Here is a 72,089-nt window from a genome sequence, read left to right as displayed (position 1 = left end):
CCTTGAATTAATTTTTAAATATTATATACTTATTATAGTACATAGCCTTCATAAATGTTAATTTTGACAATTGATTACGTTACATAAATAATTATTATTTGTTATCCTAATTGATTGACAAGGAATAATAATTATTGATTCTTAAGAGCAACAAATAAGCATTCGTCGTTTTTGCATCGTTTGCATGAACGTATATCAAATTGCTCTCAATACTCCTGACATTGAAATATGTGTGCTAATGTATTCAATTTCAATGAAAATTGTAGCCCGTCAACAGAAAAGTAAGATAGAAGGATTTTCCTCAAAATTGAGCCTGGATTGCGTTTGCATTCTTCGACGAATTATGGTCTATTTCTATCACAAAGGATACTATTAGCCTTTTGAAAGTACAGCAAATTGCACTTAAATTACTCAAAATTGATCGGTATAATAAAATAATGAGAAATTGTGAGATTTTATGCTTGAAAGGAGCCATTTCGGGGCCAAATTAAGTATCATAAATGAAATGAAGGCTCAAAACTAAATCTAAAATGCTTGGGTATCGTAACTCATCCCATAAATTTGAATAAAAAGGCTATAACTGACTCAAATATGTCTATGAAATATTGAGCTGTATGTGCATATCAATTGGGATTTTTTCCTTTTCGTGATTTTGTTAACACACCACATATAGCAGATATCTTTGTTGCATATAATCTCTTTTTTAACCTACTGAAAGCTGCTCTAATTAAGCTAAATAAAACGGCTTATTTGAAATAATTATATGCATCCAAGTTAAAACAATAGTAAAAAAAGAAGCAAGAAGTAATTTAGTATATCTTGCACAACGAATTTTTTTAGATAATTCCTGTTGATAAATTAGTGAAAGGACGATTTCAAGACAATTTTGAATTTGTTCAGTGGTTTAAAAAGTTTTTTGATGCAAATTATGACGGAACACCCTACGATGCATTGGCTATTCGTAACTTTGAAGAGTTGGGAGTTAATGCTCACAGTGGTGGTTGTGGTACAGCAGTAAATCCTTCCAGAGTCAGCGGTGGCGGGACTGTATCATCATCGTCTTCGTCGCCAGGCTATTCTAAGCCAAGATGTGGAATGCCTCGCTTATCAAATACTCGAGCACGTAATAATAACGGTAAAAAAATATAGAGGATAATAGCTGGATGATGTTGTGATATGACGGCATAAAATAAGTCTGAATTAATCATGGATGATAATTATATTATAAGCCCGAATAAGTGGAAAGTGATATATTTGTACTAAAAGTACTACTAAATATCTTAATCTTGCTCGGAAGGAGTAAGAAGATGGAAGGGTTGGTTCACTAGTTGAGGCCCAATGTATATTTTTTTTATTTTTAGTTTCTACTCTATAGATTTTTTTATTTTCATATTGCACTTAGTTTGTGATTATTTTCATTTTATTTTCCTTGTGTATATATATATACATATTAGTAGTTTCAGCTGGAAAATTCTCGACCGGACCGAGACCGTTATAATTTTCTTTAGACGGGTCTTGATCGTTGCGCTGATGAATTTGGTCTTTGGTCTGGACCGAGTAAATTTCGGCCAATCCTAAGAGACCGATTTGAATTTGGTCGACGGTTTGAGAAATGTCACGGCGTTACCTCCCTAACACATAAATATACAATGTATCTGTTGTCAGCTATTGATGATTCAGCTTCTTTTCTCCTAATCAGTGATCTGATAGTTGCATAGTTTGGAAGAATTTGCGCAGAATTGTAGAACTACCAACTGATTTTGTACCTTTTCTTTTCGTATGAAAGGTTGCGGGATACAATAAGAGCAATGATGTGATATATATCCGTCTAGAAAAAGTTGTCACTTAAAGTCTTGTACCGAATTTCACCGCTAATATATATATATATATATACACAATTCTTTCTATAGGATTCGTTTCGTATTCCTAAGTAAACGTAATTACCATAATCTTTTTTTTAATTTATTTTCCTTTTTGCATGGTTATTTTCATTTTTTCTTTTGTTTGTTTTTTAACTTATACACTTATTAGATTGTACCTGTGGACAAATTGGTGAAAGGGCGCTTTCAAGATAATTTTGAATTTGTACAATGGTTTAAAAAGTTCTTTGATGCTAATTATGGTGGTCAAGAATACGATGCTCTTGCAATGAGAGGTGGAGCTGAAATGGGTGGTGTATCCGGTGGAAGTATGGGAAGTCGAATTGCTAAAGCACCGCCGTCCAATGGATCCGTCAACAGAACTTCCCGACCTTCAGTTACCAGCCGAATTACCAAAACTTCACCCGGTAAAAATTATGTTTGACTACTGATTATTACTATTTTTTTCTGGATTTTTTCTCATTTGCTGCACACACCTATTTCATAGTTTTTTTTCCGTTGGTATTCTTATTATTTGTAAATGGAGCTTTAAGTGGACTAACTCACTCTCATTTTTCAATACCCATCTCTTTTTAATGTCAAGTTTATTTTGTGCCGTTTTAAATGTTTTAAGAGTTGCATTTTCAAGTGTGGAAGTGTATTTGGCTCAAGTTTTTGCTAGCTTATTAAATCTATTGCTAATTCATCTCAAGTGTTCCGATTTTGACATATATTTTGAATGTGCTATTCCTTCGTTGCACTTGTGATTTTGATGGTATTTAATGTATGGATGTACTTATTATAATTTATTGTTTGTTTTAGTATCTCGTAGCAGTGTTCCAAGCCGGGCAGCTCCATCCCGGGGAATAAGCAGTGCTAACAATTCAGCAGCAGTATCAGCAAATACTCAAGCGCAGATTGAAGAACTAACAGCCCAATTGATGGAAAGTAAGCTTACTATTGAAGGCTTGGAGAAAGAAAGGGATTTTTATTTCGGTAAGCTCAGAGATATCGAAGTATTGGCGCAAGAACACGAGGAAGATGGTGGCGAATTCTCTCAAAAAGCTCTGTCCGTTCTGTACGCAACAGAAGTAAGTTAAATATATTGATTTGTCATATTTTTTACCTCAAAAATGTATTTAGTTGATCCTGACCTTTTTTTTTACTCCTAAATACATAGTAAAAAAATCACAACAGTTACTCATTCTAACAACCACCTAACTTGAATTTCTACCTCTTCTTCCAGGATGGATTTGCTGTACCGGACGATGAAGAGATTCCTCCACCTCCCGCGGAAGAGTTTTAGAAAAACAAATTTTTAATTACTACCACCAACCACTCTTACTTTATCGGTTATCTTATCATAGCTATTGTTTTTTGAAAACATATTTTGAAATATTAAAAATATATTTTTATTTTTTAATACGGTTAATTAAAACTAAGAAGTTAAAAAAAAAAAAAAAATGGAGCTCAAAAACTGAAGTGGCTCTAAAAATTATTATTATTAAATATTCTTTTTTTTTTTCGCTTTCGAAATAAATGATAACAAAAAGTTGTAACATCATTTTGATAGAATAATTAATTAATTAATTATCAAAAATTAAAGCTTCTCACCATTATTATTACTACTATTATAATTATTATTATTATTGAATAACGCTGCACTTAGGACACCAAGGTAATAAAAATATATTGAATTAAGATATAATTCAATCCTTTACCCCTAGTTCGTTGTATTATTAATATTATTTTTCTTCAAAAAAAAAAACACCACTAATGTTGTTCCAGTCATACTCATTACCTAATAATGGTCTTGTAATTAATCAATCACCCCGTCTCCATATTAATTGAGTGAGTAAATAAATTTACTATCCCCACCCCCCTCTCTCTCTCTATCTATCTTTTTTTAAGATTTGATTCTAGCTTTTATAGTTAATATAATCAATAAAGTTAATTATATCCGTCCAGTAGTAAAGTCTTCTTCATTTATTTACTAATTATAATGATTATTATTTGATAAATAAATTACATTTGTGTGGAAGCTTTGAGGTTGCTTTGGATAATATTTTCCAGATTTTTAACTCTAGTATATTATATCATATAATTAAATAGTACAAGGACGGTTTAAGCCAGTAGTTCTTAACCTGGATTTGATCGAACACCAGGGGTTCAATGAGCCAGTCTCAGAGGTGGTCAAAATACACATGAAAATTATATAATTTATTATCACACGCTCCGTTAGACAAATTAAGAAGGATTCAATGAACATACATATGAAATTGGTGGAGTCCAGTTACTCCGACAAGTTTAAGAACCACTTCCTATCTATAATATATCACGAGTAATCCGTCCCTTATGCGAACCGTTGTCCACCTAATTGTGATGGATCCAAGGGAATATTGTTGTGGTCTTCCTAATTTATTCAGTCTAGTCTTAGATCCGGGTCCGGTCCTTCTGACCGTCTACTTGAACAATTAAAAGAAGAAGAAATCTATTGAGGACCTAACTTTATATGTGTTAGGACTAAACTAAAGCTGTCTTCAGTAGGACTGACACAACACTACTTACAGCAAGCATTGTCTGGCCGTATAGTCAGTTCGCCTTATTTATATAAAATGCTACTGACTAGTTATGATATCTTTCTAACTCAGATACTTTTTCATCCATAAAATAAAATGATTTTCCATCCGTTACATCTATTTGAATCATCTTATTCCTTTCTTATCAAAAGCTGAGAATTCAACGAAAATCATTTTGGGCAATTTAAATAGTATTGAAATTATGGGTCAAAATCCCATAAGAAAAACAGGAATTTGATCCAATTGATAAAAAAATCAACTATAAATACTGAATCACAAAGTATGGGTCCTATATATAAATAAAATGCGGGAAAATAATCTATACGGTATGATTTTCGGCATTAAAGCTTGCGATGAGATTACGAGACACGCTATATCAAAGTGTCTTTAAGATCGTCTTTTATTTCATAAAGTTCAAGATCATCATCTAAAAGTCTATGAGAGGGGTAATAAATATATATTTTACAAATAAACTACAAGATTAGATGAGATTTTCTATAAAGAATTTAGAGTTTCTCTTTTCTTTATTTCTATTGGAACTTATTCACTGCTTCATTCATCGATTCTGCAACGTAGTCAATATTAGACGGATTTAGACCAGCAACGCTAATTCTTCCGTTGCTCAAAAGGTAAATGTGTTTTTCCTTGACAAGATAAGAAACCATATCGGGATTCATGCCCGTGAAGGAAAACATTCCAATTTGATCTGTAATGTGGTTCCATTTTCCTGGAGTATTCAATTTTTCAAGACGTTCTCTTAGTCCCTGTCTCATGCTCATAATACGTCCACTCATTATTTTAATGGATTCTTTCCACTCATTGTAGAGATTACTATCATTCAAGACACCTTCCACAATTCGACAACCTAAAAAACATTGTAATTAGTACCTACATTAAATAACATAATATCTATAAACAAACCATGAGCAGGAGGATTTGAGTATGCTCCTCTGATAATTACAGTTAATTGAGAGTTAATGTTAACAATGTTATCTGAAGACTTGAGAACAAAAGATAAATTTCCACATCTTTCATTGTATAATCCAAAGTTTTTACTAAATGATTGAGCACAGAAGAGTTCGAATCCACGATCATCTGCAAAGTACCTCACTGCCCAAGCATCTTTGTCAAGATCTCCTGATGCAAATCCTTGATATGCACAATCAAAGAAAGGGAAGAGTTTCCTTTCTTGCATAATGTCAGCTATGGCTTTCCACTGTTCTTGTGTAGGATCGATCCCTATTCATAATATATGCAAATCGTGATATTAGTCACATCTTATCAGTTCATTTGAATGACACGTACCTGTTGGATTATGAGCAACAGCATGGAGTATAATAACAGCATTCTCCGGAGCGTTTTTTAAATCTTCCATCATTCCTTCAAAGTCAAATCCCTTGGACTCATTATTCCAATAACGATATTTTCTAGCCTCAAGAAATCCGGATTTAAGGAAAATTGAGTTATGGTTGCCCCATGTTGGAGTTGAAACATAGAAAACAGTTTGTTTGAGCATTTTATTACAGAACTCTGCACCATTACGTAGGGCTCCAGTGCCACTGAGAGATTGAACTCCAAATGCACGCCCCTCCTGTATAGCCTTAGAATTGGTTCCTAAAAGCATTTTGGTTGCAGCAGTTGAAAAGGGCTCAAGTCCCAATATGGGCAAATATTCATGATTAATCGAATTTTTGTCTATGTCCTCATGTAACTTTTTCTCCATTTTTTTGACGACAGGAAGAACCCAAGGCTTTCCTTCATCATCTCGATAGGCACCAACACCCAGGCTTACTTTTTTTGTCGCATGGATCCTCACGAAAATCCCTAGATAGCTTAAATACCTCAATTGGAGGAGCGGCTGGGACTTCAGAGAAAAGAGACATGATGATTTGAGATTATAATATATATTCTAAAAAGAAAAGAAATAAAATTATTGAGTTGATTTTTTTTTACAGATTCTATCATAAGATAATATTTGAATTTGATTAATCAATTATTAATCAAGAAAATTAAATAAATTATCTTTATCACGGAAAACTAATGTGTAGGACTTCAAAACAAATTAGTTTTAGATGACATATCACGATTTTAAGAAAATTTTGAACAAATTGCAACTTGTACACAAGCATCTTGTACAAATTGTTGCCAAAAAAAATGAGATGAAGCATTTTAAATACTCTCATTTAAGGTAGGACTTGTAATGAGATGATAATACAAATATGGGATATTCCTTGGATGGTAGATATATTAATGATGTAATTTTTGACTATTTTGATGTCGATTACTAATTGATAAGACGTACTCTGTGACACATTATAAACTACAAATCTCACCAGTAATTATATTACTTTTAAATACATCATAAATACGTGATTTTAATAGATTAGCATGTATAATAGTTGTTAATTAAAATAACTAGTGTTACAATACTTGAATCAAACGTAATGAGGCGTACAAATTATAAATTGCGCAATCTGCTAAGGCTCAAATTTTTAATCACTCGCACACAACCTATAAAACATTTTGAACTACGAATCAAATTTCTAAAGACAATACCTTAACAACAGTAGTAATTGTACGGAGTAATTAATTATAGATGCGCACCTTAAAGGGATTTGATGGGATGTTATACGTTAATTTTCTTCAAATGATCAGCTGATCCTTTAACTAATAAGTGCAAAAAAAGAAAGCCTTCGCAAGCTTTTTAAGAGAAATGAAGTTCTATAAAGGTTCATTCAATCACTATTTTTATAATGATAACGTATATTATAAATATTTCTAAGAGTATCTTAGAAGCACGGCTTAAGTATTAGAAGTGATAATTTCTTCCTGTAGAAAACTATAATCATGATCGGCTATTAAAGAGCGTTACAGGCACTTTACGCGTTACTTATATTATATTAATCATACAAGGTCTTTGTACGGTATGAGGAAACACACTTACAAACATACGATTTACATATAAGCTAACCTACTATAGACAGAACGTACACGTTCCATTCAAAACTAACTTGAGAGAGAACGTTGCTACATTCATAAAGTTATGATTTTAAGAAGTGTTACATAAATACATTGAGTTACTATGTAGATTATCGCACACAATTGATACAATGATTTATGTAATATCGTATTCTCAAGAAGGATGAATAATATAATTTTTTTAAAACTAAATATGATACAGTTCAATATTACTTAAACATTTTGCATATTGCGAGTAAGAAGCAGCTTGGAACTCTTTAGAGAAAGTTTATAATAACCATTCATTGAATGCAAAGAGAAATAAATAAATTGTAATCGTTCGTGAGGAAGAGGAAGCTCTTCCAAGAATCAAAAGTTTTCAAATGGATATTATATTCTTTACAGAGATTTCTCTTTAGATATTATACATATTATATTTGCCAAATAGTAGATTACATCATCCTCTAGAAATACACTAATACAAGGCCCACATAGGATGCTCACTTCTTTATTCATACAGAAAAGGACGGTTATAGATTCTAGGCTGTAGACGAATTCCTTGATAAATATATGAGATACATTATATCAAAATATTATCGGGAATAGGTTGAATCCAGATAACACAAATGAAGTTTTAAAATAATGATTTGACACATTAATATAATGACGGGACAAACGGAAAATATTTTAGAGATAAGAGATATATTATTATATGTAAATATTAGGTATTGAATTGTTTCTTTAATCAAAGCATTTGAACTTACCAAGGGATCAATAAAAATTACTTCTTCTTAGATTTCCGAGAAGGAAATGATGCAATTCGAGTAAATGAGTTCTCACAGATTGAGTGCTTCTAACTTTCTTTTCTTGGGCAAAACATCAAAAACACACAGTCAGTCACTAAATGATATATGTAAGTAAAATAATTAACTAAGAATACAAGATGCTAAAAGTGCCCAAATGTTTTTCCAAGATGCCCTTTATCAAAGTCGTTCATTCAATTATTTTCAGCAAGAGGTTTGTAGATGTATGTGACACCATGGATCACCGAATGGAATATTTTGTAAACAACAGGGAGATTGTTGATATTGATATGATATTTTGGATAGATTTTCCAGTTATTGAATGAACGATATTGATTCTAGGACGTAGCAGAGAAATGAAGTACTCCTTACTTGAAGAATTAATGGAGATAAACGCTGTTAATTAATGGCATAGGCAACATATAGGACGACACAACTCCTCCAAGGAAATGAAAATACTAGACTAATCCCTTATGAAATATTATCAACTTATTGCCACATCTAGACGCTTAGCTTGCATACGATAACACGATATTCCATACTACATTGCTACATGCTAGTGAATATATGGGTACTGTAGTATATTTATTGTTAGGAAGAGCGATCCCTAGAAAATATATACTCCTTACTAGCCAGTATATGGGTATTATACATACTCTTTGAAAGAACTGCGACCTGCTATTCATTTTTCTATAAATAAAAATATTGTCCGGTGATGGATACAGTGGCAAATATGTGGTGTCAACATAAAATCAAGAAAATGATAAAAGTTCAATATATATTTTTTTAACTTTATACAACTAGATATTCCATAGACATATTTGAGTAAATTATAGGATTATTATTCGAATTTGTGGGATGAGGGAAGATAGACCAGAGTTTTAAGTTTAGATTAAAATTTTATTCGATTTTAAATACTCCCATTGGGCCGGATAAGTCAACTTTCAAATAAAATCTGTCAATTTCTATTTAATTATTGTGAAAATGAATTTTGCTACTTTAGGTGGGATTTGCGGAACACCCAATGGGCTTATAAGAATAATTTGCTAATAGCTCTTGAAATTAATTTGTGGAAGAATACAAATGTAATCAGCTATTATTGCGACAAAAATCATCTTTTCTCTTGCCACGTATGCGATTCAAGATGTAAATGAACCTTATCTATTTATTGTTCATTTACTTATATGCTGTTACTACATATTATTGTTATGAATATGATGCATTCATCAACATGAGCTCTGCACTTGTTGCTAACTCGATGAGTAATTTATTATCGTATTATTTACTCCTAATGAAGTTCCCTGAGTCAATTTTTCTACAGTCATATTATATAGTGAGTAAGCAATAGCTGTTCACACCAGTCTTTGTAAGGAGTGAGACATTCGTTACATCGTTATCTTAATAATATTAAACAACCTTTCATCAAAAAAGAAAAAGGCATAAAATCAGTTAGTACGTACATATATTTAGTCCATTTTTAGCCAATATAATGACTAGCTTTTTATTTTTCTGTATTTTCTTGTTGCCAACTATTAATTATTATTTAGAGAATAGTTATTAATAGACTGAGGATTTGTGAGCGATCTCCCAATAGCTCAAAAAAACGTTATTTTTGACCTTTTTGGGAAAAACTACTCATTTTGACATTTTTTTCGTGAAAATGGCTCATTTTTCTTAACTGATATGAAATAAAAACAGAAAAATTGGGTTCTAGTTAGATTGCACAACAGTTTTTGATGATTCGTTGATGTTATTATTCAAGGAAAAATCCACCTAGAAAAACCTTCCTTCATTAGGCTCACATTTTAGAGGTAAAATTATATATATGATACTATTAGGGTTATGATTACATGATTACAAATTTTAAAAATCTATAATCTTGTTAGAAAGGATAATATTTACAATAAATTGCCTCCTCCTGTTAAATTTGTCTCTGAGAAAAGGTATAAAGGACTTTAAGCTTATTCTCAATTTTAATCAGAATGTTCTAAATGTAGGGATATTAGAATAGAGAAAGTGTGTGTCTTCAAAGGGGGATTTCTACCGCAAGTATTCCCATAATACCCTTTTTACAAGTCAAAAGTTTAATTTTTAAATATTTAATATGTACAAATATTGTCAACGTGTCAAACTTTTTTTTATATTAAATAGGGTGATTTTACACTAAGATTAGTACGTCGACACGGAGTGTAAATCAATTATTACTAATTTAAAAGCTACTTCCGATAGAGAAATAAATATATTTATTTTTTCTATGGAGCTTCCTTTCAATTGAATTTGAAAACAGAGTCATGCAATTTATACGAATAATAGTTAAATATTTCTATATTATGTGTCTAGAATTCCACGGTTATATCTATGGTCCTTGTTAGATTCGGAGAGAATTGAGGGTCAACATCCTACACGTCGTTTTTGTTTTCTCTTTTTATCATACCAACAGGGTACTAGAGGTGAAGAAAATAGGTCCTAGAAAGCTGCAACGGCTTTTTCTTGTCGGCAAACTGAACATACTTTTTTATTATTTTCCAAAGCTATTTGGGTAGGGTGGGATCTAATGGCTGTATTATTGCGTTTGGAGACTTGTCCCAAGAAATTGTCTTAAATTTCTAAAAGTTAGCATTACATCCCTTAGCTATTAATTTCATCTAGAAAGTATGAATATATAATTAAAAAATGATCTAGAAAATTAAAAAATAAATTGAAGTTACAAACTTCATCTAAGGCTGAATTGGTATGTTGAGGCATGCTCTCTTATATTATACAGCTGATATTAAATTTTTATTTTAGGAACTGTCATGGTTTGAAAGGTCATGGCCATAGTTGAGAATAATATGATTCTACTCCGAATCGGAGAAGGACTACATAACAAATCCTCAGGATTAATTTTTGTCTTTCACGCACTAGTGATAGCTTAATATTGATCTCTGTTCGAGCATAATAGAATAATGATAACAGCTTTGGAAAATAAAATAAAAATACTAATTGAGTTAGAAGCTACAAAAAATTGCTTCCTTTCCAATATCATATCATTTTAATTAATAGACTGACAGCTAATCTCCTTTCTTCCAAAACATTTATCTAATTATTAGGAGACCTAAAGGACCCAAGGGAAAGAGTGGACACCAAATAGAATAAGAAATTATTTTTCCTTCTCTTTGCTGATTGGCTTAAAATCGTCAGCTGCCATAAGGTCTATTGTAAAGGTCTTGAAGGCAATTTATGTGCTAAATTATGGCCTTAATTTAATTATTGATCATATTTAGCCAATACTTATTAATTGCAGTATATTTTTCATATTGGTAACAAGTAATTTTTAAGACCACTATTAGAATATCCATTATTGAGAGATAAGCTCTAGACAAGTCTCAAAAGTAAAGTCCAATATCTCCAAATACGCTAAGTCGAGAGTTTTTGGGTACATAAGTTGGTGAGTGTTGAGCCTGGAGTCTTATTAAAATAGGAACCTTATCAATCCGACGATGAATTCTAGTTGAGTTACGAGTTTTTCACATTGAGATCTCGTCAAATCTGAAATTTCTATTTTCTAGTCCAAATCGAGTACTCTTGGAGTTTGAAGTCCCAATTCAATAAGAATTTTAATTCTAATTAAAAACTACAATTCACCCTCGTGCCTCAATTTAGCACTCTTCTTAGACTCCCTCATTTATTCACCATTAGAATTATTCTTGAGCCAAGACACCTGAATAATATAAAACTTAAACTGAAGACTATTCTATTCAACTGCAAACAATTCTTCATGGAAAGGTCTTTCTAAAAAATCTAATTAAATAAAATAAACATATAAACATCAAAGACTTATTATCGCCCCTCCCCCCTTACTATTATAACTAAACACCGTGTCCGAGTCTCTTAATTCTGATTAGTCAGTTATAATTATAATTCATTAATTGATGACCGAATAAACTGATTAATATTTTCTTCACTTCACATCTATGCATGAAATGTATTATGTAACTAAAAAAACAGCACGCACTTTCAAGAGGTTGTGTGAGTCATTCACGGCCTAGAGTAGAAGATGTCTTTGTATTGCTAATGATGAAAATCTAGTGTAGAATGGGCATGTTAAAAAATAAACCGAAAATCAATATGGTAACTCTGACAATATCAAGAAATTTTTGGAGGAGGGAAAGAATAATGCTCATGACGTTTCATTGATCAGCTACGATCAGCTGTGACAAGGGAGGAAGGAGAAAAGGATATTTGTAGGAATTACTCCAATGTCGATCCTCAATTCTACTCTGAGTCCAAAAAGGAAAAATCTTTGCATAAAATCCTCAGGGTTATGATCCGTCTTAATTGGGCACACACGAACGTCCAATCAGGTTGTTTCCAATATAATTGAATATATTCAGAAAAGGATGTTCACTACTCGTACTCAGCAATTAAATAATAATGACAACTGCTAAGGAAAATAAAATTCTTTCTTCAGACCATCAATTCCAAAAAAACGGGCCAGCTAAAAAAAATACACCGGATTTTCATCACTGCTTCTTGCCTATCTTTGTTGAAAATTGTTTAATAAAGTCATATTAAAATAAATATTTATGAATTTAATTATAATTACAATATTTTCTTTGCACTAATGCAATTTTAAATGTAGAAACACCTCTTTATAATTCATTTTCTCTTTCCAAAATCATATAACAGGCTGCTAATATTAAGAAGGGTTTTAGTTCAAGTGAACCATATGTCTCGCTCAGGCTTTCTCCTCGCGCTCTTTGTTTCATTACAAACTACTCAACCCTAATAATTATTAGAGAGTCCTCGTCGATATTTGTGATACTGTAATTTACATTTCTCACTGTTGAAACTAAAGAGATGCAACGTGTCTTGTTAATTTTCATCAACTTAAAGCAATGTGAGTTCGACAGAAAGACGAAAAATGCGAAGATTTAATTTAAAATCCCAGAAAAACTACAATCTATCATCTGTATTTATTTTAAGATAAGTGATATATAGCTTTCAAATAAACGTACCCCTAAATCTACATAAAAAGCTTTGAACAATTATTGAATTGTAATTTCAAAGTTGGGAAGAGCTTAACAACTACCAAGGGATTTTGGGACTCTTTTTCGGTTTCTTTTTGGAGAAAAGGTTGTCAGATACAATAAAGGTAACAAAGTGCACTCTCCCCAGATTTATCTATTGTTAGGATTTTCACAGCTTAAGAAGAAATGATTTGAGTACTACAAATCAACGCTCAGAACTCTTATAAGTATGTTAAATAATTAATTAATCAATCGGCCATGTTGTCGTCTAGCCTCAGTTGTAAAAATCTGACAATTTTGTACTTGGCACCATTCGAAAGGCTGACAAAAAGCTACAATTTGATGTTGGCTTTGTTTTTGTGCAATAAAAAATGTCCGAGCAACAAACAAAACGGCAGAGAGTGTGCGATCTCCTCCACACAATAGTCGATAAGTTAATGCTGTTCTGAACAGGAAAAATGCTCGCTTCGTGGCTGAATCAAGAGCTCAGGGCGAGGGAACTTTCAGGAACAAACATCATGCTCAGGGCATGGTCCACGGCGTCCGACAGGAGTAAGATACCTCCCTGCTTCTTCTTCTGTGCCAACGAAAAAGTTAAGATGGACTTCTACTACAAGGTCCTCAGGTACAATGTCCTGCCATGGTTGAAGAGTACGTTCTCCAAGGACAACTATGTGTTTACCCAAGACGGTGCACCGGCACAAACGTCCAAGAACTTGCAGTATTTCTGCGGGAAAATGCATTCTGTCCGACAGATTCTGGCGTTCGTCCTTAACCGATGTTTAACCCCTGTAATTCGCTGTTTGTTTTGTCTTGGAGAGCAAGCCAAACAAAACTTCTCATCCGAATGTCGATGCCCTGAAGGGCGTGTGATCACGGAGGAGTGGAACAACTTGTCCTCGGACTTTATCAAGACCAGCTGTGCTTCTATTCATCCCCGTATTGAAGCCATCGCTCAGAATGGAGGGATATATAGAATAAAAAGTGTAGAAAATTGTTGAATTACCAACTTTTGATTCAAAAGTTTGCCATAAAAATATGGAGAAGTGAAAACGGCTTTCAAAATTTTCTAATTTTTGAGTTATATCGTAACCTTTCCCCCAAAAAGAAACAATAAAAGTGCCCAAAGTCAGTTGTTAGTTTTCCAATTCCTCTTTCAAACTATGGAATCATAATTCAATACTAGTTAGGGATGGCTCACAGCTTAACAATCTGATCTAAGTCATTCAAATCCAACCAATCACCATTCACAACACTGATAAGTGCTAAAGAAGCGGAAGAATTGACAGCTAATAACCAAATACAGAGTACTCGTGTTGTCCTGATTTATTCAGTCCAGTCCATAGGTGGGTTTGGTCTAGGCCAGAGCCAGACAAGATGAGACCCAAACCTTCCATCCAGAGTAATTCCTTTACAACTAATCGATGACACCCTATGAAAAAATAAGCTGAATTGATGTTATTGAAGATTTATAAGTGTCACACTTACAAATATCTTTTTTAGATCCTATTTTTATGATTGATTTCATACCAACATACGTTAAACACATAAATTGTCAACCAATCAACCAAACTTCAATATTAGAAATGGAAAAAATAGGCATAAAAATCCTAAACACATGGAAATAAGTTTATAAATATATACATAATGCTTCAAAATTAATCCGTTTTATGAAATTGATAGGGATTTGACTGTGCAGGGGTGTCTGCAAAGGGGGGTGGATGGCTAAAAGGCATGTAGTCCCCCCTCTGAATTGAATAGTTTGTTTTTTTGCTACAATATTATTTCATTCGGAAGAAAACATTTAATCATAGATTTTTATTTTAAGGATCAATTATGCAGCAGAGCAAAAAAAAATCATTTTTAAATTTTTTCAAAATAATAACCCAGATATAAAAAATATTGAGTTTGAAGAGAAACAACAGCGTTGCACTGCGACGATGATTTTTATCCACAACAACATGGAGATTTCAAATCAGGAGATATCAAATGTGACTGACGTGCTAATCCGGACCGTGCAATAGATTCGTACAAGATTCAGCACATTGTCATGTCTCAGACAGGACGCTGAAGTGGCTGAGTGAGCACTGCTCTGACTTCATTGGGAAGGAAATATGGCCGCCCAGCAGTCCGTATCTTAATCTGACAGGTTACTTTGCTTGTTTGGGGCTACGTTGAATCGAAAACAAATCGAACATATAATGCCATCAAGGACTCTCTAATTTATTTCGTCAAGGAGATAAGACAACAAGCCGAGGAACTACTTCGTTAACGCCTGCTAGTCCTATCGCATCCGGATCCAGTGTGTGACTGATACTGGAGGCGGATATATCAAATGAGCTCTATTTCAATATTCGTGTGTATAATTCCAGCCAACTTTATAATAAATCCGCAGAAAAATGTGGTCTCAGTGGCAATTTAAAGATTTGACCTTAACCTCCTGTATAGAAACATCCATGACCCCCCCCCATATATTAGAACTACATCTTAATATTTTTCACCAACCCAAAATATTTTTCATTTCCCTTTATGAAAATATAGGTGGAGTATTTTAACATCCCCCATAACTTCTCAGGCAAATAAATTCATAAGGCATGGCCATTCACGAATTTGAACCTTACTTCCTCAAAAGATTCTACAAAAAATGATTAACAAAAACTTTAAATATTTTGAGTAACTATTTATATTTTTTTTAAATTTTTCAATAACCACTGTCACTAAATAATAAAAATTGAAAACAAGATTTATATTACGTGAAGGTACATTTATAGGTTAAAAATATGACAATGGAAGATGCTCTTTTTTATTTTCCAATCATTGTTCTTTAATAAAGAACATTTAAATATAAAGTAATCACTTATCACTAGTGCGTGAATACGAAATCTGAGGCTGAAGATTCGTTGCAGAGTTATAAGTTTAAAGGCAAGTTAACATATTTATCGATATTTTGTAAATATACGTTTATAAGTTTGGAACGGACCAATAGACTATATATTCTTAAGGACTTTTCATATTATAATCTTCAAACCTCAACAATTCTTCATTTCCAAATCAAGAGGTTTTGTGATTTAAAATGAACTTTGATTGGAGTACAGAAAATACAACAAAAAATAAATTTTGGAAGCTAACTAAAGTGCTTCCAAAAAAAAATTTTGTGACATTTTCTCTCCTCGGAACAAGGTTCATTTTAAATCACAGAACCTCTTGATTTTGACATGAGAGAACAAATTTATTTTCTTCTTTCTTGATCAACCGTCCTATTTTTTTTTTTTTAATATCAACAGTACACGATATGTTCTAGAAGAAATACTTTATACATATAAGAGATTACAGGATTAAAAATCATCCGAACCCTAAAACCGAAACCCAACACTAGTGGTAACCCAGACAATTTGAAGAATATTTTGGAGAGCAGCTAAGCTGTCATGACGTTTCATTAGGTCAGCTACAATCAGCTGTGACAAGGGAGATGGGGGAAAAGGAAATATAAATATTTGCAAGAGTTACTCCAATGTCGATCCTTAATTCTACTCTGAGTCCAACAAGGACTTAGAATGATCATTCCGCAACAAATCCTCAAGGTTACTCTCCGTCTTTTATGATCAGACATAAATGTTGAATCAGGTTTTGAATATAATTAAATTTAGTAGAAAAGGAAGTTAACAAGGCAGGAGTTAAATAATTTTGACAACACCTGAGGAAATTAAAATTTATTCTTCAGATTACCTATTTTAAAAAAAAGGGGGCAAGCAAAAAATACACCGGATTTTAATCATTACAGATAAGTTGCCCTCCTCTCATGTATTCCCATGTATTTGAATCTGTAAGTATATTACTAGAGGTGTATAAAATATCTCCTAGATAGCGGGATTGACTTTTTCTTGATGACAATCTAAACAGGTTTTTTTTAATTTTCCCTAGCTATTAGAGTAGGGTCTAATGACTGCATTTTTGTGTTTAGAGGCTTGTTCCAAGAAATTGGGGTAACTTTGTTAGCATTAAATGTCTTAGCTACCAATTTCACCTAGGGAGCATTAATATTATGTAATCAAAAAATAATTTAGAAAGTTTTAATTAAAGAAACAAAGTTGGATACACTTTTTGATCTAATGTGTGGGGTCGAATGGGTGTATCAGACTTTTTCGTACATTACTAAAAAAATTGATATCCTTTGTAAATTATTTTCATCTAAATACTAGCCTACATTTTGATACGACAGTTAGTTATGTTTAAGCTTAGCGTTTTGTGTAGAAGTTCAATTTGAAAAAAAAAGGAAACAATAGATGGATTTATGCTGGAACAACGGGCAAATTAGAACTATGCCTCATTACTGTATTTCCTATTGTCTGCATCGTTTATTGTTGATTTTGTAGAGTATGATTTCAGGTTCTACGTTGCTTCTTTGCCCGATACTAGAGAAAACATCAATCTAAAGGCTCAACGATATAGGTAATTATGAAAGGTCCATAAGGTTATGAGACACACTTCTACTTTGCCCGTTGCTTAACCAAAAATTGGCCTAATATCAATTATTATATGAAGAATTTCCCATGTTTTAAATGAATTTTCCATGGAGGAAAATCAACATCTTAATCCAAAGAAACAAGTAAATCAAGAAAAAATATGTCGTAAGCAGAGATAAAAATTGTAAACAATTTTTGAAACAAACCACATACTATTTTGTTGACATTTTATTTCAATTACATTAGCCTAATTTAAATAGGAAAAATATCTTAATAACTCCTGAAACTTCATAATATAATGTACTGAATTTGAATTAGTCTTTATAAAAAGTTATACCTAATGTTTTCTTCCAGGTTCAGGAACTTTAGTTTAAGGCAAGGGTCGGCAACCTATCCATATTCATTGGCACGTTCAAATTAGAACATATTCCCGTAGTTCGTGTGTGTTTTTTACCAATATTGTTGATAGTAGCACACTCATTGATTATAATTGTTGAATTTGGCACTCCATGTCTCAAAGGTTGCCTACCCCCGGTTTAAGCTGATTTATTCCGTTAATATTTTTAAAAGCATATGTTGCTCCAAAAAACATACAATCAAAAATATAATACAGTCAAATCCGGATATAATAAAAATACATTAATAGTTAACGTTTTCTCAAATCGCAATTTTTATGCTTATAATACTTTGCATAGAAGAAACACAAAGTAAAAAATCAGCATAAAGTCATCTTAATAGAAATTTATGAAAATAAATAATTCCCATGAGACGCCACCATTTTTAAAACATTACCTCACAATTTTGATGTCGTCCATTTTGGGGGCCTACAAACCAAATTTTATCACAATGGAAACCCTTTTTTAATTAATATTAACAAAAATAATGAACTATTGAATGTCAAAACGGAACCAACAATTATAAGGACTTAAACCTCACAGTCTATAAATATTTTATACCTCAATTGCCTCAATTATATATCTGAGCCTAAAATGTATTAAAAATATGTTATTACATCGTTGTACAATCTTATTTTCGTGATGGAGATAAAAATTATCTATTATAATGGAAAGAGTAAAATATATTTCTCCAAATATTCTACTTTTCTCGTCCCTAATCGATACAAAAATACAAAATCTAATGATTTTTAGGGATTTTCAGTACATATTACTTTGATTTAATTCAAATATCATAATGGTTCATCATTGGCATTAAGTTGTATTCACTAAAAATATTAAGTTTTTTTAATATTATAAAGGTATTTGATGGAGTTTTATGAAGGTTTATAATAAATTTGACCATATCATGTAGCAAAAATATCCCCTTTGAGGTCCAATAAAATGGCGTTTTCTTCAATTATTTTGCAATTTATGACGTCAATGGAAACGTTCTCTAGGGATACATATCATGATTCATGAGTGCCCCCTAAAAACACATTCGCTGAAAGATAAGTTAAAATCTTAGATAATCTATTAAAAACGGGATTTAATCATACCATGTTTGCCTCGAAATGAGGAGTTTCAAAATGACATATTTACATAAGTATCTAAAAACTGGTTTTTATATACTTCGGATATAAGAAAAATCCGGATATAGTCAATTTTTTATCTGAAGAATAGCAGTTTCTTGGTCTGGTCCAGTTCAGTCCTGTATATCAGTCCTAAAACTTATAAATTCGGGACTTGATGACGTCACTCAACTTTATTTCTTCGATTTTTAATCAGGTCTAGTACTGACAGTCCGAAAGACTGAGGGTCCTAAGACTTGACTCAATAAATAAGGACTGATACAACATTAGTCCATATTAAGTGCTACATTTATAGTATGCACATTCTCAGATATTCAACATATAACTAATATTGTAAGAGTACAGAAAAACAAAAAGGCATAGAATAGTTGATTAAAAGCCTAAACTCATCAAATAATACCAACCCTATAAAAAGCTATTAAAATTGAAAAAAGGAAACATATTCAATCGCAGTAAAGGGTGCTAAAAATAAAGAAACACACAATTAAATTCAAAAATTATTATATATATTATTCCTTAAGGTGTGTGACAAAGAATCCTTCCATTAATTGCATAGATTATTCATTGAAATAAAAATATATTCCTAAGAAGCATAATTCAAAACAAGATGATTGTTTTCCCTTCTGTTAATTATTATATATAATAACAATTGATTCATTTATCGAAATTGCACAAAAACAAAAAAATAGTAGAATATAAATTTTGATTTGTTAGACAAGTTAGAAAAGTATATCTAGATTTATATATATTAATAGTAAAGACATCTAAAAATACTGGAAATGAATATTTTTGTTCCTATGGGTTAATGAAAACCATTATAATTAAATATTAGATAATTGTGAATGAAAACAGAGTGGAGGCCCAAAGCCTGTAGTAGCATTTAATTACGATTTTATACATCCCCGTTACTTTTCACTACGAGGTTTCAAAACGCAACCAAAGGACAGCTGAAACAATAATAAACAAGCTTGTATGTCTCTTAAGACTACAGATGTCGGAGCAACAACAAAAGCGGCAACTCGTGTACGATCTCCTCCGCGCCGGTGTCAGTACTGAGAAGGCTGCAGAGACCGTTGGCATCTCCATCCGGACCGCCTACAACATCAAAAAGTCCATTAAGAATGGGAATGGCGTTGAAAGGGCTTCTGGTAGTGGTGGCCACAACTTGAAGCGTTCCGCGGGCTTCATAGCTGATGTGGTAGCCAAGATCAAGGAAGACCCCACGGCCTCAATCCGCCAGATATCCAAGAAGATGGATGTCGACCCCAAGACCATGCGTAAGGCCGTTCAGGACAACTTGGGGCTGAAATCACATGTACGGACAACGAAGCATCTCCTCTCTGACGCCATGAAACAGCGGAGGCTTGACAAGTGCAAAAGTGTGCTCTCTTACCTTGAAAAGAATGACGACAGAGTCCAGATTTACTCGGACAAGAAGATCTTCACGCTGGACGCTGCTGAGAATGATCAGCCCCTTGCGGAAACAAAAGAGAAGCTTCAAGTCATCCGTACCAAGAATCCAGCTCAAGTGATGGTCCTGGGCGTCATCGCCAGTGATGGAAAGAAGATGCCGTTGTACTTTTTCAAGGTAGGAGAAAGAGTGAGCTCGGAAGAATACTACAAGGTACTGAATCATGCTGTTTTACCGTGGCTGAAGAGCACCTATCCTGAGGGGAATTATGACTGGACGCAAGAAAGTGCCAAGAAGAACCAGAACTTCTGTAGTAACAATATGGCTGACTTCTGGCCCTCCTCCAGCACTGATCTCAACCCCCCTGAACTTTGCAGTCTGGGGAGTCTTGGAGAAGAATGTTTGCTGTACCTCTCATCCAACTTTGGATTCGCTCCGAGCTGCCATCATGATAGCGTGGTACGCCATGGATGCAGACTTCATCGTCAAGAGCTGTCAATCTGTTCGCCGGCGTGTTGAGGCTGTTATTGCTTGTGATGGAGGACATATTGAATAAAAATATAGTATTTAAACATACCACAAATTGCTTTTTTTGAGTTGTATTTTCTGGACTCCATATATATCATGTTTTCCGTCATTTGTTCATTCTAGTGCAAGTTTGGGTCCCCACTCTGAATATATATCATTATATAAACCTTTATTTTTTCATCATAGATTTTAATTTAACACAATTTACATGACTAACAAAAATAGTTTAAACCGAATTCTCTTCATATCTCTACAAATAACATAACTTAAATTTTCTTAATAAAATAATGAAATAAACTATTAAATAAAATAGCATGAAAAGTAACAATGAGGCACTTATACATAATTAATTTGATGGACTCGATTAAATGAATTATTAATCGATATATTAAAAAAAAAAAAAAAGGAAAGCAAAATGACAAATCAGTTTGTCGAAAAAAGAATATATATATATATATATAATCAAGAAGTAAGTCGTCTCTTCCTGTCTTCAGAATTAATGAGATTGAAGCTATTATACCTATATAATAAAGCTTCAAATCTCCAATGAAATTAAGAGAATATGTACTTGATGATTAATTAAGGTGAGTAGAAGTAGTGATGTAGCCTTGAAGAAAATGATAATATGTGTACATACAAGATGAGGATATCATTAGGCTCTCGAGTCTCGACCAAATTTTTGAATATTTTTCCCTTCACGGTCACAATGCTCGGAGTATTGAGACTTCTTGGAAAAGAGGAAAGTTGCCTCCCAATCTATGGGAAGAGGAGAGCCATGAGTTTTCCTACGAGTGATTTCTGGGACGACTGAAGAGACATAGTCCCAATTCTTAGGTGGGTTCTGACAGACTTGACTACTAGCGATCTGTAACAGCTGTTTTCTATCGTAATGGATGTGATCTACAAGGAAAAAAGTAACATTAATTAATTTAAAAACTTCAATACAAATGGGTTAAAATAAAAGCCCCCCCGAATGATAGTGATTTTTAGAGGACGATATTTATTTGAGAAGAAAATACACATTTAAACTAATCATTGAAACCCCAGTAAAAAAATCTGAGAAAAACTCAATTATACTCATCAATATAGGGTTTTGAAATTGTCTAGCACAAACTATAATTACGTACTTTATAAAGAGAGATGGTTAAAAAAAGATGTACCAAATGTGAACATGGGGCATCAAAAATCCCCAAAACTTGGGTAAATACTTAATACATGACCTCCACTCATCTGCCAATACTTTTGAAGGTCTTACAATAATTTTTTAAAATGTTGCTTCGTGCTGAATAGAATGGTACTAATGAGTTTCATTTTATTGATGAGCGGTGTAGCCATATTAAGCATAAACAGTTTAAGTGGAAGTCATTAATTTTGTGTCAGTCCTTTTATGAGACTGCAGTCCTACATATCAGTCCTAAAACGTATAAAGTTCGGTGCTTGATGACGTCACTCAACTTTATTTTTGACAGTCCGAAGGACTGATGAGACAAGTTCTAAGACTAGAATAAGTTAGGATTGACAGAAAAATAATAGTTCAAGTATTAAATTGGTTATCAACAGGCCAAAGATATTTAATTAAGGGTGAGAAAGGAAACTTTCAAATATGGCCCCTCAAGTCATATCTGGGTTTCTAAAGAGGAAGTAAATTTAAATAATAGGTCAAGGTTATACAAATAATTTGTGGCACAAATTGCAACTCAAAAAAAAAAGATGAATAATTTATGAGTACATGTATTGAGGATAAAATTATTGAATATCTTTTAAATGGTCGATATATTAATGTTTTTGACTTTTTTTCAGATGACAATTACTCAGTAGTAAGAGGCATATTATTAAGTTCAGATGTCTAGTTATATTACTTGTAAATATGTAGATAATTGCCTAACTTACATAGATGAAAATAAAATGGTAGCATCAATTAATAGTTGATCAATCAAATGGATAATGTAATTAAATAAAGCACAATGAAACGTAGACATTGTACAATTAACGAATGTAAATTACAAAGTGTACAGAAATCGTAACTTCTAGCCAAGTTATGAGGCCCGTCAACAGAAAATAAAGCTATAATGATTTTCCTCAATATTAAGATTACATTTGAATTCTTCGACAAATTATCGTCAATTCCTATAAACAAATTATTCTCATTACCCCTTTGGAGGCACGACAAATTGCACTTAAAGAGGCCAAAATTGATTGTCACAATAAATGAATGAAAAATAAACTGATTTTGTTTCAAATACCATATCGGGACCAATATAAGCCTCTTAGATCAAATAAAGGTACTACATGATAGCTTAAATTCTTAATTCTCAGAACTCATCCCACAAATTTAAATACAAGCCTATAATTGACTCAAATGTGTGAATGAAATATTGGTCTTTATGAATAAATAAAGTAAAAAAAATACTTGAGATTTTCTCCTTTTCTTGATTTTTGTTCAAGATTGTGTTTATGTTGAAATCCCATATATATATATATATGGGATTATTTTTTAAAGGGACAAGGTGTTGGTAAAAATCAGTGAACTTTCGCAGATAATTATCGATTTTTCTCAAACAAAGCAATACGTTTGGGGGGGGGCCCAAAACCTAGACAAAATAATTCCCTACTTTTGTGGTAACCTCCATTTCTAGTTTGAGACGCTTCTTTTGTAGCACCTAGAGTCGTTTTGGACCGATTTTTAGCAAATTGAGCACGACGATCTCTTGTTTCTCTATTTTTAGTAATGTCGGATTCCTCCTGAAAAGCTGACTTTGGAGAATCAGGAAATAGCGGTGTTCGAATAATGTTAACATGCGAATCACAAAGAACGCTCTTGGACCTTTGAAGAGCATTATTATTGACACGATGCCGTCCGCCCATGTTTTCAATGGCTTTCTTTTCAAAGTGCTTTTGCAACACGGACTTGGCAACCTATAATATGAAATATCTGGATTACAAAATGGATCAAAAACATCTTTAAAAACATTGCAGGACTCTTCTTACCCTCAGAATACTGGAGTCGAAGCCAGATATTTTGATTTCTTGATCTCCGACGGTGATAAATAACTGCATCTCCTCAGATCCTGAATTTTTTTTCTTTCTTCCATCCTTGGTTGCTGCTAAAGGTGTTGAGAGAGGAGCTATCAGAAGAAAAACAAAGATTACACACAAGGTTAAGACAATGTAATAGATATCAACATTCATAATGCGTTTAACACAATCAGCTAGTAAATAATATTATATTATACTGACAATAAAATCAATTCCTTTTGGAATCAACTAGATTTGATCCTAAAAGGAAATACAACTTTAATCCTTTCATGATCCAAAAAGGAAGGAAGAAGGTAAGATCAGGATTTCAATATGAAGATCAATAATTTATCATTGTTAAAAAAGTTCGTATTGTTCTTTGTTCAAATCATGGAATTCTATGACTTTAAATCCTATTAACAGTACTTCTTAAAATTGCATACATTCAAAATAATTCTAGTTGAATATTAAAATTAGGGTAGACAGAGGGCAGTTCTAACACCTTTTGTCTTAGACTCAATTACTGGACGCCAAAGAGATACGAGGGACGGCTTCAAAGTTTAAAAAATTGAGTTTGAGAGAGGATAAAAGAAATTAGACTGAATAATATTTTTTGAGGAATTTATAATTAATAGTCTATTTAAGATTTTGAATCATCAAATTTCAATTAAATATACGGCTATGTCCCCAATAATTTTTTGAGCAGTAGTAATTATTGGGCAATTAATGATAGTTCCTCCATAGTCCCTCCAGTCAGGCATAACAAAATTGTGATAACAGCACTGAAAAGATAAGATAGACTCATTCTCATAAACCTCTTCAGGCCCTATTCCGTCAGAAAACATGCTTGATGTGAAGTTTCAACTGTAATTATATCAATAAATAAAAGAATCAACAATGTCAGGGAAACAGCAGCACTTGTTGCAACTGTATATTTTTTTTTGGGAGGGGGGGACCCCTTAAAGTTTCAAAAGTCCCTCCCGCCCCCAAGTTGTTATCGCATCTTATTTATAAGTATATTACTGCTGTGGAATATATATGGAATCAAAAATGGTGGAACAGAAAAAAAATTCCCTATGGCGATTCCGATGAAATTCCAGTAAAAATTCCTGATACCGATTCTTTACTATTTTAAATAATAGTTAAAAATACCATTTTGCTATAAACTTCTAAGAATTACAATTGATTTTTTCATCTTTTCAGTAGTAATTACAGGGGCGTCCGCAAGGGGGCTGTGCCCCCCCAAAAAAAAGGGATTTTTTATTCTAACTTGGAGATGTAATATTTGAAATTTTTTATAAAAAATATTAATATTGTTAATTTAATTAAATTTTTCAATTTTTTTTTCTCCAAAAAATTTAATTGTCTGGGAATAGCTATGGATTTGTGAAATTTTTCTACGAAAATGTTAATATTTGAATATTGTTTTCAAGAAATTTTATACTTCAATTTCATTTTTTTCTGAACAGCTATGGATTTTTGAAAAATTTTCAAAAAAAATTCCAAAAACTAAGCCCCCAAAAAAAAAAAAAAATCCTACGGACGCCCCAGAGCTATAATGTAAATGGCTATAACTTTTTTAATTCTCGCTGAAAAAGACCTATCACAACTCTACCCGGTCTTCCCTACTAACAAACGTAATTTAGACAAAATATAGCCTAGAAAGGAATTCCTTTTTATCAATAGAAAATGCAATTCTTGGAGTTTTAGAGAAACAGCCTTTACCTAATGCAAATATAAATGCATATCAATATTAAACGGTCAGCTATTTTTCTTTGACTAATTGATATTAAATCAATCAGAGCTTCTACATAAAGTATGACCAACATTATGATACTTTGTGTCTCGTTAATAAGTGTAACAAAAGAGAAATTTGAAGTGCATTGATGTATAAATCCCACCTTGCAGTCCCTTTATCTGTAAGGACATGGATGTTTTTTTAAAGAAACTTGAATCATTATTTACATATGTGAGTCATCAATATAAAACCAAGCTAAAAGGATATTTTCCTCAAAAATAGAGTCTAGACGAAATACATTTGAATTCTTTAACTACCAAACTCTAAACACTTTGAATTCAAAACTTCAATTAGATATAATTTATTATTTAACAAAAATAATACTATAGATAGATGTTTGTTTGAGCTCTCTTAATGATTAATGTAGCCACCCTTAGCGGCAATGTTGTCTTCCATGAACCCGCTGCAGATGTATTCATCAGTCTTTGTACCCGCTGCGGATGTAGTCCTCTGTCTTGGCGTCCAAGAGCTTGTTGATAGTGGCTCTAAGGGCCTCGGTAGTCAAGGGTTTTGGCATCAGGGCTGTAGGGAGGCCAAAAGTGTCAAAAAAGAATTCAAAAGAACTCATGCAATGGAGGAGATGGTTTCTTTCATTGCTGGCGTCATAAATGGCCTCTCCCCCTCACAAGGCTCTTTCTACCCACTTTTTGATAGGGTTCTAAACAGTTCGGTGTGAAACCCCCAAGATCTCTTGCATGACCTTTCATTGACTTGAGGGGATTGGCCTGGGCTGTTTTCTTTAACTCTAAGAGTCAATTTGGGCCTTTTCGATAGCACCCCTCTTCTTCTCCAACAGTTCGGACTTTCTGACGGGGTAGACAGTGGTCCTGGAGAAGCCCAACTGCTTGGAGTGTACGAATCGAAATTCGTCAATCACGTTCAAGTGTCATTTTTTCGACTTGTAAGTAAGCTAGAGAGCTCAGATTTGTTTCGTTTCGTAAATAATTATTTATGGTTTAATATATCAGAATATGGATTAATTTCAATCAGTCAACCTTCATTAATTAGTAAGTGTTCAGATTTCAATGAACCACTCGGCATCTCTCATGATGCATGTTACTTTTTATTCGATTTACAGAATTCAACCTGTTAAATCCCTTAAAATTATTAGAATTAATGGAGGCTGTTTAGTAAGCTATATAATGATATTAAAGTATAATCAACGCTCCTAGCGGACAAAAAAAAAGTAACTATGACCACTACTTTTTACAAACATTATCAATTAGATTATCTTCATTTCAGCACTTGGCTTATTATAGCATCGCTTAGATGTTGTCTCTCCAAGAATTTAAGAATAATGACATGAGCTTAGGAAATAAATATTACACGGCTCAGATTTCCAACTACATACACACCAAAAATATTGCAGCCCTTTTAAGTCATATGTTCTACAACTCTAGAATTATACACATATGCTACCCGTTTCATTTACTGCAAAGATTTGGCAAATAGAATCAAAATTAGGATGATTATTATCATTACGCTATTTCTAAGACATGCATATTATTTACCGAGTGAAAACTAGAAATTTACACTCAAATTATTCAAAAGACTTAAAGTGACTTGACACATAAGTTCTGAATATGAATTGGTTGTATGAACTAATAGCTGTATTAAAAAAAAATATATTTTTTCATTCATGAAATAAATGTAATCAAAGCTGGAAGCATTAATTCGTTTGGATTCCACTCCAACTGAAATTTCAAGACATAAATGTCTCCTGGAAGACTCTCTACAACATAAAAATACACAAAACTACATTAAAGTCCTTATAGACAAATTGCTTCACAGAAGTTATTATAGTCTTCCAGTAGGGATTTTGCAGTGAGAGATTGTTGGTATAGTTGTTCCTCGGTTACGAGAACATCAATTACGTTAAGAAAATTAGTAATTTATTGGCAAGGGATAGATTTTTATACATTTCATTTGTTGTTCATCTTGTAAAATATCTTATATTCCAAATATATTTTCTTAATACCTGCCACAATTATTTTCTACATATGACTAATAGCTAACTATTAATTAGGTAAATATTTATAGTCTCTAGACTCAATAGTACTTTTATAGGCTATAAAATATATTTTTAAAAAATGTATGTCGGAGTCGGTGATATTCAAAATGCTGGAGTATGGATCGGGAATTATATTTACAGACTCCGCAGCCCTGGTCCTAAGAATGGACTGAATGAATAAGGACTGTCACTAACCTATCGATAATCACAGCTGAAGGTCGCAGAATTGAATATATATATACCGCATACCATCCCTTGAAAGATCTTGTTATTAAATATACATTATTAGAAAAATATTATGAAACAATTATGCTCCAATTGTAAACTCTCTAAATTTCAAGTTCCCACCCCGTATTTTAAGACAATTAAAGATGGAGTGTCAGTCGTATGGGCGCTAATATATATTATGTACAATCAAAGTTACGCAACTATTAACAACTGCTAATATTACTAACTGAGGAATTCGTACTTAGATACATTTATATAATACTATGGTGTGATTTAAAAACGAAGAGAAAGTTAATTTTTGTTATAAAAAAATACAGCAACTTAATTATTGTAATGATTTGGTTTGTATTAGTGTTGGGGTGGGTCTGAGACCGTTATAATATATAATCATTGATGAAATAAAGAGATTTGGAGAATACAGTCCAGAGTTGTCGACGGAAGGCGAGAGCCACATCAAGTTATTTTTTCTCCGTTATTTCTTTTGTGATATATTGATTTGACTTACTAACGAATCAAATTCGTATGTCAAGGTATTACTGTTTATTATTTTATCTCTGGGTATAGAGACTGTTTGATGTACAAGAATGGCCACTGGAGTGCACTTTATCAAATCCAAACCCGACAGGATCTTAAATTGTAAACACAAGAGTAAGAAGGAATTTTAGTACCATGCGTTAGCTGACCAGACGTTAAACAGTCCCTATAAAGGTGTATTGTAACTTAAACGACAGCTAAAGGAAATGAGTTGATTTGCTAACGTTTAGTACATCATTAGGGGCAATTAGAGTTGAAAATCATTTATTAAGCTGGAAATTGTCGATTATAAGATAAACAAACAAATATGACGTCATATTATACCCCTATTGTCAGAAGAAACATTTACTCAATCATTAACGCATCTTGTGGCCTCTATGTTTTTAAGTTTTTTTTCTTTTTGTAATAATTAAATGTTTATTTGGTGCAACTTCGGTCTAGATCAGTCTTGTAGTAAAATTCGGTCTTGTTCCAGTCCCACGTAGAGATAAAATGTTCCAAAGTACCCGGGCACGATTTAAGCTAACTCATATTATTCGAAATCCAAACCGGATTCGGAGAGTTGAACTTTCATAAATATTACAGAAGATCCGAGGAATTTCCCGGCTCTTAAAAAGCTTATACAATGTCTTAAAAAGATAGAACGGATCTTATATCCAAATACAATATGGATAAATTTGTATTATCTGAGGTACGGGATCCGAACAGGCTTCTGGTACACTTACTTTAACGGATCGTAAAAAAGATTCTAGGTATTTTCCTGAGCTTTATAGAATTGCTTCATACTTTAAACCTAGATATAAAAATAAGATATTATCTATATCGAACGTAGCATCTCTATTTATCTTGTTGAGTGCGTGCATCCACAAAAACAGTTGCCTCGCGTGGTTAATACAATGTTATGATAACAAAAAATTTAATAATAACAATTAATTATGTTTTAATAGTTATGCATTGTTTCGACAACAGTAAAAATATAACTTCAATCGAGATACTATTTTATTCATGCCCGAATTGGAGAAAATATTCCGTTAAATTTAGGTTTCAAATCTGTACGCGAAAGTTCAGGTACTGGAATATGTACGTCTAAAGATCCGAACCGAGCCGTATTTGTCCCATATTTAGTTCCACGTCATTTTTATTGTTACGTGGGAAGAAAAGAGAGAGAAAAAAAAAGAAGGAATATCTGCCTCTGAAAATTAGAGTCCTCGATCTGAAATATCGATCTAAAAAAAAAATTCACTTAAGACCGAAGCAAAAACAATTTCGGTCTCGGACCGAGTCAACACTAGTTTCTCTATAAGTGTACATAATTGAGATAAAGCTCGATAGCATTATGCATTAATAACGTAAAAATACCTTCAATAAACATTTAATCAGTCATGAGAGGAGTTTATATGGCATAATCATCATTAAAGAGCAATTCTGAAGTAAGGATAAACTCAAGTATTATACATAATATGCTCCTTGGATTATTCAAGTTTTCTTCCTCTAACAATAGAGAGAATTAAAGGGGCCAACATCAGTGGGTAGTTACTTAAAAACAAGATATAATTGGGAGTTCCCCGATCTACATTCAAGACACAATTCTATACTTTTTATATCTCTAAACCTTTCCTTCGTAAAAAGATAAATCGAAAAAATACCCAAAATCAGTTGGTAGTTTTCAAATTTTATTTTGAATTGATAGTATAATGAATTGTTCAATGCTTAAAAACCTGAGCTAAAATGAGTTCTACCAATCAGCGTTCAAAAAATACATACAAAACAATGACATGAAGGGATTTTTATTGTATCTCCCAAACTTTTCTCTTTCAAAAAGGAAGACATGGTCTAAAATCAGTTTGGTAATTCCATAATATTAGGAAACTGTCCACACCTGAACTAAAAGAGTTAATTCGAACTAAAAACAATAACTACTGAGAAACGAAATAATCAATGACATTCATATCGGGGGAGTTAGGGATCCCAAAAAGGGAGCCTTCTCTTCTTTCAACAAGTTTTGGGTCTTGCAGGCCTTGGGAGAGGGGGCGGTCTTGTTGAAATAGGAACTCGACCCCATTGGCCTCAGCTTTCCTTGGACAGACAAGAGTTCACAGTACCTGTCGGCATCCACCCTCTATTTTGGCTAAAAAAGGTGGGGGAATTAAACTGCCGTTGCTGAAAGTAAACTAGATTTCAAAGACGAGGAGGGCATTAGCTCTCTCTATGGTTAACCCTCTGTCGTTCTGCACCTTGTAAGATCTGTCGACAGTCCATTGTACCTCATCCGCATAAAAGATGATTCGGTACCATGGGCAACCTTTATTTTGTCTGAAAGGATACTTTTTTTTTTTTTGAACAGGCGGTATTATTTCATCTGCAGGTCAGTATTTATGGCTCTGGAGATTGTTGCACAGCTTACTTGGTGCTTTTCGGCAAGCACGTTAATCAAAGTTCCAAGAGATCCCTTCACGGCCAGTTTCAGGGCTACGATGAATCTGGGAGCACGGTTTTTACCACTCCGGGACATGTGAGCTTTTTTCTTATATGTCCCCTTGTCCTTCCAGTGGTTGTAGACGTCGTAGACTGTGCTCATTGGATACCAGAGCATCTTCTTGATGTACGCTGGGCTGTGTCCCGCGCAAGCAAATTCAATGATTATGTTTCTCCGGGTCTCTTTTATCGTCAACATTGTTTTAAATTAAAAATTGCTCAATTAACTAAAAGCTAAGGCTCAACTCCTCACTTTAAAGATAAAATAACAAGAGTTAAATGCTTTCCTTATTGTTTAGGATGTATTTAATGATGGACCAGAACCACCTTGTAGTTAAATGTTTGGCCTTTTAAAGGAGAAAAACATGCCTAATTTTTATTTTTCCTTAATTTAACTTTATGAAATTTAATGAAAAATGAGTGTATTTTTTAGCTCGTCCGTATTTTTTTTTTTGGAGTTGACAAGCTCAAAATTTTTTTTTTCTTCCTAAGCTGTAGTGATTATTATTTACCTCTTTTTCTGCAGTACCCCTCCACATTAAGTAATTTTTGCTTTTCGCTAGAAATTTAATATTTCAAATTTAATTTAGTTTTTGATTTTTTTTCTAAAAAAAAATTTTTTTTTTTTGTCAATATGATTTTTGAATTTTGTTGAATGTTCATACGTATTATGTGCGTTATATGCGTTTCGATGATATTCTGACAACTTTTGCTACAAAAATATTACTTGCCGTGAGAATGAGTAGTGGACCGCACCTAAAAATTAAGGAGGCTTCAGTGCGGGATGGACATCCCTACTTTAGACTGTCGATCCTTCGGACTGTCAGTACTGGAACTGATTAAAAAAAGAAGAAGAAATATAGTTGAGTTACGTCATCATGGACCGACGTTTAAAGGACTGAAATGATTAAATTATTCTTGGAACTCGGGTTACAAATACACAGCCCGGTCCAGGGGTATTAAGTCAACCCGCATATCACTAAGCCATAAATTCAGCGTTTTTAATGTAGGTAAAATGTTCATTGCATTATAACAAGAAATATATATCATAGTGAATAAAAAAAATAATCAATATATTATATATACGTTTTGAACATAATACATAAAAACCTGTAAGACAACTTTCCGTTGATACCTCTCTCTCTCTCGAAGAAGAAGAAAGAAATAACATTATAATGTTCTAAACAAAGAGAAAAAAGAAGCACTAAAAACCTTAAGGTAGGCGTTTGAATATGTTTTTAGTCATCCGTCTTTGTAGGCTCATTTGTTCACGAATGAATGAATGGACTGACATCATACGTAAATAAATAAACAATACTTAATAATCAAATTTAATTTATTTGCGATAACACAAGATTTTACTTCTATACATACCGAGTGGTCCATTAAAATCTGAACACTTTGAAGTTTAAAATTCAACAAGATATAATTTATTAATCAACAATAGAAGTTCAAGAAAATTAATACTATAAATATATGTGTGTCTGAGCTCTCTTTATCATTAATGGTGCCGTCCTTAGCGGCTATAGGGTGGGGACAGAAATTGTCAAAAGAGTTTGAAAGACTCGTGCAACGGAGGAGATGGGGTTCTTTCATTGCTGGTGTCAAAAGTGGCCTCTCCAGCCTCACAAGGCTCTTTCCACCCACTTTTTTGATAGCTCTCTGGACAGTCTGACATAAAACCCTGAGATCACTTGCAAGGGCCTCATGGACTTGAGAGGATTGGCCTTTTTTTTTAACTCCTCCGGGTACAGTTTGGCCATTTTGACATAGCCCTTCTTCCTCTTTAACGCTTCGTACTGCTGACGGTGGTCCTGGAGATGCCCAAATGCTTGGAGTGCGCAAATGGGAATTTCTGGATCACGTTCAATTGTCATTTTCTCGACTTGAACACAAGCTAGAGAACTCGGGTTTATTCTGTTTTGTAACTCATTATTTATGCTTTAATATATCAGAATATGGATTAATTTCAATTACTCAACTTTCATTAATAATTGATGAATAAGTTAGTGTTCAGTTTTTAATGACCCACCCGGTAGAGATCATATTTCATCTACCTCCGTCTTTGAATATATATATGTATAATACAAGGAGAGACATTCCATTCCTCCTACGAAAAAAGGTTTGCCAATAAAGACACAATCACTGTTGGTATTTGACCTGAAAAAAGAAGAAGCTATAAGCCAAGTGGGAAAGCGAAGACCCTATGGTCAATATTTGCACTTAGAAGTTGGCTACACGGTTACTTTTGTATCTGTTAGAAGTAGAGGATTAATTGTATAATAGTGACGTCATCAGGGGTGTCCACAGGATTTCATAACAATTTTGACATTAACTTAAATAAAATCTCAAATTTGACAGATAACTTTTTTAAACAGATCTTGAAAAGTTAAAAAAGTTATAGAAAACTTTGATCCACATTTTTTTTGGATAAGCCGATAACGATGAAAATAGTAGAGGGACCAATGGCCCCTATGATTCAAGGGCCACTGCTCTATAACTAACTATAGAGCCTCCATGAATTCACCTCTTAACTGAATTAATAACCTGAGACGGGAAGAAAACTTACATACGTCCTAAAATAACGTGACGTCATATGAGGTATAATAAAAAGCGACAACTTGCCTTGGGACAAAGGCTTAATAAAAAAGGAATATACTCAATCTATAAAGTGTTTTTCGCCATTTGGGGTTTCTTTGTGTCTTGAGACAATAATAATTTTTGTTGGGGCGAACTTATCTGGTTATTTATAAAAATTCAATCTGGATCAGTTATATAGAAAAGTGAGGTCTATATTGCTCACAATGAAAAAATCGGCCTAAACCAGTGGTCTTGGAACAATTTGGTAATTTAGAAAATTTTGTGTTCCTAGTGTTAAATGAAATAAACGACATGCCACTCCAGGGGCGTCCGCAGCTGGTGGGATTGTATCTCTTCCAAAAAATATTTGAAACTTTTTTCAATATTTTTTCAAAAAATTAAATAAATAATTTTTTTCCCACATAATTTATATTTAATTTTTTTTCAAAAATATCTAAGTTTTCAATTATTTTTTTCCAAAAATTTGATTTTCCGTTAATAACTTTTGATTTTTGGAATTTTTTCTAAAAAATTAAATATTTGAAATTTAAAAAAAAAAATTATATAAAGTACATTTAACCAAGTACCCCCCAATATAATATCCTGGGGACGCCCCTGGACTAGTTCGTGGTAAATTAATTTTACTACAAGTTCTTTTGGGCTAAAAAAGTTACCCGACCCTGGTCTAGACTAATTTTATTTTATGAGATGGTTTCAAATTATGTCTTTGACGTCATATGACTTTTCAGTGCTGTATATTTTGTGTACAACTCGTATAACAGGGGCAAGAGAAGATAAGGCCCTAGAATGAGACAAAAAAAAGAAAAAAAGTACACGATTTTTTAACAATTAAATTTCGATGACTAAAGATCGAACTGAAAATAAAAATCCGTCTCAGACAGAGTATCAACATTAAAAAGTAGATAATTATTTGCAAAACACTCTTAGAGTAATACAAAATAACAAAGAAACCACTGACACACGACCATAGATGTTCAAAAATCTCTCAAATAATGTGTGGATAAAATTACATAATCCATTCATAACGTTTTCGTAAACGCCTTTTGAAATTGATATATAAGAACAATGTGTCATTATTCATTAAGAAAAAATAAGGTATAGGTATAAAATGACAACATAAGGTGAATTATACATCTTACACGGCCGTCCCACATCGAATTAAGGATAATTTATTTTTATACGTAACTCTATAACTCGATCGCCCACAGCGTTAGGATTAGGGATTCATGGTCATCAAAATTAGCAACTCACCAACAGAGACAGTCAATTTTTTTACTAGCCCCGTGATAAAATTTACTAGCGAAAGGATACAAAAAAAATATATAAACTACATATTCACTTGGTATATAAACGGAGATATTTGATTGGCTTAAATTCGAAAGAAAACCTAATCAATACAGTTTAGTACAAGGACACAAATCACTTTACAGAATATGTTAAATAAATTGGTTGGTTCTGGAGTTGAAATCCTGTTCCGCGCATAGATATGTTTCTTTTGCTCAAAATAAGCAGTGAATGTTGTGAAATGTGTTTTCTAAAAATATATTTTAATTAAAAATCACCCTTAATATTAGTTTTCAATGTCTATTTGAAATATGAGACGTTGGCAGAAGGTAATGCTCATGATTTCAAGCCAAAAATGCCTTTGTATATGCAGTATTTAAGGTACAGTAGTACGCAGCCAGCCAGTCTAAATACAAGCCAACCTGAACTAGCCAGACTAGTTTTTACTAGCCACGGTCTTGCGTGTCTGTCGAGCCCTAGTTACCATCACTCTAACATAAAAATATACACTTTATTTTGTTATCAGCTGACGCTTTTGCTCCCTGTACCCTAACAAAAGTTGATTGGTTTAATTTGGATAAGCTATTGTTCAGCCAATGGTAACAATTCTCGAAAAATTATAATTATAAGGGATGTCAAAATTGTAGAAATCCTGTTGAACATACATCTTTAAAAAAATGTATAAGTTGGTATATTTGAAGTACTCTTACTAATTACTTCTCCATATCTTGAAAATTAAAACGTACTAGATAGCAAGAAGTACTATATGCACTATTTTATTTATAAGAATAGCCACTAAAGCGCACTCTAGGCGATCAAAATCAGACAGGATCTCAAATTTTAACCACTTAGAGGAAGTTGATTTCTGTCGACATATTCAAATGACTCCATGGCATGATTTTCTTGTGGAATATACATATATATATATCTACAATAAACAAAGAAAATGAACATCGAAAAAGATCCATTCTGTGGTCGACCGAAAGAGACAGTTAGCGGCAAAAACATCAAAAAGTCCACGAAAATAATTTTGAATGATTGTAAAGTGAAGTTGATCGATAGAGCCTCCCTCAAAGTAACGTGCTGGACATATTGAGCAGGAATATTTGGATATGCAAAAGCTGTGTGCAAAGTGGGTGCCACAGAGCTTACAATGGTTCAAAAGCAGTATTTTGTGATACACAATTACCTCAAAAAGGGCAAAACCATCCACAGCGATTATTATTAACATTGTTGGAACGTTTTAAAGATATAATCCCGAAAAAAAAGGCTCCACTTGAAGAAGAAAAATGTGCTGTTTCATCAAGACAATGTACCGTGTCCACAAATCAATGAAAAATATAGCATAATTACATTGGCTATGCCACAAACTGATTCCTTATCCACCGTATTTTCCAGATATGACCACGATTGACTTTTTTCTGCTTGCAACAGACTTCAAAAGAATGCTTACTTGAAAAAAATTCAAAGGTAATCGCCGAAACTGAGGTCTATTTTGAGACTAAAAAGAAATCGTACTATAAAAATGGCTCGGAAAATTGAATGACCGCGATAATCGGCCGGCATGTAAAAAGTTATTACTTTTAATTGAAATAAGTTATGAACAATTCCCCACCATGATTGAAGAATATTGCAAGTGTTGGAAAGAATTGTCAAACTACACACTATTTTGGATATTTCCTCTAGTGGAGGAAAGTTTCTTCAGAGATAAAATCCAGATTACAACGTGTCATGGTCCTTATAAGCGTTCTGAATGGTGATTGGTTGAATTTGAATTAGTCATTGTTCATTTATATATTATGACAGTTGGCAATCATTTTCTAACAACATCTACACACTGATTTTGGACCTTTTATTTCTGCTATTGAAGGAGAAAAGGTTACCAGAAAGAATAAAGATCCCATCCTGTAGAGTGATGTGAGAATTCACCTTTAACTTTTCAATGTTGTATAAACCATTCTTTACCAACATATTACGTTATCTACTCACCTTTAAAAGGATACATTATATAACAGCGTACATAGGTATATACTTTGAAGGCCAAGTATGTAAGTTAATGACCTCAAATAATACATGTATTTGTTAGTCAAAACCTCCTTTTAAGACATTAAAACATGGAGCCGTAGTTACGTTGTTATATCATTTTCACCTTCCTCATAATGACTTTGTGGTCAAATTTTTAGATGGTTTGATTAAATACTATATATATTAGAGACAGTATAGCCAATTCAACATGGCCCATATATGGCTAATATTATTATGCATGTACCCATGTATATTATTTAACTCACAATAAACATGATATTGATTTCTTATTCGTGTCTATAGTAGTGATGTTACGGATCGTGGGTTCGTAACGGTTCACGAATTGCATAAATGAAAATAATGGGTTACGAGAACACTGCTCTTCATAAAGCGTAAAATAAACGGGCCGTGAATCCTGAGTTTGTACGAACCAATCAAAAAGAATGAAGCAAGTGTTGTGAATATTGGCAAAATTAGGGTGAGTGTAAATTTAAACAAATATATTTGTTGTAAGGGCAAAATGAGAATGCTTTCATTAATTATTCGTCCTATTTCGAAATTACTAATGTACCAGCAAACACTGTAGATCTCATCAGAAAATAAGTCGTCCCTCGAAGTAATAATATTTCTAATAACATTCTCTCAGGCAGGGCTTTTTCGATCACCGCAATTTAGGCAGTATTTACGATCATCTAGTGTGTGGTGTACTTTCCTACCTTCAGACAATAGGAACTCAGCTCAAACACCAGTGATGCCAATCCATAGCATTTTGAGCATGTTAAAAAAAACGAAAAACAACATTGTAGGCCCAACACTATTAGGTAGCGTTGTCTTAGTCCTTATTTACTGCAATGGAGTCCAGTTCACTCTCGTTCGGGTCCAGTTGACTTCTGCATATCAGTCCTACAAAACTTATAAAGTTCGATCCTTGATGACGTCACACGACTTTAATTATCCTTCTTTTTCAATCAGTTCTAGTACTGACAGTCCGAAGGACTGATACAACGGGTTCTCTGACTGTACTGCCCGAATAACTAAGGAGTCACACAACACTAAAATACTTATATTTATAGAGAAAAAAGAAACGCTCAATGTCAAATGGCCTATATATATATATATATACGTACGTACATAATAATAATAACCGTACAAATAGGATATTCGTAGATCCTGCACGTCAACATTAAGGTCACACATGACGGGCTCCACTGAGAGTTACACTGAGGGGGGTGAAGGTTGAGAAAGAAATAGAGGAGAAAGAAGGAAGTAGAAGACCCAGGATCTTACAAAAAACAGTCAGTTAATGATGTATAATAAATCAGTGGTATAACATAATATGTGAGGAACAAACATTACAATTAAAAACATGGATACTTATCTCGCAACCTTTCCTCTCCTTCCTTAAAAAAAGAAAAGAAATGAAAAGAGAAAATGTCTCAAATCAGAGGGGGATGCTAGCCAACTGTTTTTCATTCAATAATTCCTAGAGAATTGTTAATTGATTATTAACAAAAAAACTAAATGTAATTAAACCAATTAACTTTCAGTATACAAATAAGGACATTAGTTAGACATGGGGTAATATCCAAATATTTTTTAAATCATAAGATGTAGCCCTATGCCTGAAAATATTTTGTCACAATTGGTTGTATTTGTTTGCAAACAGATTTATATCCTAGGCAAATACGACTGCCCTCCCCTCCTTTTCATGAGGCTCTGGAATCGCAATGTTCATTACCTTGTGGTTAATGCTTTAATTGATCTTATTTTTTTAAATTGGTAATCTGAAGAACCATTTATTTTTCCTTAGCAGTTGTCGTTATTATTTAATTCTTGAGTAGTGAACATCCTTTCCTAAATAGATTCAATTATATTCAAAACATGATTAAACATTCGGTTGTGGTCATAAAAGACGGAGAGTAACCCTGAGGATTTGTTGCAAAGTTATAATGATTGTAAGTCCTTGTTGGACTCAGAGTAGAATTGGGGATCGACATTGGAGTAATTCTACAAATATCCTTGTTTATTTCCTTCTTCCCCATCTCCCTTGTCACAGCTGATCTCCTCCAAAAACATTCTTAAATTTTCAGGGTTACCATGTTGATTTTCGTTGTTGTTGTTTTTTTAACAGCCCTATTATTGTACACTCAATTTTCATCACTATTAATGAGTATCTTGAAATGATTACGTTATGTAATTACTAGGGAGGCAAACTTTGTATCTCAACTCATTTCAGGAAATACTTCAGTCATAAATCATAAGATATACATTCATTCATTCATCTAGGTGTGAGTACTCGATATATATAGTATTCACTCCTTTTTTTCTGATTACGTCATTTAAAATATCGGAGCAAGTATCAAAATTTGTAAGAATTTTCTCCGAAAGAGATACGATTCAATATTTTGCCCAATATATCAACATTTCCCTTTCCAGAAAGTTATGTACATATATATGTTGTGTACAAAGGGGCGTCCGCAGTGGGGGTTGTGTTGGAGGGCCGTAGACACCCCTCCCCCAAAAGAAATTTTTTCTTTTTTAATAGAAAATTTAATATTTGAAATATAATTTAATTTTCTAATTTTTTTCTAAAAAATTTAATTTTCTGTGAATAATTATGATTGTTTAAAATTTTTGTCCTAAAAATATAATTTTTTGCAGATTTATAAAATTATTTTCCAAGAAATTTAATATTTGAAATTTTTTTCCAAAAAATTGTACATATGAAATTTAAATATAAAAATTATTTTCCAAAAAAAATCATTTTTTTGAACAACTCTGTATTTATGAAATTTTTTCAAAAAAACAAAATCATTTTTGGTGACCAGCTCTGGATTTTTGGAATTTTTTTTCAAAAAATTCCAAAACTCAAGCTGTGAAACATTATCAAGTTCAAATGCCCAGACATCCCAACCTGTACACAACACATACAATATAAGAGGTCAAAATGAATAGGTAAATGTTAGCTCACACTTCCAACTGTTGATAATAAAATAATTGGTGTTCAAATTATCAAGTGTTAGAAACACTAATAAGGGGGTATGATTAAACGATAAATCAACAGATGACTAAGGAATGTCATATGATACTCTCTGTCTTATTTTAATTTGGCTTTAAGTCTAATGTGATGAATCAGTTACTTAATTCCTATTTATTATTGGGCTCCATGTACATAGTATTTCCCCATGTTTTTGTCTTTTGGTTTTCATTCTATTATTTTATTTTACCTGTCATAATGTTGAATTAAAATCAGCTGCAAGCAGCAGTGACAGAAATAAAATACCCACAGATCCTACTCTTTATATAACAAGGATAGGTAAAAGTTGTAATTACTCCGATGTCGATACTCAATTCTAATATAAGTCCAACAAGGACTTACAGAGTTGACATTTTTGTTAGGAAAAAGAGAGCGCAAGGAGAAGACAGAAGCGAGACATATGATACTAGGTGTTAATATCAGCAGCTTGTTATATAATTTTGAGGGAGGGGGAGAGAAAATGAATTACTGGTATTATGAGGAGAGGCTTCTCATTTAAAATAGCATTAGTACAATATTAAAATTCTTATACATTTATTATGCATTTTTAAAACAATTAAGACCAAAGATAGGCGAGAATGCTTACATCAGATGGAGAAGTTTACACCACGAGGACTTATTAAATATTGGAAAAAAAGAGACCTCCCAAACACCATTTTTCCTTGAGTTTTAAAAATGTATAATAAAATAATATATATGAATTTAAAAATAATAATATTTTCCCTGCGCATATGCTAATTTAAATGTAAAAGGTCCTCCTCTGTATAGAAGTAATTCACTTTCTCCCTTCAAAATCATTAAAAATGCAGCTGATATTAACAAAGGTTTTAATTCAGGTGTACCATATGTCCCATCTCTACTCATGACTCTTGCAGACTAACACTAGACTAGTTATCTAATATATAAATACAACAAAGTGTGTCTGTTCGTCGACGCCTAATAACTCAGTCTACTACATGTTACTACCGATAATTATGAAATAATTAAATGCGATATTTTTTTAGGTATAAAACCTGAGAAAGCGGGATTTTGAGAAATAACTCCCAAGTAAGTATTTAAAGCTATTTGTAGAACGATCTATGAATGTCAAACATAAATAAATATTTATGTTCTGTAGATGATAATATATACAATTTACTCAGGACTTGGAAACATAAGTAGAATACACAACACATTTATGTGAAATAAATTTCGATAAGAAAATGATAAGTGTGCTAGAAAATGCGCTTTGATTTACCTAAATATATATATATAATAATAAAAGCTATAAATAGATTCCTTCTTGCCTTGTTCTCATTTAACTAATTCTGCCGAGATATTGTATTTTAAATACTTTTGTTGTATAAACTATGTATAAAAAAAACACATTATATTGAAACAAATTTTAACTTGTATTGTTGTTTTTTACTTATAGAGGTCTTCTTTTTCAAAAATGGGAATAATGACATCATTCCATATAATTACAGAGGCGTTCCCAGAGACGGCTGTAGGAGCTGTGTAAAAATTTATTATTTAATATGGATTTTTGAATTATTTTTTTTAGAAAAAAATTAATTCTTTCTGAGTAGCTGTGGACTTTAGAATTTTTTTGTTGAAAAAATGTAATATATGAAATTTTCTATTTTTTTATTTAATATTCAAATTTTATTTTTGAATTTTAAAAAAAAAATTTTTTTTTTTTTTATGAATAGCTTTAGATTTTTGAATGTTTTTTTCCAAAAAAAAAAATTACCTTTTTTCGAATAGATATGGATTTTATGTTTATTTTTTTTTCCAAAAAATTGAATATTTAATTTAGATTTTTGAATTTTTTAGAAAAAAAATAATTTTTTGTGAATAACTATGGATTTAAAAAAAAAAAAAAAATGAGTAAGTTTGTATTTTACAATTTTTTTCTCAAAAAATTAAATATATGAATTTTTTTATTTTTAAATTAAATACATGAATTTTTTTATTTTTAAATTTAATATTTGAATTTTATTTCCAAATTTTATTATTTTTTGTGAATAGCTATCGATTTTTGAATTTTTTGAGAATAAAAAAGATACACATTCCTCCGGGCGCCCATCAATTAAGACATAATTCATATTAGTTTGAAGTTACGATCTGGAAAACTTATACGGAAATCAAACCCCTGTAACTTTTGTTGAACCTTATCATGAAATTGTAGAGACTTTGAATAATTATAAAATTTTATTCCCACATGAGGGAATAAAAGAGGGATGATTGGTTGAAAAAAAGATTCAACGTCATTTTTTATTCCCTTCCTTCAAAGAGAGTAAATACAGAAAAACAAGACAAGTTACATGCCTGATTATTACATCTCTAAATTTCATGCCCTCACTAATTAGGTCCTACAAAAAAATTGACCTAGAATAGTAAACAGGGATCTTTCGGTCATAAAATTTTGACATCCGAAAAAAATGTTAAAAAAAGCGTTCGAATTGGACGGCTTTTCTATAGATATATACCAGTGTGGTTATGATAAATCAAAATTTATATTAATACAGCAAAGTTTTTCCGTCTGTCTGTATGAATAATTGGAAACAAGTCGTAGGGTGCACTGTATAAAGTGATCCATCAAGGTTAATAAAAATAAAAGGTTATACTATAATCCGTGTGCGACTGATGTATGTTTGACTTACACCACGCTTTTTAATAGTGACGTCATAGAATATGATTGGTTGCGTGTTTTGCCAAAATCTGTCTGTCTTGCTCAGAAGGCAGTACAATACATCAAATTGAAAATTCTAGAAAGCCCATTACATGATGGTCTAACCTTGTATTTATATTAATCCTGGTGGTCCATGATGTATATCAAACATTTAATAACAATGTAGTCTTACTAATAAATTATTGCAGGGGTGTATATATAGCATCCAACGTGTATAGGGAGTGCACTCTATAATCATAAAAATATTTTTGATAAAAGAAATACCAATGTAGTCGTATTAACGAAATATTATAGTTATATCTGAATTCATATATATTTATTTATTTTATTATGCATCTTTAAAAGAAATGAAACCATAGATAGGCGAGAATGCTTACTTCAGACGGAGAAGTTAACAACACGACGACCGATTAAATAATTACCCAAAGAAGAAAGAGCACACGCAATAACCATTTTCCTTTTCTAATTTTTAAAGTTAGTTTTTTCGTTACAAAAATGGCAATTCTAGCCGTAACCAAACTACAAGGTGAACTCTGCAAAGGAAAGAAAAGCTGCTTACGTCATGAGTGAAATGACAAAGGAACGTCATTTGTACTGGTATAATAAAAATCAAGATCTTGCCACGAGAAAAAATGCTTCACTACGAACAAAAATCTACTCAAGCTAACAGATGCCATTTTGTTTTAAAAGATATTATTACTACTAGTGTTGGGTTTTGGTCTAGAAATTATATTTTCTTTCAGACCAAACTCATTCCATCTAACAAAAAAAACATTGTCTGGACCAGACTCACAGAAAAATTATGTCTGGACCGGTCTTATAGAAAAATATGGCACAAAAAAAATTGGTCTTGACCGATTTAAAAGATAAATTGTTTATAACATGACATCATGTGTATTTTCAAGTATGATGACGTCATATAAAGTTTAAAGATAGAATTTTAATCCTGTCATCTCTTGAGATGAATGAATAAGTAAGAAGTATCCTCCTTCGATTCCCTCAAATTTTCCATTTGTCCCAACTCTTGGAGAACGTTAAAGTCCACTTAATAATAAAACAAACTAATGTGTAGAGAAACGGATTCTTATTACATATTACGTATTACTCAACTGATTTCTAGTATAATCGAATGTTCTAGAAAATATCATGTACTTTTGAGACTTTTTTTTTGAAAAAATCAATAACGGTTGATCTAGAAAAAAAAAATTAGTCTCTCATAACATATGAGAAGTAAAAAAAAAACGGAAAATGATTTTAAAATGTCAAACAATGGACTAACTAAACGTATTTTAAACATTCTCCAAGGGTTTTAATCGGATGGTCATTCTACACTTCGATACGAGGTGTTGAAGTAGGAGCCAATGCCGTTTAAATTATTTTAAATTAAACTATTTTCAAATATAAAAGAAAAAAAGTCCCCGTCCCGAGAAGGACAAAAAATTTCAAACCAGAAATCCCCAAGCAGGCGAGGTGTGGCCCATTCCTAATAAGAAAGAAGGCAATTTTCCTGTACCTCTTACTCTCAGCATCCTTTATTCTAAATAAGACCGAAAATAAACTGTCCATTTGAGACGCAAAAAAAAAAAAAAAATGGTCCGCTAAGTGAGGCTGAAAAAAATTTCCACGGTCTCAGACCGTGAAAAGTCGATCCAAATCAGTCTAGAAAAAATCACTTAGACCGAACCGAAAGAACAATTTGGTGCTGTACCGAGTCTCAACACTAATTACTACCATTAGGCTCTAAGGCACAGGTATGACTAATGACTATTCAGGTGTTGAATTGAAAACAATAACTAACGACGTGGGAAGGAGGGAAACACCAAGAAAATGGATGTTGTCGTTATTATTATATGATGTTATTTGTCAATAAATACAAAAATACAATCTCCAGATCATGTAAAAAAATAAGAAATCATTTTGAATGATTGATGACAATTACTTAGATGTAAGCAGTATGCACAGAACAGCACACCAATCAATATTTAGTATGTGTATTTTTTTTTACAAATCATTTGTTACATAAATGACTGTAACTATTTATGAACAAGCGAAAAAATTTTGATGGGCGTGTATGAGATAATAAATTATTTAAAATTTTGTGTATCAACAATTATCTCTCACTCTTTTAAATACATGAAACAATCGTCTTCAACTTGTAGGGGCGTCAGCAGGTTCGTAGACTGGAGGGGATGTAGCCTTACTCCCGGAATTAAAGAATTTTTTGTATTAAAAGAAAATTTAATATATGAAATTTTTTTCCAAAAATCTATTTAAGATTATACTTTTGAAATTTTTGTGAACAGCAGTAGATTTTTAATTTTTTTTTTTTTTTTTTCCAAAAATTAAATATTATAATTTTTTTGTGAAAGGCTATGGATTTTTTTATTTTTTGTAAATAAGTGTGTATTTTTGAAAGAAAAAAAAAATCAAAAAAAATCAAATATTTAAACTGAATTTTTTAATTTTTTTTTCGGAAAGAATTATATATTTGACATTCTAATTTTTTTCAAAAAATTTTAATTTTTGGGTTGTTTAAAGAAAAAAAAATCACAAAAACCAAGCCCCAAAAAAAAAAAATATATATATTTATAATCCTGTGGACACCTCTGACTTGCCACCAAAATGAGAGTGGGCAATGTGTTTTTATGTAAAGTGAGCATTGTTGATGTATGCCATATCGGGGGCCTAAATAACAAGGCTGCGGCGTCGGTAAATAAAATGCTCTTTTCCGACACCAGTATTTTGAATGCCCCCAACTCCGACTCCAATTTACTGAAGGGCAGTGGAGGAAATTAAATAATCTAAAATGAATAGTAAGTACACAACAAATTATTGAAGAATTCCCTCTAGTCTCTGGTTTATGGGATAACTTTCAAAAGTCAGAATTTATATCTACGTTTGGAGGAGGCTTAAGTATTAAGAACCTTGAAATAGTTCCGACCCTTAAAATATTCGTGATACAATTGAGAACCAAAAGAGTTTTGATCTATTCAAATTACATGGTTATTATGAATTTATGAGTAATATATTTGTGGATATTTGAACGTTATAATGTGCCACAAATTAATTATATTTTAGTCATTTGTACTAAATAGTCAAAAAATGACATCATTAATATATTGATTATCCATGGAATATTCAATGTCTGCATTATCCTCATCCCAAGCACTGTAAATCTTTCATCCTATTTTTTGGTCGCAACTTGTACAATCTGCTTATATAACTTGTACAAAACATAAATGTATATATATTTCAAAAGATAACATTTTGATATAATTAATTATATAAAGGTGTTGATCATTTTTGGGGCCAACTCCCCCTTCCCCCCTTGAAATGATGAAAGCTAGCAACGCCCCTGCTAATATGTTTAAAAATATATTATAACATAGTTATACAATCTAGTTTCCTTATTGTAGACACAAAATTAAATATTATGTAGAATGTTTTTCTCTCTCTCTAATTATCCTGCTTTTCTCGTCCCAAATCAATTCAAAAGAAATAATCGTAAAAATCTAGCCATTTTTAGGGATTTTTAAGTATATATTACAATGAGTTCAAAAAGTAATATTCAATGAAGATGTCAAGTCTTTTATTAAATTTTTAAACCGCTTTTTATGAAGTTTCATCAAGATTTGTTGAATCTTTTTTTTAAGATGTAAAAATATCATTTATGAGTCCGCAAGACGGCGTCGTCTACAATTATGATGCAATTAATGGCTCCAGTGAAAAAACTCTTATTATCAAGGAACATGTTACTAACGTCTAGGACAGTGCGTCTCAAACCTTTGAACAATTTTTTTGGTCAGGTTAACTTAAATATCAGTGCTTTGGTGCTGTTAGAGGGGAGACTAATCCCCATTTTTATCAATTTTTATGTAGTAATATAATGAATGTCCTCCACTTAGTTTAAAAGTCCTAGCTGCGCCTCTAATTCAGAGCAATGATTATCGGAGCAGCAGGGCTCAAATAATTATTTCAATTGAAGTAGTATTTATTGCCTCTATTAAGGATGGATGAGGCATCCATAGTCTCTCAAATCATCCGGTGCCGCCCAATAGTGAAACCGTGATTATGGCACTGTAGATAACAAAAATTATTTGACACATCAGGCCATTCACCATGTACACAATTTGCAAACACTGAATTCTTAAGTAACGGGAAACAAAATATCTAAAATATTGAATAGTCTAGGGCAAGTGTTTCTCAAACACTGTTGCTACACAAGCTTTATATAGTAGTGCATGAAGAACAAAATAAATAGGTTAAGCATTCACTATTGTATATTCAGAATGGTTATACTAGGAGATTTTGATATTTTCTCGGGTGTTCCATACTGTAAAAGTTTGAGTCTTAGACATATAGAAGAATTTATATACAAATAGATTTATTTTGGGACGAAAAGTTTCCGTTTGAAGTAAAAAAATTTTGTCTGATTTAGTAAAGTTAATTTCTTTTTTACATATATTCCTCACAGACTAGCTAAGAAAATCGATAATGCATGTAAAATTTCACTATGAATATGGATATTAGGCGTTTTAAAAGTACGCATAGCAAAAAAAAATCAAAATCTTCAACTTACCCTTATTAACAGGTGATGAGATACTACTTCGTGGTGAATCAATGTTTGTGGGTGAAGAGGTGCTCAAATGATGAGATTCATGCTTTAAAAAAGAAAGAAAAAATCGGGTATAAGTTGGAAATATTAGACAATATGAGATATTTATATAGAAGAATTGAGTATCTTTTTCGTCAAATAGAAAAAGTGTATTAAATATCATCGACTATGCAGTTTGCATGAGTATTCATGTTGTTAATATTAGCATAGTCGATGATAGAATTGGAGCAGAATTGAAAGGGGGGTGATTGGAGTAGGGGAGGAAGGGAAAACGAAAAAAAAAAAAAATCAATTAAAATACATTCTTGAATACACTAACTCTTAATAATAATCGTTTATAAATAGAACATATTCAATACAATATATTGAATGTCATAACATAACTATAGTGTTTTAAATTTCGTATATCTAAACATTAAGAGCGTTTCTTTGTGTGAAGATATTTAATTAAATAAATAAGAAGTGGCGAATTGAGACTGATTGATTTAAATAGAACTTTAAAACACTGAGTTATTTAATTAAGGAAACGAATTAAGTCCAAATAATAAATGAATCCAAAGCTAACCTCCACTTGTGCAATTTTCTGTTTGTAATAATTAGTCATGCTCTCCGTGGCTTTCCAATTTAAGGCTCTAAGCTCAAAAATCTCAAGTAAATGCAGTCGGGCCACCAGGGCAAGTTTTTCATCACGACAAGCATTTCGTAGAGCAATTTGACATCGATCGAAACTATCCTTGTATTTAACTTCAATAAAGGGGCCCCAGGATTTAAGGGATGCAGAGAGGTTGAGTATGGCTTGTGTCACGGTGGCATCATAGACTCCATTTCCTAACTTTAGAGCCACATTCTCTAATAAGCTCATTGTATTTTCAACTGCAATGAGAGATACAGAAATAATAATAAGAGATTAGGGTTTGAAATACTCTGATACTGAGAGAATAACAAGAAGAAATGTGCAAAGGATATCAGTGATGCTGTGGTGCTGAAGTGATATCACATCATCATAACGGGTAGTAAGTCTTACTTACCCGAGGATATCTCAAAAGAGGAAAGCTGTGATAATGAGGGCTGAATGCACGAATTTTTATTACTTAAGGGAGACGAATCGCTGTTCACGCTGTTGTTGTTGTTGCTTTTGGGACCACCATTCGAAGACATTGACTTGAGAGGTCTTGGCTTCTCCACACTTCCTCTTTTAGAGGCGGATCTCTGAAGGACGGGGTTTGACGTTGTAGTAGTACTCATCATGATATGAATAAAGAAGAAGGCCTCTACTTGTTATTTTAATTATATTAATGACTAATGTAAATCGCCAAGATCCAGCACCTCATAACAGCACGTCAAACAATTTGATTCACTACTTAACAAATTCCTCCTAGGAATGAATTCTTAAGGCGCCTCTCCCAGTAGAAGTAGTAAGAACTAAATATAATTTCTCATGATTAATAAAATAGTTGCAGCTATATAAAACCGTGCCCACACAACAAGGAGGAATACTATTTACTACTACTTCGAAGGTCCATGACGAGCAGTATAACAAGGAAAGACAGATTGAATTGCGGACATGCTACTCCTAATGTAAATCCCACAAAATACACCATACAAACGCGTGCACTTCCTTCTAGTCTTTCTCTTTCTCTCCCTCACTACTACTCCTTACTCTCGCTTGCTTGCTTTGATTCTCCTTTCCTTTTTATGTGCGCTAGCTCCTAATCCCTTCCATTCTGACCCATCCCACGATCAATTATTCTACTTCTTAATGCTAAATGAAAGTACTCTCATGTCTTAACTACTTAAACACTAACGTTATAGGGCATGATAGTCCCCATAAGGCCTACTTTTTATTGAGAACGTATTCATTACAAGGACCGCCTCTGTTCTTTTTTTATAAGGCCGTAACATCATCATTGCATGATTCACCTTGCTCCTGAAGACGCACGTAGGAGTAACTAACGGGGCGGCTCATTTAAAAATACGGTTTACCTGAACAAGAAAATAAGCAGGCTAAAAATATTTTGTTATATTGTCATTGAAAAATGAAGTGATACTACAAAAGGTTTCTACTACTATCATCGTCCACGACGTTTTCATGGCAATGAGATAACAATTTTGAAGAATAGAATAGAGTGGAAAATATTATAAGTTCGACATAATTATTATATCATTAGGATAATTGAAATCCCAGGGAGCTTTTGGCATCAATTGATTCATCATTTTGTAAATACAAAAAAACAAAATTAGTTCCACACCATTATCACTTCTGCTCACCACAAAAATTACTATTCAAAGGGGAATGAACTTGCAGAACAAGTGAGGTCTCAATGTCAATTATTCTCTACATCATTTACCTAGTGAAATAATATTATATTGTATTAAAGTATGTACAATAAGGTGTAGAATAGGTTAAGTGAATATTCTTTTCAAATTAGATAAATTTTGCGTTTCAGATATGAGCAGTTACTAGTGATGATACTCGGTCCCAAACCTAATTTTTACCCAGTTTAAAAAAAAAAAATGTAAATAGCTATGGGTTTTTTGAATGATCTATCAGTTTTTGAATATAATTCAATTAGTAGAAAAGAAGTTCACAACGCAAAAGGTAAATAATAATAACAACAGGTAAGGAAAATAAAATTACCAATTCCAAAAAAAAGTCCAGCTTAAAAATACAAACGATTTACATCACTAATTATAATACACCATTTGTCCATAATTAAAACTGAATATTTCAAAAATTTATAAAAAAGTCCCCGGACAGACTATAAAAAGAGAACATATCCGGGGAAAAAGAGAACGGTTGATAAAACACAAAAACTAACTAACTGTCAAACAACAGTTAGTACTACTTTGGAACCCAACCTTGGACTTAAAACTATTTTAAATAATCAAAAACTATTTCTTGTAATAAAATGAAGCAAATTATATTTCTTTGAGCAAATCATAGTTTAATTTTTTTTAGGCCCTCAAAATTTTACATTCTTAATTAAAGAATTATTTAGAGTAGGGATGAGAAGATGATTTTAATCAAAAACATAAGTCTTCCTTACGATCAGTGGCTCTTACTAGAATAGTACACAACATTTTTGTAACGATCTATTTAGTCCGAAAAATAATACTTGCAAGAATAATGTACATTTTTAAAATCAATAATAACTATTTTAATAGAACAACATCTTGACGACTTGAATCAATAATAGGAAGGGAATGTTTTGAAAGTTGTTGACAATGCCTATGTAATGTATAATAATAAATAACAGCAATATTAATTTCTCAAAAAAGTCAAAATTGGATTTTGACTTTCCTGTGAGGTCTGTATCTCACTTTATTTACAGCCAAGAGTTCATTTCAATCATTGTACTGTCAAGCAAAGAACCTAGTCTAGTGATGAAAATCTAATTTGTATAATGGGTATTTAAAAAAAAAAAGATACCGAAAATCGACAATTTGAGGAATGTTTTGGAGGAGAGCTGCTACAATCAGTTGTGACACGATGAACGAGCAAACTAAACAATTCACAGGATTTACATCACTACCCATCTCACTTTTATGCATTATCTCATTTTATTCTCGCGCTCTACAAAGATCCCATCTTTAAGCTTTGGCTGAAATGACACAACTGTTTGAATAGTTCCAAGAGTTAAAAAGTCAATTACATATTTACATACACACAGTGAAAGTTAATGAATAGCTATGAGTATTTGAAATTTTTTCCCAAAAATTTAACTTTTTATCAATAACTATAGATTTTACAAATTTTTCTCCGAAAAGTTTACTATTTGAAATTTTTTCAAAAAAATGTTAACTCCCCCCACCCCAAAAAAAAATCAAAGAATTTTGGTTTTTATGGAGTTTATTTTCGTCCAGATGAAAATTTTTTACTAGAAAATAGGGGTATTTTTTTTTTTTTTTTTTTTTTTTTAGTGATAGGACGATATACCAGAATCAAGAGAATCGGGTTCTCCTTCTAGAACCGGCGTTGGGTAAATATCATTTACTAGAATTGCATTAGAATCGGCATCTAGAATCTTTACTACAATCGTCTCATCACTAATTTCTTTTATAAAAAAAGGTCATTCGAACAAATTATGCATTGGAATAAAAATTCCAAAAACGAACATCTCCCCCCCCCCCATATAATACTGCGGACACCTCTTCTTGCTAACAACTACCAACTGATTTTGAGGCTATTAACAACTACCAACTGATTTTGAAGCGATTTCTGTTTATTTTCGTATGAAAGGTTGCGTCATACATTATTGGTAACGACTTGACAAAAATATTGAATTAATAAAGAACATCCAGGACTTTGGAAGTAGGTATAAAATGTGATAAATATTATTAATAGGGACACATGAAAATATGTATTCCTCCCAACGATGTTTGATTACTCCTTCCTTTGTCCTTCATTATACCTAGTTCAACCAATCATTTGTAGGAAAGGTATAACTTTTGTATGCCATATAGTAAGTATACTGTACATTAATGTATACTTTACTCTCATTCTACAACATATTCAAAAAATAAACCAACTATGAATTTGTTAAGTTCAATGCCGAAACAATACTATGAATTGTCTACATATTATGTACAGGGTTATCTTATCTACTGGTACATATTGAATTATTTTCAATCTGGAAGGGCGTTGGTGCAAAATCACAGAGTAGGACAACAAGACATTTTATCTCTGAGCAGGGCAAGTGAGACAGTTGGAAAGATCAAAGAAAATTTTAAACTTTCACAAGCCCAACAAAAACTTGGGCAAAGTTTTCCTATTGTCTGAAAAAAATTATTCATAGTTGATGCCACGGTGTATATGCAGACCACACGCTGAACATTCGTATAATCTTAGCTTGAGTGATTTTTTTTTTTTTTTTTTGAAAATCCCCAGCTGTTCACCAAAAATTAATTTTTTTGGAAGAAGTTTTCCGAATTCCACAGTAATTAACAACTGATATTTTCTTTTTCAAAGAAATTTCAAATATTAAATTTTTGGAAAAAATTTCAAAAATCCCAAACTGTTCTCAAAAAGTTAAATTAAAAAAAAATCAAAAATCCCAAACTGTTCTCAAAAGTTAAAAAAAAATCAAAAATCCCAAACTGTTCTCAAAAAAAAATCAAAAATCCCAAACTGTTCTCAAAAGTTAAATTTAAAAAAAAAATCAAAAAATCCCAAACTGTTCTCAAAAAGTTAAATTTAAAAAAAAATCAAAAATTCCCTGTTATCGACAGAGAATAAAATTTTTTGGGAAAAAATTTCATAAATTGAATTTCTAATGTGAATGGTTTTGAAAAATAATTATAATATCAAACTTTTTTTGAGAAAAAGTTTGAAAAATCCATAGTTATTTAGAGAAAGTTAAATATTTTGAAATTTTTTTTTGAAAAATTTAATTAAATTGCAAATATAAAATTTTATAAAAAAGAAGTTCTCAGTTTGGCGGGATACACACCTCAAGACCACCCCTTATAGACACCCCTAAAATATCAAATCTTCAACAGCCAATAGATCTCTTAGAAACTCTTGGGAACTAATTCGGTTCAACAAAAAATATAACGTTCTCAGACGAGTCTAGGATTTGTAGACCAAACCCAACACTAGTAACTATGTATATTGTATATAGACAATGATGTAAATCCCATGGGTTTTTAGATGGCCTGTTAATTTTTAATTACTAGAGTAAAGAAGGTATTTTCTTTTCCTTAGCAGTTGGCATTACTATTTAATTCTTGAGTAGTGAACATCCTTTCCTAAATAGATTCAATTATATTCAAAACTGTTATGTATTAGTGTCTTCTTATTTACATGACGTAGGGATTAGTTTTTAACAATAGTCAATACATGTACTTATTTTATCATCAGAGTATCAACATCCTTATAAATAGTTTATCCCTTACAAATATAATTCAGTGTATATTTGTACACCCAATTCAAACATCTCCTTTATTAGCCTTTCCTCCGGTGCAGTACTTCCGTATTTAGATATTGTTCATGGAACACTACAAGTGACGACGAGGATGGGATTACCCAGGCTCGCGCTGTCTGAGCTGAAATGTGAATGTTCTCGGTTGGAACTTGGAAGTGAGGACGAGATGAGGGGAAAGAAGATAATAGAACTCGTGGCATTAGTGAGAGATTACATAGAGGGTTTTCGATGGTCCTTCGATTTTAATGATAATACTCAAGCCTCTGGAGATGGTGTGTCAGGCCAGTTGGGATGAGTTCAAAATTTAAGTATCCCTGTTTGGGGCATTGACCCAGGAAGTATCTCCTGCTTCACTGTACTGGGACAGGGGAATTTTAATGTTTCAACACTATACAAATTGTTGGATTGCCTCAATATCCAAATCCAATATAAGAATTTGAAGAAAAAGTCTAGATCTAGAAGGTCCAATCCTTTAAATTATGTATTTTCCCTAATAGAGATGATTCCACTTCCATGTGTTGAAACCGGTTGGAAAGAACTTCGACAGAGTCTTTTTCACAGAACATTGAAAACTCATTTTCGGTGCATCTAAAAGATCTTCCGTGACTGAAAATAGACATTGTCCAATCACAGGAAATACTACTTTAAAATGCTTCCAACATTTCGGAAAGGACAGGCATATCTGATTTTCGGAATAGTTGAGCAATGGATCCCAACCAACAAAAATGCATATAAATCCATTCATCGGAAGATTCGTACTTTTGAATAAAAGTCTCCATTTTTGATAAATAATGTCTTGTGGCATCATCTTCTAATTGGAGGAAGTATTCAAAATTAAACTTCTCATACACATTGCGATACAAGTATGCATTGTCCATATTTTGTTTATTCCTCCATATTGAAAAATCTTATATTTATCACCACGAAAGGGTTGAAGAATTTCATTAGGATAAAAATGCATCTCAGCTGAAATAATTTGTGGAATCCCAGAGTAAATTTGGCTAGAGAAATCCCTTAGTAAATTCGATAGAACGGAGGTCTTCCATGCAATATCAAACGTAGTTAATAACACTATGAACATGTATCTACTTGTTAAGACGTTAAGTACTAATTAAAAAATATATAAGTTAAAACCACACTTATCAGAATAATAATTCTCAATGTATCTTTGAATAAATCAGCGAAAAGCTTCATTATTGTACTTGTAGGAGGTACAACAATTTCAAATGGTTCCACTCTTTTAAACAAACCAATATATAGTTTTTCAGTGTGTAGTTGGAGTCAAAGTATGAACCATGTGTGTATTTTCAATAGATTATCTTTATAGTCTATCTCAGACTTGATATTTTTAAATCTGTTCAACATCTTACTGGGAAAATTTGCAAGTATTACACGTAAAGTGGCTGCAAAGAATTATATTTGGCTTATGAATATACAATACATATATCTTTTAATAAACTATAATTGTAATTTATTCGTGTCTCCTTCCCTCTTATTCCCTTATTTCTTGTATTGTCTTGTATATATATATGTTTGTAAAGTGTAATGTCTTTACCTCTATATAAGTATAAATAGTTGCGTATTCTTTATATAAATCTGAGTAGTGTTTTGTATTAAGAAGAATATAATTGTTCCTATTAACCAAGCCTTGTGATATTCCTCCACGTCTTTCCTCTCCTCAATTCTCTCAGTCCTCCGGGATTCCTTTGTATAAATAGTTTGTGTCTCCTCAACCTCGTCAAGACACAGCAATCACTAGCCAATATATGTATATCATGGAGTATTTCAATTCTTTCAATAGAGGAATAAAGAAAAGTCAACTTGCAAGTTGCAAGAGGGATTATTCCATCGTCTAGAATTCCACACTATAATATTCTATATTACAACGAGGGATCAACAGGAAATTGTATTCCTTTCCTAATGAAAAAACTGCTTTTAAAAGTTAGAAAAGGAAAAACGGTTATTGCGTGTGCTCTTTCTTCTTCTTTGTTCATTAATTTATCTGTCGTTATGGAGTTAACTTCCCCTTCTGAATTAAGAACTCTCACCTATTTTGGGTTAAATTGTTTAAAAAAACATATATTCTAATGCTATTTCAAATATAGAAGGTTTCTCCTCTTGATGGCTCTAATTCATTTGGTCTTCCCAAATCATAAACCACACATGAGTCGCTCTTGCCTTCTCCCCCCACTCTTTTTTTCATTACAAAATACTCATCTTGTCAATTTGTTTATTTATTAAAAAGGATACATTATGAAATAGCCATGATATATCACATGAAACGAGGGAATCGACAGATGACCACAAAACAAACGGTGTATTTTTGTGCTAGGGAGGTAGGCTCTGATAATGAATGAAAACAGAAAAGAAAAAAAATTATATGCAAAACACGCTTATAATTATATTGTATCACGCAACCTATTCTCCAAAAACCCCCAAAAAAAATTCCAATCATCAGTTGGTACTTAGCCAATTCTTCCCAACTATAGAATTATTATTCAATAATTCTAAAGATCTAATATGAACCCTAAAAATGACCCTGATGTGAGTTGTCTTTAATTTTCTCTGAAGGGTCCTAAAATTTTGATTATTTTTTGACGACATTTTTTTGCAAGATCACAAAAAAAAAAAATTATGTTCTTGTGTTCCTCTATACAATTACAAAAATGCTGTTTACTTCTTTTATTGTAAAATGAGTGAAAAAAAGTTTTCCTTTGCAAATTTTGATTTGGGAATTTTTTGACACTGATAAAAAATAGACTTCTCATCAAGACAATTTTTTGATGTAAATATGTAATTTTAAGTTTATATCATAATTTTTTTAATTTATAATTATACATTATATATAATATATGTACAGGCGCTATAAAAATATTAAGAAAAATAGTATTGTCCATTATCAATGTCATTTCCCATTCCATCCTTGTCCCGATCAACGCCGGGTATATTTATTTATTATGCATTTTTGTGTTATTTGAAGGGTATAACACAATATACTTTTTTTAAATTCGTGATAATATATAAATTATAATGCTCGCCCGCGCCAAACGGGCCTAAACATTAATAAGGAATCATATTGACCATTGTTAATGTGATTTCCCACTCCCTCCTTGGCCCGAGCAACGCCAAATAACTCTTTGCAAGTATATTCATAAGTCCCAAAATAACTATAAGACAAGAAAAAAATTAAAACATTATCTAAAAAAAGTTGAAGCACATGCATCCAGCTACAAAATTACTGAAAAGAAAAGCTTATAATAGAACATTCTAACATAAATCTTAGAATATAATTAGAATAAAATGTTTAACGACTAGCTAATCATCGGTCGTCCAAATGGAAGATGTACTTATCGAACTTTCATGTGTCCAAACATTAAAATAGATTCTGATTCTATATCTGTTGACAATTACTTGATTTATGTGATTAATGAATACGTACTGCTGGCTAAATCAGCTGTAGATTTACCTATACCATACTATAACATATACTTAAATCCAAAATAAACACAGATCGCGGCATAACGTGAATGATGATTTTTCTTAGAACAATTTTTTTTACTAAAAACGACTACATCATATGAAACAAAAAATTAAGCCATAATATCATAGTAACAGAAGCTGCTGCAGACACTCTAGATATACTCGGTACTCCCAGATATCCAGTCCTTGTCGAATGAGGTCTTCAGGGCGTGGGTGCTGCTGTGGTGTTTCCTGCACGCCTTGGACTTAGATTTGATCCATTGGAGAACTTTTGTTTCCAGAATTTTGACTTATTCATCATCCTTCATCCTTTATGGCATTCTGGTTGGATACAAGCAGGCCTAACATCATCACTGAAGCAGTGTATTTGGTGCATATAAGTGCTCCTCTACTACATCCCCAAATGTAGAATACTCGATCATTGTGCCTGTTGAAGTTAGTGTCAACAGTAAAGGTCTTCTCATATGAAAAGATCACAATGAGTGCCCATGGTTTCTTAGAGGTGGTTCAAGATCTTTTTTGTACGCTCCAAACGTACTTCTTTCTGCTGTTCTGTCAACAAGGACCGCGGAATACGCCGCAGAGAGTTCCCTCCAGCCTTTTTTAGAACCCTGGATACCACTGATGGGGGCTTGTTCATCTTCTTGGCCATGTCAGCAACTTCAGGAGGTTGACGGACATGAAACATTTCCTGCCTTCTCCTGGAGAGTGACTGAGGTCCTCCACGACTTTCAACTACATGGATACATTGTAAATCGTCTTTCTCGAGGCCCTTATCTACTCCCTGATAGCCTTCTGGGACAATTTCGTGCGTAGGAGCGCTGCAATCTCAATCCTCTTCTCGTAGTCGGTCCTGAAGGTGGCGACTAGGACAATTTTTTTCATAGGAAACGATAGCTAATTATGTGTTCTACATCACTGCTCACCGGAATCTGTGTAAAAAAATAACTCTTAACCTCTCAAATTTAGTGTAATAGAGATTATAAGGTTTAGAAACAAATGAGAATAAGACAAGGATTATTGACAACAAAAAAATGAGCGAATGATAGTACAGCTTGAATATGTTTTCTTCTCTAAATATTAAAATCTTCTTCAAAAAAGGGCAGAAGAGTTTTTAATTAATTTCAATTTTTATTTTGTTTACATACCTACTTATTCAAAACACTTGTAATTCATTCATTTAATTATAGGTAGAACAGTAGATTTAAATATAGCAGATATGTCATCAAAATTAACTATTGAAATACTCACTTGATCCATAATTTGACTCACACTACAAATTGAAGAACTTTATATTATTTTGTTTCAAGTAGTTGATAAATTTGAAATTCTTGGACCTCCTAAAAGTATAATCATGAAGCTTTTAGCTCATTTATTCAAAAATATATAGAGAAATATTTTTTTTATAAATGTGGTTTTATTTAATATATTTTTAAGTTACAACTATTCTTTTTCTGTTGTATCTTTATTCATATCTTATATGTACATGTATATAACTACATACAAAACATAAAACATTATGATACGAATTGCTAGTAGTCATTGCGTTGTATTAACATAAATAAGCATTTTTACAACTATTCTTCTAATTTTGACATTCAAGAATCGAGATGTGAGGAATTGCGTCCTCCATATCATTTTAAATCTTCTATTCCTAAAAAATATAATTATTATCGGTATGCTATCTTCTAAATAAAAGAGTAAAAACTATTTATTCCAAACATTGAGGACGCTAAGACATCTTAACAAATAATCATAGTGATGCTGTCCACTTTTGATATTGTATGGAATGCCTCTGTAAAAGTAAAGATTATTCTATATGGGGGAATAAAGAAGACATGGAGGTCAAGTTTGCTACACAGTATTAGCCTTAACCAGCACTTTATTGAATTTTTTTTGGAACAATATACGAGGGTCGTTTAAAAAGTCCGTGCAAAGTCCGAAGATGACATTACTAGCGCGTATAGAGGCTATGTTTAGTTAGTAGCATCTTTTGGAAGAACACACACCAAATTTCAGCCAGATCGGTCTATTTCTTTCTATTTGCATCCGTTTGAATCGAGGAAGTGGAGTTATTTTCAAAAAATGAACGAAGAAGAATTTTGTGTGTGGTTTAATTATTACTTAATGAAAGGCAAAACGCCTCAGGAGACTAAAAAGAAGCTTGATAAACATTATGGGGACTCTATACATTCGATTAAAACAGTTTATAAGTTGTTTTAAAATTATCCGAGTGGCCATATGGTGACGCTGAACGTTCTGGACGTCCTGTTGTGGTTACTACTACAGAAATCATTGATAAAATATATATGGTGATGGATGACAGAAGAGTCAAGGTGCGTGAGATTGCTAGTGCTGTGGGCATCTCCAATTGGAGCCCTATTTCTATTAATTTTGCTAGCACAACTGCTGAGGTGTGAGCTGAAAATTACTTTTTGAGGGCCAATCGTGGTCGTTTTTCTTGCAGCTCCGTTTTCAAACGGTCGAATAAATGTGAATAATAGTTTTACCCTTTATCAAATAATAGTCAATGAGGATTATGTCTTGCGAATTCAAAAGATAGTCTTCATAATCTTTCCGGCCGATTCTTCGATTCAAACGAATGCCAATAAGAAAGAAATAGACTAATCCGGCTGAAAGTTGGTGATTGTTCTTTCAAGAGATGCTACTAACTAAACATAACCTACTACACGCCAGTGGTGCCATTCTCGGTCTTTGCAAGGAATTTTGTATTTTTGAATTTTTTAGAAAAATTTCGAAGATTAAGTAGTTTTCTCCACTTGATCAAACTTAGTACCAGGGTTATGTATGGTGCCAGTAAGAGGCCATTTTGTGAGGTCAATAGAGCATAAAACGTAAAATGTATAATCGACCATACACATTTAAAAAAATGAGATACATCACTCAATTGGATTTTAGGCGTAGGTTTTGTGGTCTACCGAGTACCTTTTTAGGTTTATTTTATTAATAAATTTGGAATATTTAAAAAAAAAGAGTTTCAGCCGCTAGTTGTTTAGATATATAATATAAAACTGTCCTAGTTGTGGAAGTTTTTGCAAGGTTTGGCAAAATGATATGGCTATGGTTTCACCAACATAATATAACAGTGCGTCTATTAGTCATCACTAGTAATATCTATGTAACATTAATACTTTAAGAAGACCGAGAAAACAGCCTCGTTCCTTTCCTTTTCATTTCAGTCACAATTTTCACGAATATACATGATAGCGATATATGGATCACTTTCCTCTCTATAACAATATACTCTCTTAGTCATCAACGTATTAGGTAGGGTAGACTAAGAAAAGTTGTTAGACTTTTTGCTCAATTATTCAAAGCTAGTTTTTACTAAGACTACCCTAGCTATGACAGATCATACTAACATAATTCTGCTATTGTTTGAATATATGTTTTAAAGATTATATTATTCAGAAGTTTATCCGCAAATTGCATTTAAAGGCAAGCCCAGATATGTTACTTTTGCCCCCAAAAGATGAGTAATATAAACATTCGCCTTAATGAATCTTTGCCTTTAACTAGATTTTTTTGTAATTCGGGCATATCATGCAGCAAAGCAAAAAATTGATTATTTAAATTTATATGAATTGTGGTTGATTTTTGGAATTTTTTTTCGAAAAAATTTAATATTTTTGATATTAATTTGGGGAACTTTTTTTCAAAAAGGTTAATATTTTTGATTTAATTTGAGAAACTTTTTTTAAAAATTTTTTTTTTTTGTGAATAACTAAAGATTTTTGATAAAAACAAAAAAATCGTAAATAGCTGTGGATTTTTGAATTTTTTTTCCAAACAATTTAATATTTTGGATTTTTTATGAATAGCTGTAGATTTTCGAAAAAAATTTCGGAAATATTTAAAATTTGGATTTTTTTTCAAAAATTTTATATTTTGGGAATTTTTTTCGAATTTTTTTGCCATTAGCTATGGATTTATCAAATTCTTGGCTTCAACTTGAAGTCCTTTGTAATTAATTATGAAATTATGGGATTTGAGTAATTAATATGAAATAATTTTTGTTTCTTTTATAATGAATTCGAACCGTTTGATATCTCTATTTTAAAATAAATTAATATTGAATTAAATACACTCATTTTATACTACTGAATGCAAAAATACATTACAAATGGCTTCAATGAGGGGGATGGGGATACTAATTTTAAATCTTAAATTATATGTAGGAGATACATTTATACTATAATATATGTATGAGGGTGTAACTTCCCAGGGGTGAACTGCCCGGAGCATAACATCCTAGAACCGTACCCAAGAACTACATTGAGCCAAGTCCAAAGTTCAAGATATCATACCAAGATTTTTGTCTACAAAAAAAAAAAAAGTATGTGACCTCTATCTAGTTAAATGAAAGATGGTGAAAATATATTTTATTGCTTTTCCATCATCATATTTGGTAGAACAGCCAAATACACCCATCCCATTATTTCCATTGTTTATGGGGAGGGGCGCTAGAAGTTTATATTGAAGCCAAGGAGGCGCCACCCTCAAAAAGTTTGGGAAACCTTGCTTTAAACAATAAATATAAGTTCTTCGAATGAACAAATATAAAAAAATCTAGCAAACAAAATATATTTTCCGTGCAAATTTTGAAAAGTAAACTTACATCTTTGATCACACCTCGTATGTTTATCACATAGGGGCAGGGGTCTACATTATTATATATATATATATAGCTTGATAGGGGGGGGGGGATATAGGACTTGCTTTTTCGATTTTTTTAAAAATTCATAGCTATTCACAAGATATTTCAAAAATTGAATTTAAAAAAAAAAATCAAATATTAAAATTTCAAAAATCCATAGCTTTTGACAAAAAATTTTTGAAAAGAAAAAAATTCATGAAAATTCTAAAAGATTATTTTTTTTGGAAAAAAATTTCAAAAATCTACACCTGTTTACAAAAATAAATGAAATTTCAAATATTAAATTATCTGAAACAAAATTTCAAAAAATTCCAGTAAAAAGCAAAAATTCCTTAATTTTTTCTGCGAACACCCTTGAGAGGGGACTTTTAAATATTTTTTAAAGCATGTACAAATTCTTAAACAACAAACTACAAACTCTCACACCACCTTACGTTTAATATATATATTGTAAATTTGCTGATACCTTATTGAATACAAAATGAGCAAGTTATTGATTTGTATATGAGAGTCTAACAAGGGCTTTTAATTCTTACATCATTAACATCCAGAATGATTACGTCGCGAGGAAAAGTTATATTTGTCATTTTACATAATCATGCATTGTTTGTTAATCCGCTAATTTTCTAATAAATATATACTTATAATGTCAATAGTCATTAAGCATTTTACCGTACCTCTTCAAATGATGATTTTAATCGTTGAAATGTTTTTCCCAAGTTTTGAACCCTGTAGCTTATATGATGATGCACATAAATACTTAAGAGACAGTCAAATGGTAAAGGCTGTTTAACAGTCCCAAAATCATTTTTGATCGAACATTCGGAGTGGGCTCGGACATTTTATGCCATTGCCATAAGTAATTAACTAATCCCTTTAGCGTTGAGTCGGTCCTTATTTATTCAGTCCAGTCTTAGAACACGGGGATTTTCCAAATTGAATAAAGGAGAGTAACTGAGGATTTGTTGAGAGTTATCTTCAGAGGTTCTTCTGGTTTGCAATCTGAACAGGTTTTTATAGTTTCCAAGGCTGACATTATTATTATTTAATTATTGAGATTTTCTTCCATCTCATCTAATTAATAAAACAATTACTAGTTTGTGTAAAAATGAGATTGGATTTTTGAAGTTTTTCTCCAAAAATTTAAAATTTGAAATATAACTTTTGAAATTTTTTCAAAAAATTGGAATATTCGGAATTATTAAAAAAAAAAAAACAACTGTGGTTTTTTGAAATTTTTTGAGAATAAGAATGGATTTTTAGATTTTTTTTCAAAAAATTTAATTTTTTGTTTATAGCTGCGGATTTTTGAATATTTTTCCTAATAAAATTATATTTGAAAATTAATTTTTGTAATTTTTTTTCCAAAAAATTTAATTTTCCTAATTTTTTTGGCAAAAAAATTTATTTTTGTTATTTTTTTTCCTAAAAATTTTATTTCTCAAATTACAAAATGTAACAGATACATTTTCCGCGAAAAATTTAACATGTAATTTTTAAAATTTTTTCCCAAAAAAATTAATATTTGAAATATTGTTTTTGATATTATTTCCAAAAAACATTAATATTTGGAATTTTTTTTAAACAGCTGTGGATTTTCGAATTGTTTCTCCAAAAAAATAAATTTTTGAGTATAGCTATGGACTTTTCAATAAAAAATTTCAATTTTCTAAAAAAATCCAAATACTACCCCCCCTCCTAGGTATAATCTTGCGGGCGCCCCTGCCTAAGCTGCTCTTCTCCACGACATTCTTCAAATTGTCAGGATTATCATTTTCATTTTCGGCTTCTTTTATTTGTACATACAGACAAGTCATATTTTATGCATCACTGGTTATTTTCTATATTATTGAAGCAGAGTTTATATGTTCGTCGACGCCCATTGACTCAGGGCAATGCCGGGTACTCCCACTAGTACTCTTGTAAAAATAAATGTACTTAGATGAACACTTTCTATTTTATTTTCGATTGCAATAATTATAAAAATGAAATAAAAAAGACTTTTATTTACAAAAAGATGAAATCGTATTGAGGTGTAACGATTTTGCAACATCTGTTTTTTTTTTAATTTCAAAAGAATATATTCATATGAGTACTATCGATGAATTGTTGCGTATGAATAATGTAGGTATTTGATACAAAATAGTTAGGAGATAAACGTAGCAATGACATACATAAAATAAAATAGTGTTGGGTTTCCGGTCCTCCGGTTTCCTAGTCCGGTCAGAGACTGTTATGATTTTTAGTGGATCGAACTAAATTTATCTACATCTACGGGGTAGGAGAGCAAAATGTTGACTCGAGAGATGGATTTAGAAATACATTAATAACTTAATATTTTCAATAATAGGCAAAAAAATAATGTTGAAAAAAATGTGGACAAGGTTTTACAAAACTTTTTCACTCAATATGGCCACCTTCATTATCAATCAGAGGCTTTACACGTCCCCTGAAGGCCATGTGGGAGTTGATGACAAACTATTTTTTACCAGTTGTCCCATGCAGCCACTATCGAGGACTTTTGTCAGTTTATACCTTTCCTCTTTCATTCGCATATCTTGTCTCCTTTATAAATTTCTTTCTCTATGGATCGATTTAATTCGGTCTTTCAAAAAAGTTTTGTCTGAAATTGGATCTTGATGTGTCCGAAAGAAAAATTTGATTTGATCAGTTTTACATAAATAAATCAGTTATGACAGATTCTAAAGATGATAGGTTGATGATATCAGTTGTGTTTAGAAATTGTGAGCTTTGATCTATAATAACTTCATATATATTTGAAAAATTAATTTTTTCTGAAAAAAATAATCAAAAAAATTAAATATCTAATCTTAACTTTTTTGTATAAAAATTTCAAAAATCCATAGCTACTCATAAAAAAATTTCAAAATTAAATATAAAATTTGTAAGAAAATAAATTTGAAAAATGAAATTTTTCGGAAAATAAATTTGAAAACTTTCTCAGAAAATAAATTTGAAAAATAATGAAACTTTTCGGATAATACATTTGAAAAATGAAATTTTTCGGAAAATACATTTGAAAAATGAAACATTTTCGAAATAACTATGAAAAATGATTTTTTTTAAATATTAAACTTGTTTAAAAAAATTCAAAACTGTATAGCTATTCACAAAAAATTAATTTTTTGTGAAAATAAAATCAAAAATAAAATATAAATTTAAATTATTTGAATAATTAAATTACTTTAAGAATTTTTTTTTTAAGAAATTTTGATGTTTTATGGTGGAAGAGGGGGGAGTGTGCTGAAGGCTGTAGCCTTCAGCCCACTCTATGTGGACGCTTTTTAAATCGGTCCACGATTTGAAAATTATTAAATTTGGGGTTGCAGTTTGAAATAGCGGTCTAGACATAAATATCGTTCCAAATCTGTCAAGAAAAAATCAATTTAGAAGGAACTGAAAAACATATTCGGTCGTGGACCGAGTCTCAACACTAAAAAAATGTGAAATAGCATTTATGTAATAATTGTAAATTAAATGAGGATTACTTATTTTGAATTCAATACTAATTTGCTCTTATTTTGAACTTAATATATCGTAGCAGAGTTTTTCCAAGGTCTATATAATATATATGTAGGGCATTGAGTTATTCACGAGTCCTAGTCAAGACCCGAGTCTTTTTTCACTTTGAATCTAAAGCTTCACACGTTTTTATCTTTATTCTGTCTCCAAATCTTTCCTCCTCATAAAGGAAGGAGTATAATTAAAAGCTCAAAATCTGTTGATATTACTTAGACAATTCTTCAATATATAATTGTTGAAAATTGTTCAAAGCTGAACTTTAGCTAATTTAAATTCAATCGTTCATAACACTAATAAGGAGAATGAAACAGAGAAATTGACAACTTCACATCGTTGGAGGCACTTCAGGGCTACTTGTGATTTTGACAGAATATTTCACTAACATTTCATAGCCCTGAGGAGTCCGCAAGGTAAAGGCCTGGAGAATTTGTACCCATTGTTTTTGAAAATTTAATTTAATTTCCTCTATAAAGCTATTTAATTTTTATTTTTCTCCAAAAAATTTAATATTTGAATTCATTTTTCAAAACATTTTAAGATATAATTTTTTTCCAAAAAAATATTTTTTATAAACAGCTGCGGATTTTGAATTTTTTTTTCGAAAAAAAATTAATTTTTCAAGAATACACATGGATTTTTAAAAAAAATCAAAAAAAAATATTTTTTTATCGAAAGCTGTGGGTTTTTGATTTTTTTCAAAAAAATTTAATATTTTGGAATTTTTTCCAAAAATTCAAATTTTTGGATTAAAAAAAAAAAAAAAGGCCCCCCCTCCCCCAAAAATATATATATATTATCCTGCAGACGCCCCTGTCACTGAAGCTAAAAAAAATTGTACTGCTAAGGTGGTACTTGGGGTTAAATAAATATTTTACAAGTGGTACATCACTAAATAGAGGTTCAGAATCTCTGACCTATACGACGTGACGAGATTTATTATAATATGAGCGAAAATGCTATCCAAAAAGGACTTTTACTTATAACTTCCTAGCAAACTCTCATTGTTACCATATCCATACAGGAAGTGACGTCAGGGACCTTACGTGACGTTTCTGGCGTCGGTCTCATTTGCAAAACGGAAGAAAGATTTTGAATATATCAACAATAAAACTGATTCAAATTTAAGTGAGTTGTTCTTTTTGAAATTACACTCAACCGCAAATTCCGGTTACATTACATGCTTAATACCTTAAAAATTTATTTAATAGGTCCTCCTTTGTTATGAATTACAGCCGCCTCTTAATAGTTATATTGCTGCTGGAACTCATAGTCTCTTCTGGAGTACCATCCCTAGTAGCCTCTTCACCACCCATAAGCATTTGCAGCAGCATTGACCTTCTTCTTGAACACATATCCTACATCACAAAGTCCAAAGGTTTGCAACCGTTGCACCCAGGAGAAGGAGGATTTGATTCACTGTGGCTGAGTGGGTGCTCTATTCTATTAAAAGTAGAATGGAGTTCCTAAAAACTCCTCCAGGATCTATTACACTCCCATAGTCTTCAATAAGTCTAAGTCAATGTTATTGTTGACCTTAAATCCTCAAGAAATATGAAAAACACGTGGGTTTTTTTGCCATTTTATAGCATTGCACGCCATACCATTATGGGGGCCGATTTTCAAAGTGTTTTTATGACAATTATTTTTCACTTTTTGAACTTCCTTACGAAACCACGAAAATACTTGGACGGAAATTTATAAAAACAATATATATCATGTTAAGCAAAGAAGGGTCAATCCTTTTACTGCAAGTCCACGTCAATTCTCAATTCTATTTTCACAAGTCCCAGACCTTGAATATTTTCAAGAGGTCCTCTGATTTCTTTAGAATTCATATTAAGTCATCTAGGGCCATAGGGATAAAGTTTTTCATGGGATGAGTGCCACAGGGTACTTATATTTTAGTAATTTGTCTAAAAATAGCTCAAAATACCCCATTAATATATGGATCATTATTAACATTATTCTCACCCCCAAGTACTGCCAATCCTTCATTTAAAACTATTAATCGTATTTGTTGGTTGCAACTTGTGCTTATACAAGTTGCGACTAGTACAAATCACGACTCGTACACAACACTTTTCAAATTTCGCGGGCAAAGTACATTTGGTATGTTTAATTTTTGATTTTTTTTTATGTTAGTAAACTTATATTTATATATATACGGTTTCAGCTATATCATATATTTAGTATGTTTGTGGGAGACATAACGGTTGGAAGTATTTTCCGAGTTTGGGGATTTTTTGCTTTTGAAAAGCATGGATCAAAGAATTGCCATCTAATTTTGTGCAAAAAATTGAAATTTAGTACTCCAAAACACTTGAAATGTTGACAATGGTATACTGTGAAACTGTTCTGAAAGAAAAAAAAAAATTACGAGTTGTACAAACCCTTCCCAGATGGCCAAAAGATGCCAATGACGAGCCTCGCTCTGGACGCCCAAGCAGCTCATCAACAGACAACTACTGTAGCGTAGTGTATCAGGATTCACTACCTATATTATGGTCGTATTTAAGATTATTATCTTGAAACGTTCAGGAATTGTGGAAAAATAATTAATGACTTTTGCATCATGATAATGCCCTCCTTACTTATATTTGCTTGTGATAGATTTTTTGGCCAAAAACAGCACCTCAATCATGCCCAGCTACCATATTTGACCACTGGATTTGACCCCATGTGACTTTTTCTTCTTCCCAAAAATGAAGAGACCTATGAAAAGACGGAGGTTTGCAACGATTGAGGAGATAAAAACTTTAAAGCCATACCGTGCTTATGATAAGTGCTTATAGGATTTCAAAAAGCGTGGGCACAAATGTATTGTATCTAAGGGGGATTACTTTGAAGGGACAACAATAATATTGATGGATAAATATCTATTTTTTCCTAATAATACGAAGTCAACTTAATTTTTGAATACACCTCGTTTATGCAATAAACTTTTTTATACAAATAATAAGGTAACGATATTGATAATTTGTGGGGTTGAGGCCCCACAAAATGATGAAAACTGGCAACGCCCCAGCCTGTTACTGAAAGTTTATGTTCGTATTTCAGCTGTTCCAAACCCCAAGATAAAAAAATAATAAAATAATTATTTTTATAAACAATACGTAACCAAACAATTGTTTATTCACATAAATACCATTCTCGGAGGTTTTACTTTACCTTGATATTTGTATTCTTTGTAATACTATAGATACGTAGTATAATACAATGAAACATTACAATGGCTCTTGTGTAGAACTTAAGTAGAATGGAGGGATTTGTTGTACATATTATGTAAAAGTACATCCTTTTTACTTATTTAACAATTAAGTACAATTAAATTTTGTAAAAAGGAATTTTATGAAGAGTATGTTTTACATAAATGTAAAATATGGGATCGGCATGTCCTTCCAAAACAGTTAGTGGCTCGTACTCCAAGCTCTATTTCCACTTTAAGCCATTTTTCCATATCTATAATTATTAGTAGGGGGTGAATATTGGCTAAATTTAGGGGATTGTTAATTTTAAACGGAGTACAGAGTGCGCAAGCTATCTATGTCTAAGTTTGGTACACTCTCTTGGGCAAAAATGGGCATTTAAGCAGCCTTTTTTTTGTGTGTGTTTTTATTAGATAGGTTGTTCAAACTTGCACCAGTTGAAATCAATTGTCGAATTCGTTGTTCCAAATACTTGGAAAAGGCACTGAGCCGAAGTGACTGTGTCCAGACGCCAGAATTTATGGCCATAATCCTGCAAATCGTCAATGAGGACTCAGGGAAGTCCATCAGAACCATTTCTTGCGAAACTTGGCTGGCAGAGTCGCTTATCCGGATCTGAATTTACGAAAACCATCGTGTTACTCATACAATATTAGGAAGGGTCAGATCATGACCAAAAAAAGGCATAGGAAAAGCATTTCAACCACTCTCGAAAGCTCCTCAACCGCTTCAAGTACACACACTTGATCGAGATATGCTCTGATTTTTGTCGGAAGATATTTTTTTTTTGCCAGTATCAGAATAGCAGGTGGTTGGCCTTCTTCCCCAAGGATGTGCCGTCGTCATGCAGTTAATGTACTCAGAACACGTCAACCTTGGTTACCAAGGGGAAGCCTTAGTTGTAGCAGCAGGACTCAGGTCCCAGCCATACCTCGAAATAAAGTCTCACATGGTTCCAAGACAATTTTTATAAATCCATTTTACCATATTTTTGGCTTCCAAACTCACCAGATCTTAATCCTATGGATTTTTTTTTTGTGTGGGGCAAGATTGAAGGACAATCCAAGCAAGCGCCCTGCAACACCAAAGACGAACTAATAGGTCAGATCAAAGAATAATTTCAGGATTTGTCAGCAGACCAAATGGCGAAGGCCTGCTCGCGCTTTCGGCCTCGTAAAGAATCTGTAAGTAATACTGGTGGGGATTTTATTAAATAAAATCAAAAAAAATGCATCAAGCTTTCAGAATCTGCTTTTATTTTTCTAATCATATAACTGGTTGGAGAGAAAATTGCGTAAAAAAATCATTTTTTGCAACACATATATCTTGTACTACCTGTATATGTTAGTACGAGAAAATATTAATGCTCTGTCGTGCATTCATTTGAGCAACATTCATTTCAATGAGTACCATCTTAGCTACATTCATTTAAGCATGTATTTATTTGGTAGAGCTTCTTTTCAGCGACAGTTTCATCTAGTAGATTAAGAGTAGCTATAGACTAATATATAGGGACTAGCCATAGTTTATTCTGTCTTTTAAGGATGCTAAATATTTTTTTTATACGTATATTTATTTAACTACTTATTTCATATACATACATTCACATAAAACAGATCTAATTGTTATATTTTATAACTAAAGATGCTGAATATTTCTTCAATCAATGAAGCTAACAGAGTGATAAAGGAGCTCCCAAAGAGATCCGTCCCAGCTCCCTTGAAGTATTTTCCCAAAAAGAACTATATTTATAGGGGAAACTGAGGATACGTGTTACAAAAAATCTTTTTTTTAACTCGTCATAAGTTTCACAATTTAAAAGATAATTCAACGCCCTTGCAATATGTCATAGGTAGTTACCTAAGACACATAATTCCAAAGTATTTTTGATGCAGTGCAATAATTAATAGCCATTTATTGGTGTTTTCGAAACTAACAAAAGTAGGAGACATGGTACAGGGTAGGATTAGACATGTTACAACAGGAGGAAACATGTAAAAACTGTCATTTGTTATATTCAAGGATTTATTTTACTTTTTATTAATGTTTGTCAGCATAAAGTAAATACTTATAATTACATATTTAAGATAAAGAAATAAAATATTTACAGAAATAGAGCATAGTTAATAATAAAAAAAGTTTTAAATTACTTTTTTTTTACTATTTACTGTGATTGATAATTTAAGTATATCATGAAATTACACAAAAAACAAAATATCATTATAAATAATATATTTATAATGATATAATACGACTATATATAATAAAAATGGGGTCTAACAAGTCTCCTCCATAGTTTTTGAATCAGAATAAATGATGTGAACTGATTATTGAAACTAATGATATATTACAAGCATTTTAATTAATTGAACAACATGCTAGACTATGATATTTAATAAAATAAAATTAAAATCTCACGTTTTATAATAGAAATATAACTCAAGAAACACTTACTTAAAATGTTTACTTTTTCTGTCAAAAATTTCAAAAACTGTAAGCATTAGGCAACCCGGGTTTTATATTGATTTGAGAAACAAAGGAAGAAATTCAATTGTGTAAGAACAGGGTGGTTAGATAACTTGACATTTTAAAGGTAAATTGGTATTGTAATATGTCCCCTCCGTAACAAGTGTCCTCACTCTTCCCTTCATTTGTACAAAAACAAAAATGACTCATGAATCAAAGGCTTACTGACATAACATTTCACAACGAAAATGATCAGAGAATGCTCATCAATTTTTAAAGATCTAACTCCACCCTGAACCATCAATAAAAGTGTTTGAATGCCATCCCACTTAATATCTCTTGTAAATTCCTCACTCCAGAGTAGCCTGTGGAATCGAGAGGAAATCCGATAAAAGTCTCAGATACTCTTGCTATATTTATTGCGTATGATTTTTAACACTGCGTTCTGAGATGACACTCGCCTAAATAAACATTCCTCAAAATCGAGAGGAGCACATTCTGAATTTATAATAGCATCATTAATATATATAAATTTATATATATTTGTTTTATTATACGCAATGATGTAAATCCGATCTGTTTTTTAACTGGCCCGTTAATTTGTAATTGGTAGTAGAAAGAGGGAATTTTCTTTTCCTCAGCAGTTGTTATTATTATTTAATTCCTGAGTAGTGAACATCCCCTCCTAAATAGATTCAATTATATTCAAAACCTTATTGAATATTCCTGTGTTCTCATAAATTTAAAAGACGAAGCACAACCCTGAGGATTTGTTGCAGAGCTATAATCCTTGTTGGACTCAGAGTATAATTGGGGATCGGTATTGGAGTAATTCTAGCAAATGTTCTTGTCTATTTCCTTCTCTCCTTCCTCTCTTGTCACAGCTGATTGTAGTTGATCTAATCAAACGTCATGAGCAGTATTCTTTCTCTCCTCCAAAACATTTTTTGAATTGTCAGGGTTACCATGTTGATTTTCGGTTTCTGCCCATTCTACAGGATTTTCATCGTTGATTCTACACCTTTAAAACAATTTATCAATGCAGATAGGCGATAATTATAAGTTCAGAGGGAGAAGTTAACAGTACAACAACCTATTAAATAATGAGAAAAAAAAAATAAGTAAGAGCAAACGTGACAACCTTTTTTCTTTTTCTAATCGCTAAACTTAGTTTTTTTTCTTCGTTATATCACTTCTTTATTACTTATGAGCCAGAGGAGGATTAAGACTTGGAGCAAAAGATTCGTGCTAGACTTGGACTCTGTTGCATGATAACTAGGACTTGACTTGCATTAGATGGGCTCTAAAACAACAATTGCATAGCTAAACGGAAGGAATGTCAATATCCCACGTTAAACCT

The 72,089-nt window shown here is 32.1% G+C and overlaps 3 protein-coding genes across 7 annotated transcripts in view; 1 reads left to right on the top strand and 2 right to left on the bottom strand.

Annotated features, from left to right (window-relative positions):
- The window catches only part of Eb1 (microtubule-associated protein RP/EB family member 1), a 10,255-nt gene extending 6,429 nt beyond the window's left edge, over positions 1–3,826 (top strand). For 2 of the 4 annotated variants that reach the window (XM_040709540.2, XM_040709538.2), the window contains exons 4-6: positions 2,032–2,287; positions 2,682–2,950; positions 3,106–3,826. In XM_040709540.2, coding sequence (XP_040565474.1) covers positions 2,032–2,287; positions 2,682–2,950; positions 3,106–3,165 — 585 coding nt within the window. In that variant the 3' untranslated portion in view covers positions 3,166–3,826. Of the gene's footprint in view, positions 1–2,031; positions 2,288–2,681; positions 2,951–3,039 lie in introns of all 4 variants that reach the window. The other 2 variants (XM_071887468.1, XM_040709539.2) reach the window with 1 other exon arrangement.
- Positions 3,827–4,767: 941 nt separating this feature from the next.
- On the bottom strand, positions 4,768–6,347 carry LOC121115312 (Glutamate oxaloacetate transaminase 1). Its single transcript, XM_040709537.2, is given in 4 exon segments — positions 4,768–5,303; positions 5,360–5,677; positions 5,744–6,236; positions 6,238–6,347. Coding segments are annotated over 4 exon segments (1,230 nt in total). The 5' UTR covers positions 6,322–6,347; the 3' UTR covers positions 4,768–4,968.
- Positions 6,348–21,287: 14,940 nt separating this feature from the next.
- Positions 21,288–49,247, bottom strand: mxt (Eukaryotic translation initiation factor mextil). Of its 2 annotated transcripts, none has more exons than XM_040709535.2 (6): positions 48,461–49,247; positions 47,998–48,305; positions 47,397–47,478; positions 24,124–24,260; positions 23,748–24,051; positions 21,288–22,035 (listed from the first exon to the last, which is right to left on the bottom strand). In XM_040709535.2, exons 1-6 carry the CDS (start codon positions 48,678–48,680, stop codon positions 21,788–21,790), a joined length of 1,299 nt encoding a protein of 432 aa, XP_040565469.1. In that variant the 5' UTR covers positions 48,681–49,247; the 3' UTR covers positions 21,288–21,787. The 2 variants fall into 2 exon arrangements, with proteins under 2 accessions (XP_040565469.1, XP_040565470.1); XM_040709536.2 differs by having other exon boundaries at positions 48,524–49,083.
- Between the last annotated feature and the right edge of the window lie 22,842 nt (positions 49,248–72,089).

Source organism: Lepeophtheirus salmonis, chromosome 3, assembly GCF_016086655.4.
Source record: "Lepeophtheirus salmonis chromosome 3, UVic_Lsal_1.4, whole genome shotgun sequence".
In the NCBI taxonomy this organism is placed as follows: Eukaryota; Metazoa; Arthropoda; class Copepoda; order Siphonostomatoida; family Caligidae; genus Lepeophtheirus; species Lepeophtheirus salmonis.
The sequence above is the reverse complement of the archived record's forward strand: the minus strand, read 5'-3'. Positions and strand labels throughout refer to the sequence as shown.

Excerpts from the sequence above, each read along its gene's own strand:
- mxt (XM_040709535.2), bottom strand. The coding sequence starts at position 48,680 with ATGATGAGTACTACTACAACGTCAAACCCCGTCCTTCAGAGATCCGCC. Across the intron at positions 48,306-48,460 it reads CTCTTTTGAGATATCCTCGG|TTGAAAATACAATGAGCTTA; the intron begins GTAAGTAAGACT and ends CTCTCATTGCAG. Across the intron at positions 22,036-23,747 it reads AAATGGAGGTTACCACAAAA|ATCACATCCATTACGATAGA; the intron begins GTAGGGAATTAT and ends TTTTCCTTGTAG.